Genomic DNA, 57,547 nt, shown 5'->3' with positions numbered 1-57,547 from the left:
AAATCCTTCATGGAAATTCCTTTGATAAATCTTTCTTGAGTTCATCAATTTTTTCCAGACAAGCTCTAGCTATCAGCATATCATCTACATATAGCAGTAGTATGATATAAGAACCGTCAAACTTTTTCACATAACAGCAGTGATCAGCTTGACACCTTAAAAACCATTTTCACTCATGAATCCATCAAACATCTTGTATCACTGTCTTGGAGCTTGTTTGAGACCATACAAGCTCTTCTGAAGTTTGCACACCATTTTCTTCTTTTCCCGTACATCAAAGCCATGTGGCTGCTTCATATAAATTTCTTCATCTAGGTCACCATGAAGAAACGCAGTCTTTACATCCAACTGCTCCAAATGTAAGTCTTCCTTCGCCACTAGTCCAAGTACAGTCCTGATAGTGGTTAATTTAACCACTGAGAGAAAATCTCGGTGTAATCAATTCCTTCCCGTTGTTGGAAGCCTTTTACAACAAGTCTTGTCTTGTACCGCTTGCTACCATCATGCTCTTCTTTTAACCGGTACACCCACTTGTTATGTAATGCCTTTTTGCCTTGCGAAAGTTCTGTCAACTGCCACGTCTGATTGGATGACAGTGAATCCATCTCATCTTCCATGGTCAACTCCCACCTGGTTGAATCATCATTTTGCATTGCCTCTTCATAGGTCTCTGGTTCACCTTTGTCTGTCAGCAACATATAGTGAAGTGTAGGGGAGTATCTCTCAGGTGGTCTAATGGTTCTCAAAGATCTATTAAGTTCAATCATCGGAGTTTTTGGGTCATCATCTTGTGCAGTTTCTTCTTCATCTTCATGGTTACTGGTTTTCGATTCATTCACAGGAATATATGTCGATGGCACTTCATCAGTCTTCTTAACTTCAGGACATTCATCTCCAGCTCCAATGTCTGACTTGTCCTTGTACAGAAGTTGCTCATTAAAGATTACATATCTGCTCCGAATGATCTTCCGAATTTGGTCATCCCAGAAACGATATCCAAACTCATTATCTCCATAACCAATAAAGAAGCACTTCTTTGATTTTTGGATCAAGTTTTGTTATGCTTGCTGAATCAATATGAACATAGGATAGACATCCAAACACTTTCAAGAAAAAAAAGTTTACTTCTTTGCCGCTCCAAACTTCTTCGGGTATTTTGTAGTCCAGTGGTACCGAAGGTCCTCTGTTGATCAGATATGCTGCAGTGTTAACAGCATCAGCCCAGAATGATTTTGGCAATCCAGAATGCAATCTCATGCTCCTTGCGCGTTCATTCAAAGTCATGTTCATCCTTTCAGCTACACCATTCTGTTGAGGTGTACCAAGAATGGTTTTCTCCATCTTGATCCCGTTCTGTGCACAATATTTCTTGAACTCATCATCTTCATATTCTCCACCATTGTCAGACCGTAAGCACTTCACCTTCAAGTTGGTCTCATTTTCCACCATGGATTTTTACCTTTTAAAGGTCTCGTAAACCTCATATTTATTTTTCAGAAAATAAACCCAAACTTTTCTACTCGAATCGTCAATGAATGTGACATAGTATCTCGAGCCTCCAAGGGATGTCACATGAGATGGTCCCCATACATCAGTATGAATCAACTCCAACTTTGTTGCTTTCGGTTCTCTACTGCCTTTTGAAAAACTCACATTCTTCTGCTTTCTAAATATACAGCTTTCACATAGTTGGTCTCTGACATCATTGAATTGTAGCTTTCTTTTTCCAACACAGTTGCTAACCGCTGCTCGCATTGGTTCCCAATTATTTGGTAAAGACGCCAAAAGGATAAGTGCACGAATCTCATCATCAAAATTTATTTCAACCAATGTTAGTTGAGAAACAATCGTGTTGAATTCATTGATGTGTTTAGCCACCGAAGCACCTTCTCCCATTTTCAATTTGAATAACTTTTTCATGAGATGCACTTTGTTGTTTGCTGATGGCTTCTCGTACATGTCCGATAAAATGGACATCACCTCTTCTGTGGTTTGTGCCTCCGCCACGTTATGTCGTATCACACCTAACACCTGTCGGTCAAGGAGCTCCCAATCATCATCCTCCATATTTTCTGGTTTCTTTCCTGATAGAGGTTGATGCAGCTTCTTACTGTACAGATAATCTTTTATCTGTAACCGCTAGAACGAAAAATCTGTTCCGTCGAACTTGTTGATTCCCGGTCCTGATCCATCATCTCCGGCCATCACTTCTCTAGCAGTAGCAAAAATCTAAAAAATCTTTTTTGATGTGAAAGATCAGACAAAGCTGCAACCACAGAGTATACTCAGAATTCTTAAGAATTTTCACAACAAGGCTCTGATACCAGTTGTTGGGAAATTGTCTCAAAGCGATGCCGATCACGATGATAATATAGTGCCTAAAAATTTGCGGAATAAAATAATCAACAAGTACACAAAAATTTACGTGGTTCACCCAAAAATAGGCTATGTCCACGGAGCTACTGCAGATCTTTTATAACAGGAGAAATATCACAACAAGTGTACACAATGATACACTAAATATCTCACACTCTCAACCCGAGTATAACCGAGAAAATATTTTCTCTAACTCACACAAGAGAACAAAAAAAAACTCTCTATTTTTTCTCTCTTTATTTTATAAACCTTAAAAGCTTGTGATTGGGATGATCTTAAAATACGAATTATGTACGTATTTATAGGTGAATTCTCCCGTGTGAACAAAGGAAATCGTTTTCCTTTTCTGCCGGCACAAACCAATCAAATTTGATACGTTTAACATATCAAATTTGACACGTTTAACATTTAATATAGTGGCCCCATTTTACCGAACAGTTATTGTATACTAATGGATGATTTATATAAGAGAACTTTCTTCATTCGAGCTGATTCTCGCCATATATGGCATCCCTTGGTTTCCCGATCTTTCATACTCAGTTTGAGTCCAAGGGTGACTTGGGCTCTTTCCGGAGCATCACGTATTTTAAAAATGTCATATATATAGTTTCAGTTAGGTCTTTAAATTCAAATTAAACATTCATTGTGTGAAATGAATTCATCGACCGTTTGATTCGTGCATTTTGTATCAAAAGTTGGTGTGTGTAGATTTGTGCAATACATTTAAAAAAAAAAAGTAATATAGCTCAAGAGTCGAAAAATTTTGTTAAAGTTCGAGTGCACTCTTTTATTGGACAATGTCCCCTTTCTTGTCTGATATACTACACCAAATCAACTAACCCAAAATTTTAAATTAATCAAATTAAAGGAATCAATTAAAATATTCATACCAGGATTAAGGAAATGAAAGTGACCGAATAAAAGAAAAAACCATTTTGTCATTTCCCGTAGGAAAAAAGTGCAACTGCCTTTTGGGTTTTGTCTATTAAGATTTTAGACGCTTTGGGGTGTTATTTTCCTTTTAATTAATCGCCAAAAACAAGTGTCAGTCACATAATTAGCTTTTAAAAAGAAATCCCACGACGTAATTGTGGATTTGATCGAAGGTTTTGGTTATGTAATTTGTTTCTTCATTTAACCATAAAAAGTGCATTTCCTGATCCTATCCGACAGGTTACGTGGTATCACCGGTATGTCATAAAGGTTGATCTACTAGTGGAGCAAGTACGAGAATTAGGACAGCAGTTTTACAATTTTCTGTGAAAAATTTAAATGTCATTTTTTTTTTTAGCCTTGTATTTTTTAATTTTTGGTAATTTAATTTTTTTCTTCACCAAAATTGTTTAAAATAAAAATAAAAAACAAAGATATCGGAGGAAGATTGAACTTAATTTGTAATACATATGATCAAAATGGTAATGATAAAAAAAAAATTGTAAAACTAACATTTTTAGATGTTTTATGATTGAATAACATATATATATATATATATATATCCTTAACAAAACTTATAAGTATTAAAATGGAGAAAATTAAAATTTTAAAATTTTTATATATATGTATCCATATGATTACTTTAATTTGAAAGTCGAAAGCGAGCCAATTTCACAAAAAAATCTGGAGATATTTAGTTTTAGATGGTGAATATGCTATAAATATAATATTACATAAAATTAATAGATCAAGAGGTATTAGGAAATATAAGAGATAAATTTACAAAGAAGGTCAAAATTAGTCACAACTAGTTTATTCTTGCATTATTAAAACACAAAAACTACTCTAAATATAATATATATATATATATATATATATATATATATATATATATTGTTGAATATCTTGAAATATAAATATTTGCATAATCTTCATGATTGTTCATGTGAGAACCCGAATTTCCAGCAGTAGCTAGCATTTTGCAGTAGCTAGTAATATTCAGCTGCAATGTAAAAATTTCAGCAGCAGTTAACAATTCCAGCAGCAACTAATATTTCAGAAGCTGGTATTTTTTCAGCAGATAGAATCCAGCAGCAGAAGAGTTCACTCATCACTGGCACGAGATTTCAGCACACAGCTACTGATTCTGCTTATGACTTGTAATTGAAGCATTTAACATGGAATAAATGCTGTTAATGACAACATAATGACATATTATGACCATTAATTGGGAGGCTAACAGTCAGAATTTTTGCCTATAAATAACACTCTCAAATCTCTGAATATCACTTGAAATTCGAGCTAAGAGAGTACCTTTTTCGAGCCGTAAAATCCAGTAGCGAGAGCAAGCAGATTCCAGACTTCAACCGAAATTTTCTAGCAAATTACGGTAAGGAGGCTTATGTATAAATATCTTGAAACCAGTTTGATAATTTCTGTTTTGAAGCAAAATATATGTATTTTTGATTTCTAATATCTTATTCTTGAAGCACTGAAACCTAGTGAACTAATGATAGAAATATATATTCTGAAACATTCCTGATTACTGAATTGTGATTAATGACTACTTGCCTCACCCCTTAGAGGAGAGAACATATAGGAGACTGATATCAGTTTAGTCATGAAATTCACAAACGTGCTCAGTGCTTGCTTGCTAAATTTTAAGTTCTGATTTTTTTTATGAAACTTGTTATTCCTGAATACCGATTCCTGTTCTGAAAGTAAGAGTTTCTGTATATTATTTGTATTACTGTTTTTGTTTCAAATGGTTTCGAAAACTGAGAGTTATTCCCACCCCCGCTTATTGAGTGACGACCATATCACTCACCCACCAAACTCATCTCAGATAAGAACAAGGAAGAAACGTTAGAAGAAGAAGAGCAGAATCAGTTCTGGGGTTGGTGAAGAAGACTGTTGTTTCTCAGTTCAAATTTATGTTTTCTTTCCGCTGCATCTGTTGAAACATTGTTATGTTTGGTTTTTATATTTCCGCTGTAAAACATTAGTTATTTGAGATGTATCAGACAATGAAATATTCAGTCTTATGAATAAAAAGACTGGTTTCTGAATTTTGTACTTTTGAGGCTTGTTATTTTCGAATGTAAATTTGAGAACAACGCCGGTGTCGACTAACCCCGTACTTGGGGCATGACAGCTCATGTGAATGAAAAATAAAAATAATAATTGACATTTTATTTTTTTTACATAAAATGATATTTGACATGATTTTTTACCACCTAAAAGAAATGAGTTTCTCTATATATTTAAATTTTCCGTGTATTGAAATACTAGCTAAGTTTCATGGGTTATTTACACTAGGATTAAAATAAAAGTTTGGATGAATATTTATGTGTATTTAACATAAATTTAACGAATTTAAACAAGAATTATCAAATTATCTGTTAAATCCTTTAATGTAATTCTCAAGATCGAATAAATAATGTAATATTATCTTGTCCATATTGATAACTTATCGTATGGAAATAATAAATAGTTAGAAAAAAATGAATGACCAATCGGTTCCACCAATAAGTCAATAAATATGGTTGGGAATAATAAATGGTCTAATTTTATGTATTTTTAACAAAAATTAATCCTCTAGCTTCTAAAATTTTCTGATGAATTATATATGTTTCTTTTTGGTATTAAATTAAATTAAAATTCTATATGGAAGCCAACTACTCCATTGCAAGTGGCCTCCAAACTCCAAACTCTTCTATTTCAATTTTCAAAATTCTAAAGTAAGGGACAATGCCTATTACATAGGTTGAGGTATTACTACATATACAAAATTAATGTTATTTTTAGGAAAAATTATAATATCTGTCATTTAATTTTGGTCGTATATATATTCAAAATTGAGCCTTAGTTTTGTATTAACAGATTTTTGATAATTTTAATTATTTTAAATTGAAAATGATGATGTGACACCAGTTAACCATATGAGTGTAACGTTGACGTATTGTCAAATAGAAGACTAAAATTAAAAATAATATCATAACTTATAAAAATGTTTTATTATCGAATAAAATATTTTTTGCTGCAGATAATTTAATATATTTGATACAATAAAGCTTGTATTTATATATATAGATATATAATAACCTACAAGTTAAATCGGAGGGTAAACAAAAAAGAGGGAAAAAAATTGAAGGGGAAAAAACTTTCATTTTCACTGTTGAATTAATTGTACTCAACCACTTGGCACACTGATATAAGTCATTGTTACTGATTTAAATGAACAATACAAAGTTTGATTAAAAGTCAAGTTTTAGTTAATTTGATAATCACACCTATAATATCTAATATTATATAATCTTACGTAACTTATGCAGCAATTTCACGAAATTCCTAACTAGGTTTAGGACTTTTTTTGGCATTTGAAATTGAAATATTTACAGCTAAAAGTGAAAAGAGGAGACCTAGAGGTGAAATTATACTATAAAATATTTAGACAAGTAGAATTTTCTTTAGTTAATCGAAATTTTCTCCAAAGGATTAACAAAAGGACAAAAACTTGTGTGAGACGGTCTCATGGGTCGTATTTTGTGAGACGGATCTCTTATTTATATCATCCATTAAAAAGTATTACTTTTTATACTAAGAGTATTACTTTTTATTGTGAATATCGGTATGGTTGACCCGTCTCATAGATGAAAATTCGTGAGACCGTCTCACAAGAGACATACTAAAACAAAAGTTGATGTTTTTTACATATATTAATATCTAGAGTAGATCTCTTGTGAGACAGTCTCACGGATGTTTATTTGTGAGACGAGTCAGCCCTACCGATATTCACAATAAAAAATAATACTCCCAAATAAGAAATTCGACCCACGAAATTGATCCGTGAGACCGTCTCACAAGAATTTTTGTTATCATTTAATTACACAACTTCATATTCTACATTTATCTTTCATTCTTATTTTCATCCTACCAATTTAATTTAAAAACTGATAACTTCCATTTTAAAATAAAAATTATTTGATTATCCATTTTTTAAAAGACCATAAAAATAGCCAGTACACATGTAATGTTTATCTACCATTTAATATAATTTATTAAAAAAAATTGATGTCCAAACCCCACAACAGGAGTGTTTTTGATCCTTGGCTAAGATAATTTGGTTTTGGATGATAAATTTCATTTGAAGCGACAAATGGTTTCCTCTGTCAATATTCAAAATAGCATATGTTTTATCTTTGGATCAAATGTTTGCAACATTAAATTTTTTTACAGGATTTGTATAAACCAAAAGAATTCCCTTAAATTAATCCATTTCAATCAATTTACAAAAAGAGATTAATTAAACAAGAAGGTGCAAAAACAGCCATATTTTGATATTTGTATATATTTGTGGGATTTCTCATATGAAGTAGTTTCAAATACAATTTTGGATCAATTAAGTTTTGGTGATTTAACAAACCAAACCAAACTAAACTGATAATAAGCTAAATTGAACTGAATATGAGCTAAACTGAAAGTATTATAAGACAAAATTTGTTTGAAGCTCAACTGATATCAAGGTCTACCGAACCGATAGCTGAAAACTAATTGAAGTAAAAAATAATTGAGTATATGAAGAATTATTATTTAAAGAATCAGTTAGACTACTCAGAGTTACAAAACTGAATTATTAGATAAAACCTTCCGTACCAATATTTTCTGAATTGTCACAAATTCGCGAGCACTATCTATAGTGTACGAATTGCCAAAAAGGTCAGTGACGTGAAAAAACGAGACTAACGACTATCTAATTTGCAACATATATAATATTTGATTTTACTGATCGTTGAATCAAATCTATAAATAGAGGAACTTGTAAATAAGTTAGGCTCTTTGGAATCATCTTATAAGTTCAAGTATTCAAGTTTTCAATAACCCAACTGTTTTCAAGATTTTATAGCATGCATCATTGAGGATCAATCGTTGCTCAATATTTTCATTTCGAAATATTTATAAACTGACAGTTTGTGTACTGTTCTGATCAGATATTATAAAAATTGTAATCTCCAAGACCTTCTAGTGAATATCTTTCTCAATCTTTCTCATAAAGAGAAAGATGTGACGTATGAGTCATTCAAATCTCTAAACATCCTGAAAAATCTTTGTTTTATTTACATTTCATCGTACTTATTCTTATAACCCAAAATTTTTTTTGCTTAGTATTTTTTAGTGTTAAATCAGTCAGTTTAGCCCCCGTCTACGCAGACCTCATCTGATTGAACAAATTATTTAATTCAAAGTTGTAAACTCAATCAAATTTTTGAACAAACTAACATGTTTATTCAACATCTTTCCCGATCCTGAACACAGATATGCTAGAACCAGCTCCAAGTAACCATGAAAATACGCACGCATATTCTTGGGAAAAACCATTTGATTTCCCGCGAAAAATTACAGCTTAAACTGTAAAATAAAACAACTCAACACTCTTTCTTCGATTCTGTTTTTACTGCAAAATTCTCGAGAAGTACTCTGATTTTTCTTATATTTATTTAACGGAGAATATTCTTTGAGTGTGGAAGTTTCTCTTAAACCATTGCTCGTCTCCGAAGGCTGAAACCCAACAACTGTGAAAGTGTCAAGTTATAAGAAAGTGAGAGAGAATGGAGGAAACGAGAGAGATACAAAGTCAATTGCTCAAAGCTATTTTGCCCCAGAAATAGTCAATTCTTCCTCCCATTTTTAAGTATATATGTAATATATAGAATAACATATAATATAAAATATTATGGTCCATCTTCCAATTCTGTGGTGAAATTTCCGATTTTTAGTCACTGAGACACTTTGTTTAGTGCAAAGATTGAAGCTTTTTGAGATTTGAAAGCGGAGCGTAACAACTGAAATTTGTGGGTTTTGCATGTCGTTTGGTTTTCTTTGAATCTCTTTCATGTAATCTCACAGTACTCTGGCTTTCTTTTGAGTCCCTTCTTTCTTTTAGCTACAGTTTAACTTGTACATCGGAAGCTCGGATCAAACTTTATTGCCCTTTCTCATATTATAATATATTTTTTGGCCTTTCTGACCACTGGGTTTTTGAGGTATTGGACTTGAAACATCCTTTTGGGGCTGTTTTGTATTTCCTGGAATTTTTTTCCTAAGATTTTGGTTGTTGGGGGAGAAGTTCTTGCTTTTGACTACTACTAAAATCATGGGAACTTAATAAAATCACCTTCCCGTGAAAGGCCTGCACTACAAAACTCTATTTCTAGTTCAGAAAAGCTGATATTTAGCAGTGGAAGTTCAAAATTTTGATGTTAGTACAGTATGACGAGAAAAGGTAGAAAAAAGAGGCTACATTTCCGCGATGTCTACTCGTTCAAACGTGAGAAGGGATCACATAAAGATGACCATTCAAAGATTGGTGGGCCAGGTTTTTCCAGAGTTGTGTACTGCAATGAATCAGATAGTTTAGAAGCCAATCTCAGAAACTACGCGACAAATTATGTTAGGACGACCAAGTATACAACTGCAACTTTCTTGCCTAAGTCTCTTTTTGAACAGTTCAGGAGAGTGGCTAATTTTTACTTTCTTGTAACTGGTTCTTTGTCCTTCACTTCTCTAGCACCTTATTCTGCAGTCAGTGCTATTATTCCTTTAATCATAGTTATTGGAGTAACCATGGTCAAGGAAGGAATTGAAGATTGGAGGAGAAAGCAACAGGTATTTTGAATCTTGTGTGTTTTTTTCCTTCACATTTTGTCCTTTTTTAAGCTAGCTTTATAAAGTTTGATGGTGTTATTGTTATTTAGTGTAATTATTATACTTTTTGGAAGTAAATGGAGATTATATGCTTATGTTTATTGAAATGATTTAAGGTAATTAGATTTTAAGGTATATTAATTGTATGCTCGGATTGAAAAAAATTGTTGATCTGACTAACTAGGATATTGAGGTGAACAATAGAAATGTGAAGGTACATCAAGGTGATGGAGTTTTTAAGCCCACCGAATGGAAAAAACTGAAAGTTGGAAATGTAGTTAAGGTGGAGAAAGATGAATTTTTTCCGGCAGATTTATTGTTGCTCTCATCAAGTTACGAAGATGCTGTCTGCTATGTTGAGACTATGAATCTTGATGGGGAGACAAATTTAAAACTCAAACAAGCATTAGAAGTTACCTCCTCTTTAAACGAGGATCATGAATTCAGCGATTTCGGGGCAGTCGTTAAATGTGAGGATCCGAATGCTAACTTGTACAGTTTTGTTGGAAGTATGGAATTCGAGAACCTACATTTTCCTCTTTCTCCTCAACAATTGCTTCTCAGAGGCTCAAAATTACGGAACACCGGTCATGTATATGGAGCTGTTATTTTCACCGGACACGAGACAAAGGTTATTCAGAACTCAACTGGCCCTCCTTCTAAGAGAAGCAGAATTGAGAAGAAAATGGACCATATTGTCTACTTTTTATTTAGTGTTTTGTTCTCGATGGCTTTTATAGGATCGGTCTGCTTTGGTGTGGTAACTAAAGAAGACTTGGAAAAGGGACACAAAAGGTGGTATCTTAGACCCGATAATGCTAATGTTTTCTTCGATCCGAAGAGAGCTCCAAAAGCTGCTATATATCACTTCTTGACTGCCTTGTTGCTGTACAGTTACTTGATTCCGATTTCTTTATATGTGTCAATAGAAATTGTTAAGGTCCTTCAAAGCATTTTTATCAATCAAGATCTTCATATGTATTACGATGAAGCTCACAAACCTGCTCATGCCCGCACCTCTAATTTAAACGAGGAATTAGGCCAAGTTCATACAGTACTTTCTGACAAAACCGGCACATTGACTTGTAATTTGATGGAGTTTGTTAAATGTTCTGTTGCTGGTACTGCTTATGGACGTGGTGTGACGGAAGTTGAAAAAGCATTGGCGAAAAGGAAAGTGTCTCCATTGACAATAAATGGAGAAGATTACACCGACGTTCCGATTGATCATAGTCCTAAAAGAACAGTAAATGGAGAAGATGACTCCGAGATTCTGGTTGATAGTCCTAAAAAATCGGTTATCAAAGGTTTTAATTTCGATGACGAGAGAATCATGAATGGGAATTGGGTAAACGAGCCAAACTTTGATATTATTCAGAAATTTTTCCGGGTGCTGGCAATCTGTCAAATGACCATACCTGATGTTGATGACAAGACAGGAAATGTCACATATGAAGCTGAATCACCAGACGAAGCAGCTTTTGTTGTTGCAGCTAGAGAATCGGGCTTTGAATTTTGCAAAAGAACACAAACAAATGTATCTGTAAATGAATTGAATTCAGTTTCTGGAATTATAGTTGAAAGGTCCGTTTATTTAGCATGCCTTGTAGTATTGTAATCTGTGATTCTGTCCTATTGAGCTACAATGGTGTATATTCGTAAAGAAAATTATGATGATGCAGATCGTACAAGCTGTTAAACGTTTTAGAATTTAACAGTTCCAGGAAGAGAATGTCTGTTATAGTAAGGGATGAGGAGGGGAAGATATCGTTACTCTCCAAAGGCGCTGACAGGTTGGTTAATCTTTAGACTTGGTGCTCTTTTTCGACGCTCAAGTTATTACATGCTATTACTTTTTAGTCATATTTAACCTTTTTCGTGTCTGCACTCTCTGTTCTGTTCGGAGCCATTGCAGCGTCATGTTCGAGAGACTCGGTGAAAATGGAAGGAAGTATGAAGAGGAAACCAGAACACATGTGAATGAGTATGCTGAAGCAGGTTTAAGGACGTTGATACTTGCTCATCGGGAGCTTAGTGAAGAAGAATATAAAACATTTGAGGAGAAGTTTTCGGAGGCCAAAAACTCGGTCAGTACAGAGCGTGAGGCAATGATCGATGAGGTGACTGCGAGGATAGAAAAAGATTTGATACTTCTTGGTGCGACAGCCGTTGAAGACAAACTTCAACATGGGGTCGGTTTCGAGACATTCATGCCTAATTCTCATAAGTTAAATCTTGTCAAGAGATTTTTCCCAGATTTTTTTGCCACTGCAGGTTCCTGAATGTATCGACAAGCTTGCACAAGGTGGAATAAAAATATGGGTTTTGACAGGGGATAAGATGGAAACTGCCATTAATATAGGGTATATTCTCATCACGGTTCTTGTAAATTATATCTAGGCAACATTACTTTTCGGTGCATGTCTCATTGTAAAAATCAACTTTGCAGCTATTCTTGTAGCTTGCTCAGACAAGGAATGAAACAAATCACTATCACCTTGGAGACTCCAGAGATCACTGCTCTGGAAAAAATCGGTGAGAAGGATGCAATTGCTGAGGTAAAATCAAGTTAAAATATTTTTAAGATCACCATCATTTTAACTGTGAAATGGAGAAACGACGTTGAAACAAAAAGTTAATATGATTAATGTGTTGGGTTATCGTATTTCTCGTGTCCAAATCGCAGCGGATGTTTTAAAATTTTATTTTGACAATCAAAATATTTGGACACTCGTATGGTTTAAATAGAATAAACATACATAGGATGTTTAGTAAAATACCTTTAGTGAGTTTTCACTTTGCTCCAACTACGCCGGTATAAGCGGACGCAGCCTTGTTGTAAATCTCTACGTACGTTCTTCAAGTCTCCTTTCTTCAATCTCCCAGTCCGGTCCACGACTAGAAGATTAATTTCTCTTTTAAATAACACTAGAATATTTAGAAGAAGTTTTTGTTGAGATCAAAAACTCGAGAGATGGCTCAAATCGTAAACTTTCTTTAGAGGTGGCCGAAATGGAGAAGAGGGGTGAGGGAATTTCGAAACTCTTGGAATGAAATGGAGGCTAGGGCTTCAAGTCTCCTACTTAAACCACGACTTCATGACCTAATTTCCATAATATAAGATTTAGGTTCCATAATTAATTTTAATGGGCTTTATTAATTAATTGGACTAGTCCAACTAGTTTAATTAATTAATCAAAGTCCATTAAGAACTTTAGTTATTTAATATGTTGGACTTGTACTTCTACAAGCCCATCAAACATACCTCCCACTATTTATTTAATTTAATATTTAATAAATTCGACTTTTGAGTTTAAAAAATTAAATTCTCGTATTTTATAAATTCAACTTCTTGAATTTACTATCTCATAAATTCAACTTTTTGAATTTATTCTTTCAAAATTTAATAATTATAAAATCAACTCATTGAATTTACTATATCATAATTTTATATAAATTCATCTCCTTGAATTTATTCTCTCAACGAGAACAAAATGATTCAGTGCATGTGTGACCCTCAATGGTTCAGGGATACAGCTAGTCGTTGGTTTTCAACTCTTTGTGATTCAGAACATTTTCCTTTATTCGTGCTTACCCTAATTTGCCTCATTTCATGCACCAACATTTGGTCATGAGAATGTCAGAAATCATTTTTCTGACTAAACCCATCGAATCATGATAAGAGCGTCTAGTAGCATCGCTCCATGATTCCATAGATATCACTGATAGTGCCTGCAAGAACTAGTCGGTTATGATTAACCTACAATATAGTCTCTTCATCTCATATATCCTGATCGAATCTGCAACCATTGGTTCATCGAGGGTTGCATATTAGATTCGATAGCTACGTGATACGATCATGAAATATTGATAGTGTCATCACATGCACAACTAGAGAACTCATTCCCTAATGTACATCTCACACTCTGGCCAGAGATTTCATGCACTATTATTTCGTTAGATCACATAGGATATCCACACCCGTAGGTGAGCGCTGAATTCCCGACTACAATGCACTGACTTCTACATATGTCGCAATTGCACCCAATCTCGCCACCTTGTGACCCTCGCGGAGTCGGTAAACGAGTCAAAACACAATCTAGTATGCAGAGCCTCGGTGTTATCTCGGGTCGTAAGGATTAATTATGACAATCACAACCACAGACTTTTCCTCTCGATGAATGATAACCACTTGGAAAGTCCGATGGAGGGATATTCGGTACAATCATCGTATGATTACCCATCTGCATGATTGGACATCTCTATGCCCTTACCACGAAACACGGTACACAACATCACAAATGCTAGTCTCAACCTCAAGCGGGCTTTATCTTTATTTTTAGGCGGCTGAATCGACTATGAACAAATTTAGAATACACAGTGTTTACAAATGAGTTTCAGGATCGAATTACGATTCATTCGTATTAAAATATAATCAAGAACTTTATCTTTGCTGATTACATGTGTATACAGATAAAGCAAAATGAAACCATAAAAAAGTTAAATTATATTAAAATAAAGATTGTTTATTACAATTGAGTCAATAAATTCTTTAGCCAACCGTTGACCTGCAGAACGTATGTCTAACATAATGGACTACATTTCATCTTTTTATTAGGCTTTGAAGCAAAACGTGCGCCGGCAGATTACTGAAGGGATGGCTCAGATTGATGCATCAAGCTCTGGGGTGTTTGCGTTAATCATTGATGGGAAATCTCTGACATATGCATTAGAAGATGATATCAAAAAACCGTTTCTTGAACTTGCCATTAGTTGTGCTTCTGTTATATGCTGCAGATCATCTCCGAAACAGAAAGCACTGGTGAGTTGTTTCCTGAACAAATTTCACCCTGCTTGATAAAATATTTGGAACTTTGAAGTAGTCTTTCTTTATTTGAGCTTTAAAGGTAACGAGGTTAGTCAAAGAAGGAACAAAGAAGACAACTTTGGCCATCGGTGATGGAGCGAACGATGTGGGAATGCTTCAAGAAGCAGATATCGGAATTGGAATCAGTGGCGTTGAAGGAATGCAGGTGGAGAACGTTACTATTTTGTGTTCACTATCCTGGTTGCTCGATAAATTGATTAGTTTTACCTTTCTCTCTTGTATATTTCATCCATACATCAATAGGCGGTCATGGCAAGTGATATTGCAATTGCTCAGTTCAGATTTCTCGAACGCTTACTTTTGGTGCATGGACATTGGTGTTACCGAAGGATTTCTTCGATGGTAAAGTTTCTCAAACTTCAGCATCAGTGTAAAGATATCATCATTCTTGCGCCTTCCATTTTCTTCTGTGGGTGCAGATATGCTGCTTTTTCTATAAGAATGTTACGTTTGGTTTCACTGTCTTCTTATACGAGGCTTATGCATCATTCTCTGCACAACCGGCATACAACGACTGGTTTATGTCCCTTTACAACGTATTCTTCACGTCGTTGCCCGTTATTGCACTAGGAGTCTTTGATCAGGATGTATCTGCTAGATTTTGTCTGAAGGTAAGATATTTTAGAGTTTATGTGGAATATTTTTTGTCTGATTAAAAATATCAACAATCACCCTCAAGCCAGAGAACCACAAATAACTGGGTTGCTATATGATTTGAAATAGTACTACACGCTATAGAACTTATAACACACGTTCAACATTTCATTACAGTATCAGACAGTTTTTTAGGAACAGGAAACTAAGAAAATAATCTAGATTCTGAATCAATGTGAAACGGTTTTCTTTCATTGCTTGAATCACGTGGCAGTTTCCTTCGCTATACCAAGAAGGCGTGCAGAACGTCCTCTTCAGCTGGTGCCGTATAATTGGGTGGATGTTCAATGGAGTTTGCAGTGCCGTTATCATCTTCTTCTTCTGCAAAGAGGCCCTAAGTCTCCAGTCGTTCAAAAAGAACGGTAAAATAGCCGAATACCAAATTCTTGGAGCGACCATGTACAATTGTGTCGTCTGGGTCGTAAATTGCCAAATGGCGATCTCCATAAATTACTTCACACTAATACAGCATATCTTAATATGGGGCGAAATCGCCATATGGTACATCTTTTTACTGGCATATGGAGCTATGCCTCCCAGTTTTTCAACAACAGCCTACAAGGTTTTTGTTGAGTCTCTTGCTTCAACTCCTTCTTTTTATATTTTAACGCTCTTTGTGGTCATCTCGGCCCTCTTACCATACTATGTGTATAGAGCAATACAAATGAGATTCTTCCCCATGTACCATCATACGATACAGTGGATCAGTTACAAGAGTCGTTTAGGTGACGCTGAGTATAGTGATACGGTGAGACAAATATCAACAAGACCTACATCTATCGGTTTGACTGCTCGTTCAGTGGCAAGAACGAGCCCTTTGCGAGATACGACGCCGTAGATAGCAATTACTTGTGAAAATGTGATCATGTATAGAATTGTATGGTTTCAATGTATCATATGTTGTATCAATCAGCTACATACTGGCTCCATTACTTACTAGAATCCATTCAACTTTTCCAAGTAAAAAATGGATGGTTTGTTCATACATTTAGTTAGAGAAAATAAGCTACTTTTGTACTGTATATTTAGGTATTACTAAATGCACACTTTTTGGAACACGATTGGTAGTAGCTTTAACATAATTTGCAGTTTGTCCTTAATCATGAGCACCAAAAGCCTAACTATACAGAAGAAAAACCCATTTATAAACAACATTCAATTAGACCAAGTCACCATGTCATATCCATCATCACCAGCTATTTCATTTCTCCAGATGAGCCTCATGAAAGCCAAAAACCAAAGAAACAAAAGAAGTTATCATACATACCAAATAATAACAAATTCGGTAAGTTAGGAGACCGTGAGTCCGAGGTACTCAACCCCGGATCGTCCCAAAATGATAGCAAACTCATTGAAGCTTATGACACCATCACCGTTTGTATCGGCCTCTTGCATCATGTCGCTTAGCTCGCGATAAGTCAAGGGCTGTCCCATTTTGGCCATCTGCCCCGCCAGCTCTGCTGCTGTTATGTAACCATTTCCGTCACGATCAAACGACCTAAACACCTCCAAGAGTTGATCCTGATTGATCAAGACTTGTTCGTTTAAGTCAGGTAAAATGGCACCCACCAATTCGTCGAATTCGATGGAGCCATTGCCATTGGCATCCATGTTGGCTAACATGGCATGGAGTTGGTCGCCGGTTGGTTTGAGGCCAAGGGACCGGAGGAGCGCCGCTAGCTCGAGCTGCGTGAGGCTACCATCCCGGTCCATGTCGAACCGGTCAAAGATGTCTTTGAGTTGTTTGAGTTGCTCGGATTGGATTTTGGCCATCATTTTGGCGTTGGTGTTGTGGGATGAGGGGGATGTTTTTGTTTTGTTGGCTTCGGTTGGTTTTCGGAGATCAATGTTTGTGGGGTTGTGCTTTATTTTTACATCGGGTGGACGAATGGTTCAAAAAGAACTTTTAATACTAAATTCTTATATAGTTTTTTTTCTTCCCAAAATCATATTTCTCTCCTACAAACTATATTATTTTGAATAATTTATTCGGACTGCATGTCACAATCTTCTTAAATCACTTGCATCGATCATGTTATAATTTTTAGTCGTAAGATTTATTCTAATCTCCGATGACACACACTGCAAATCCTTCATTGTTTATTTAGCTCCTTCAGCCGCCGCTAGGATAAATGTAGCTTGGTCGTTTATGGCAGGCTAATCCTAATATTCTCGATCCATATCGTTATTATATGTTTACGGTTTTTTTTTTGAGTAGGTTTCTTGTGAGACGGTCTCACGAATCTTTATCTGTGAGACGGGTCAATCCTACCGATATTCACAATAAAAAGTAATACTCTTAGCATAAAAAGTAATACTATTTCATGAATAACCCAAATAAGATATCTGTCTCACAAAATACGACCTGTAAGACCGTCTCACACAAATTTTTGTTTTTGTTTTAATCTATGTTTTAATCTATTTGATTTCTTTATATTTTAAGTACCATTCAATTTATCTATTTTATCTTTTTTATAATATTTTTATTATATATATATTCTTAATCTCGTGAGATATTAATTATTATATAATAGAAGTTATATACTCCACGATGATATGATATTGTCCAATTTACGTAAACTCTCATGGATTTGTTTTTGGACATTACCCAATAGACATCGTATCAAAGCAGATACCACGTCCAACCCATCTATTTATATGGTGGGAGTAGCTTAGTCCATTTTAACCGTTCTAATAAATCATCATATCCAGTGGGGATTGCATGTACAAATTTTTAAAGAAGGTTCAACCATACCTCCTGAGGATACCTAATTTGGCCTTGTTAAAATTCAAAGTTCAAACATAAATAAAATGCAGAAGAATCCATGGAAATATTTGATATCAACTCAGATTTCAAATTATGATTCGATATCTTATTTATATATATTTCTAGTGAATTTAAAATATGTCACTAATTTCATATGAACAACGAAATCCAAACGATATGTTTGATAGGAACTGCAGGTTTTCATGACAGAGAATCAATATAATTATTACAAAGTATTGATGCCAAGGGAAGTTGAAAAGCCGAAAACTTCAATCAAATGAGACCTAAAATCACCGTGATCAATCTCCTCTTGTTGCAGACACCAACTTAATCTCCTCGAGCCCTGATCATCTCCATCCCAAAACAAAATTCGCCCTTGTTCGAAAAATCAACCAAAACCCGATCGACCTCGTCCATACAACAACCACCTAACCGTAATGTTCCATCTGGAAAGAGTTCTTCCACTTCAATCCTGAAGGAACAGTTCCCCTTGGCGTATTGTTTAGCTTTCCTCGGAAGTTTTTGAGGGAGTTTGAGCAGTAAGAAGATGAGGATGTGTGCTAGGTTGTGAAGCATTGTTTTGCAAGGAAAGGAGCAGCTGCTCCCAGCATGATAACTTGCAGTCAAGTTTTCATGTAGATACTTAGAATATATTCAGACATGACTTGAATCCCCTTCCAATGTTACAAGAAGCTCGCAAGTTCGTTCAAGAATTATTTTGGCAAGTGAGAAACTAGAAGAACTTTACAGAACTTGAAAAAAAATCATAGAAGGCAAGCAAATTATATGCTTTAATAATGCATAACATGTTAACACTTGACATATTAGTACACAATGCAAAATTATACAAATCAATGAAACTGGAGAGCAAAACTGGATCGACTTTATTAGAAATAAATGGTATGGATACTGCTCAAGACAAAAATGTGCTCTTATTTACAGGGAAAATAATGAACAAATGATATATATGACTAAACCTACCTACTTGAAAAACTTAATTCATATATGTACGTATATCAGATAATCCGAGAATACCACCAGTTACATTTGAGGCAAGAAATATTCAGCTTTCTTGGTTGGAAAAACTTTGGAACGTCGATTCGTACGAGCTATTTACTTGGTTCCCTTCGCTACTCCAGCTATTTTGACTGAAGAAATCTGTGCTATAATCTCGACTGCCAAATGCCATTCTCTGGAACAATCTGATTTCTTCTGACTGTCGTGCTGAGTTAAAAACTTCCCTATCTCCAACCTTCATGCCATTAGACATTTCCACGCTGTCGAAAGCTCTCACGATCTGAAAGCCATCAACGTTTCGAGAAAGTTTGTTAAGAGTCTACATTTGGGTCAAATTGATATGTTTGATGTAAATTCGATTGTTTCATACCTGTCCCATCTTGGGTCTTTTGGCAGCTGAATGGCGCACACAAGCCGCTGCAGCTTCAATCATACGGAACATTTCGCTGTCAACGTAGTTTTCTTCGAGCCTGGGATCCACCAGCCCATCAAATTCTTGCGTCTCCAGTGCGTGACTAAGCAGAGGTCGTGCCTAAAACAGGGATAAATGGTTATTACAAAGGAATGCACATTTGATCCGACATTATATTTAGTTCCTAATACCATAACCATTTCCATATACGATTTTTAACTTTTGTGCACTTACCCACTCGACTAGGCTCTCCTCTCCTAGAGGCTGAGACGTATCTACGGGCTTGCGCCCAGAAATCAACTCCAAAAGCACGACACCAAAGGAATACACATCGGATTTTTCAGTCAACTTCCCACTCGATGCGTACTCAGGGGCCATATATCTGAAGACAAAGCAACGACCGAGTGTTGGGACAAGAACAAGGTAACATATGCAATCTATTGCAACCATTTAGCTTCCATTGAGAATGAAGACTTCTGGATTACCACTTACCCAAATGTCCCCATTACGCGTGTGGTAATGTGTGTATTAGCGTCCATAGCTAATTTAGCAAGTCCAAAATCGGAAACCTGGAATATAGATTTTATACAGATGTTCTGAAAGAAGAAGATCAGAGTTGTATGGAAATTGTGCATACCCGAGCATCGAAATTGTCATCCAGAAGGATATTTGATGATTTGATATCTCTATGGATTATACGAGGGTGACCTGATCATTAGTAAGAAACGTAGAAAACTATATACTTTTTCCTTTATGACTGATAAAAAGCGAGACAATATGCATGAACAGCTTACAATCTTCATGAAGGTAAGCAATTCCGCGAGCTGCACCAACTGCGATCTTCACACGAGTAGCCCAATTCATAACAGGCCTACCTCGACCTGGAAATTAATATGTGGCAGAAAATCAATAACCATTTCATCCATAATCCAGCCCCAATACGAAGAACTAAATTTTACCGCGGAGTTGGAAATGTAGAGTATTATTGGGGACGTATTCGTACACAAGAAGCCTCCTGTCTTCAGAAATGCAATAACCAACTAGCGAAACCAAATGGCGATGGTGTATACGACTTATAATCTCTACCTCTGATTTGAATTCTCGCTCTCCCTGTCGTCCACCAATCTTTAACTGCTTGACAGCTACCTCTCGGCCATCTGCTAGTCGTCCTTTGTAAACAGAACCAAATCCACCTTCCCCCAAAAGATTTTTGGCTGAAAATCCATTCGTGGCCTCGACTAGTTCCTCATAGGTGAACCAGGATCTTGAATATCCAAACCCACCAGACTCATTGGGTGAATGGACAATGCCGATACCCGAGCCAGTTCCGTTACTGGATGCTGATGTCTGCACCTTCAACACGCTGGAACCTGGTCATAAATCAGAATATTTCTTTAATCATTCTCAAGTTTCGACAATTAAAAGGTCAACTTTTCCGAGTGATTCATGTACATAAATGCAAAACAAACTAACCCGATTCTGGAGAAGTATCAATGGTGGTAGGCAAAATATGACCACCATTTTGCCCGATCCCCTTTTTCTTGCGCTTACACACACAGCATGCTGCAGTTCCAAAAACACCAAGAAATAGAATACTGAGAACCAGAGCAATTGCCACAGTGCCTCCGGTACCGATTCCTCCACTACTCGGGGATTGTAAGTTGTTCGGCGTGTTACCGGTTGAATTGTTGGTGTTTGGGTTAGCTGGTGGCTCAAGGGGAAGTGGAGGAGGAGAAAAGGACGGTGGGGGAACGGTGGATGGAGGTGGTGGTGATGCTGACAATACAGGTGGCGGAGATAAAACTTGAGGAGAATTTGGAGATGGTGTAGATGCTGGCGGAGTGGGAGGTGGCTCAGAGGTAGGTGGTGGCGGAGGGGGTGAACTTTCAGGAGGTCGGCGTGCAGGTGGTGGAGGTGAACTATCAGGAGGTCTACGTGCTGGCGGTGGAGGTGAATTTCCAGGAGGTCTAGGTGCTGGCGGTGGAGGTGAATTTTGGGGTGGTGTGGTTGATGGTGGGGGAGGTGAACTTTTTGGTGGGGTTGAAGTTGGCGGGGGTGGAGCATTTTTAGGTGGCTCAGGCAGTGGACTTTCATGGACTGGAGGTGGGTTTGTAACCGGAGGAGGTGGTGAAATGGGAGGATCAGATGGTGTAGGAGGTGGCGGCGAGCTGGGCGGTGGAGATGCTGTTGGAGGAGGTAGAGTAGGTGGAGGACTCAAAGTTGGAGGCGGCGGAGATGCTGCGGGTGGTGGAGAAGCCGTTGGAGGCGATACCAATGTCGGCGGAGGGGGACTCGGTGGTGAAATGGTGGCAGGTGGCGGAGATGAGTTTAACTGAGGCGGCGGTGCACTAGAAGGATTTGGCGGAGGTGGACTCACCGAAGTAGGGGATCCCGGCGGCGGCGGATCAGTAACTGCAGGTGGTGCAGGTGAATCAATCTGCGGTGGCGGTGCATCTGGCGGAGCACCGGGAATCGGAGAATTTGGTGTCGGAGATGAAGATGACATCGCCCCAATCAACCAATTCTCACCATTTCAATCGCATTATCTCAAATTCACATTCCAGGCGATCAAATTATTGAGAAACACGATCACTTCTTACCCTATCAAAATCACTTCAAACTACAAATTCGAATACAAAAGAATCAATCTTTCACGTCACAAGCCAAATCTTGATCAAAATTTCAAATCCAAAGCACAACATCCTCAATCAGGAACTCGAATTCCAGCTTTTAAACACACAAACACGCAAAACCCAGATCATCAAATCTCTACAATCCAAACGAAACTATAATAATTTCACGTGCAGAAGATTCTTCTTTCTCATGTAAAACCACAACTCTGACATGCAAAAATTTCAGAACCCCACAAGATTATAAATTTTCCCCACTGTCAAACTTTTAACACAGCTCTCATCAGCAAAATTAGAGATTTCTGATGTCTGATGCAGCCACTTTTGATTATTTCACATAAATTAGGAAGCTTCCTCTAATTCTTTGAACGTTAAACCGCGTGTCGAAACAGAAAATAAATGATACAAAATCAGCAGCATTCAATACAAAACAAGTAGAAGGAATTTAATTTTCCAGCTGTTTGAGTGTGAATTTGTCGTTATCATCGTAATTCATATTATTAATAAAAATATGATTGTATGCCTCGTGGAGATTATCATGCTTGCTTGCTTACGTTAAACGTCGAAATCAAGAAGTTATCATGTCCAAGTGGGAACCAAAGTTACGCGACGCTGCAGGTGTTGTATAGAGGGTCAGCGCCATACTATTTAACCATTATTTTGACTTTTTTAGGTTTATATTATATTATATATGCTCTTTTTTTGGATCCATTTACCATTTCTTCTGGTGTTTTTGGCAATATTTTTAGGAAAAGTTCAAGGGGTGAAGTAAATAAACTCTTAGCTGTATAATAAGTAATAACCTCCATTAACATCGAGATTAATATTTAGATTAGGTCTCTTATGATACGGTTTCACGAATATTTATCTGCGAGACTATCGATATTCACAATAAAAAGTAATATCCTTACCATAAAAAGTAATACTTTTTCATGAATCACCTAAATAAGATATATGTCTCACAAAATACGATCCGTAAAACCATCTCACACAAGTTTTTGCCTTTTGCTTAACTCAACCTAAAAATTATCTTAAAAAGATTGTTGTACAATTTCATATATATTGAACATAACTCAATTTCAAAAACTAAAAATTCTCCAACTCCATTCATACAAATCTTAAAAATTTAATTCAGCTGACGTGAGATATTTAAAATTATTCAAGAGTGATGATAAATATTAAAATTGGATCTTTCTTCATATTCATTTTTTTAGGAAAAAAGAATTAATTAAGCTAGAGTTTACATTATGAAATATATTAAAAATGTTCCTTTTTTCTTTTATTGAATCTTTGGTTTACCTACTTTTTAATTTGTCTCGTTGTTGCTATCTACTTGGCATGTCCTGATTTTTCATTATTTGACTTTTCAATCCAACTATTTGAATTTGATCAATTTGTATTCTATAAATTGTTCTGAAAACTTAAAGCAGATTTAATTGAAACGTGTCGGGAAAATTTTTTTAATTAATTTTGAAATTAACTTTATATTCGATACAATTAACTTAATTTTTTAATTTTCTCCACAATGAATTCCAAATTGATCCAAAATAAAAATTATTTTGAATTACGAACTGGCCATCAAATATGTAAAATTATAAAAATTTTCTACCCATGTATTTGAGTCAGCACAGACGTGTTTAATTAATTAAATCTAATTGAATAACCCGCTGTCTCGTTAGAAAATTAAATGAAAACGAGCTGTCCGAAAATTACGTTTCCCAATTTTACCAATGGATGATAATGAAATTTTTTGGCATGAAAGGAATATTCCTTTTTTAAGTTGTTTACAAGTTTATAAAAACATAAAAATATTTACTAAAAAAACATAATTTGCGCTCTTTAAAACAAATAATATTAAGTACTTTTACTATAAATACAACTCTTCGTACCAAATTCGTCTTTCCGTCCAAAAATAAAAAATAGATCTCTTGTGAGATGGTCTCACAAATCTTTATCTGTGAGCCGGGTCAATTCTACCGATATTTACAATAAAAAAGTAATATTTTTTCATGGATGACCCAAATAAGATATATGTCTTACAAAATGCGACCCGTGAAACCGTTTCAGATAAGTTTTTACCAAAAATAAAATATCTTTGCATCTACGCAATATTCCCAATCAAGTTTTTTAGATTTCTTCCATAAATCGAATTATATCACCGCAGTGTTTCTCCGCTATGATTTGACGAAATGTTGACTATTGGATAATTATTTCTCAGTTTTCACTAAAATATGATAGATTCGTGTGATCTAATGGTATCGAGACATGTAAAAGAATTAATTATGTCCATGTATGCAAATTTTTACATAGAAAGTGAGCTGAAGTCCAAAATATGATTGAAATTTTTTTTTCTGATGAACAAGTGTGAATTTAATACACAATTTAGGAAGTTTTGATTTCTTATTTAACATTAATAATCACATTCCGATGGAAAGTCTGTTCTACTGCTACGTAACGTGACAGAGACATTTTAATCATTGGTGGAGCTGTTTCATTTTTAAAATTTTATATGATCTCGAATATTAATATTTTTATATATATAAATACAAATTTGTTATTCTACATTTAAAAAGTAATATCAATTACAACCGTAAATTCTCTCTGAAGATTTTAAATAGTGAAGAAATTAAAAGGACGTCGCTTTCTTATATTTATATATGTTCAATAAATTATTTTTAAAGAAATATTATAAGCAAAAACTTGTGTGAGACGATCTCACGGATCGTATTTTGTGAGACAGATATCTTATTTGGGTTGTGAATATCGATAGGGCTGACCCGTCTCAAAGATAAAAATTCGTGAGATCGTCTCACAAGAGATCAACTCATTATTATAATTATCATGGCTGTTATTTTATTACATTTTGAAAATAACAATTTATTGACTAAAAAGCCAGTAAATCTCGAAAATCCACGACTCAATCCGCAAATCACCATCGCTCGGAGTCGTGGTTTACTAATAAATAAGCATAAAGTCTTCAATAAAATATAGGTTTTGAATTTAATATTTTTATGTATGACTTTTTTTTTAATTTTGTTATATAGTTATGTTAGACTAGTTTTTCTATTCAATATTCTTGATTTCATTTATATTTTATTATTTTTATGTTTTTATAATTCGAGTGTATAGATTTCTAAATTAATTAATTATTTTTAAATATTTATGTTATTGATAATGATTAACAAATTATTTAGTTATTTTTCAAATTTATTAAAATATGTTCTTATAATAATTTTTATTTAACGAAAGAAAGAATAGTTTTGTTTATTCATTAAAATGATCAAAATAGTTAATCGAGGTTGATGCATTATTATATAATAAATATAAATAATAATAATTATTATTATTATGGTATAAATTTTGTAAACAATACAATTAAAAAAAAGAAGATAAATAACGTTCATGCAAATGCGATTTCAATGTTTGACATGCTGGGATTCAGCTGGGGATGAGCAAGATTACGGTTAAACCAAATTAACCGACTGAATTGAGCCAATTCGAAAATTCGGTTCGGTTATTTCGGAAATTCGGTTTTCAAATTAAAAAAAATTCGGTTATATCGGTTAATTCGGTTCGGTATGATTTTCAAAATTTGAAATCTGTTAACCGAATTAACCGATATAATAAATTTTTATTATTTAATAAATTTTTATTATTTATCGATTTTTATATATATTTAAATTTTTAATTTTAAAATCAACCATATTTCTAATATAATTCTTAACGCTTTGGCTTTCTCGTTCTCACTTCTTTATTTTCCACTCTTAACTTCATATGCCGCCCACCCATCTCTCGTCACCGGTCGAGAAATGCCCATTCATCTTATGTTATTTTATAAAAAAAACATGTATTAATTGTATTCAAACATTGTGATGTGTGATTTTATATTTTTATGTATTTGTGTAGATTGTAATGTTCAAGAAAAATTAAAATATAATTAAAGTTAAATCACAATTTTATTTTAAAGCTAATCGGTTAATTCGGTTACCGATCGAATTAGCTGATTTTAATTCGGTTCGGTTTTCATCGGTTATGAAAATTAATTCGGTTGGTTCGATTATGGATAAATATTTCGGTTCGGTTATGGCTAATTCGATTCGGTCGGTAACCGAACCGACCGAATGCTCGCCTAGATTCAGCTAAACAATTAAAATTTATATATTTTAGAATTAAAAATATCACCGAATTTCAAGTAAAATAAATTTATCTAATTATTCCTATATAAATTATTTTTTAAAAAACATACGAGGACCAGTTCTGGTCTAACTTAGCCAAACTAGTTCCATAAGGCTGGGCTAAATTTTGGTCATCAATCCGGCCCCGGCCCACGCGGTCCGTTCATACCCAAATCCAAATGGGCACTGAAATGTGAAGTTCAATTTCATGAATGAATTTTACATAAATTTCGATTATAAATTTACTAATAGATACATATTAGTTATATTAATATATTTTAAATGTCTTCATTGTTACGTGAACTCGAAATTCATTATTATTAACATGAAATACTATATGAACAGGTAAAAAAGTGAACTTTACGATATTGTTTATCTCAAACTACAAAATATATTTGAAATAGATGAATTAGAAGTTAATAAATTTGAATTTTATGATATCGTTTCTCTAAAATTATAAAAATACAATTTAAAATCCATCAATTTAAATGTAACATCCACTCTATTGGTTAATTGATTTTGATTATTTTATATTCTTTAAAAAACTATTAAATGATTCACTTACCAGATAAATATTAATTTAATCAATTACAGCTTTAATAACCATTTTTTATATTTTTCTTCATACTGAAATCAATTTTAGATTCACGTCAAGTATAAAATCTTTAGCTATAATCAAACTTCACAAATTCAGCTCAAAGATTCAATATTTTTCAAAATACATATATATAATGATACTTCATGAATGGGTCCGTTACTGGTGATATTTGCTGGAATCGGACTCTAAATTTCTCGTGAGTATCATATAAATAAAAAATGTAGCCATTTGTTGGAGGCCACAAACAAAATGAAAAGGTAGATTCGAAAGGCACGGAGAATCGCAGGATTTCGCCAACCTTCAATGCAAGTGATTCATCATTGATTCGACGCTCTTGCTCTGCAAATTGGCTTCTTTTTTTCTTTCTTTCTTTGATATACAAAAGATTCAGAAGGCTTGTAAATAAATAAATGCAAGAACAGAAAGAAATTTGAAGATGAAAAGAATTTAACTAAAGAGATTCAGATGAGAAAATGAAAAGGAGCAGACCATGCGATGTGATATCAGGAATGGCGCTTGGTGTGGTGGCTTTAATAGGGAGATTTGGAAACCAACGACAACGCAGAGTGCACATATACCTCATATTGTAGAAATCACACCTCAGCAGTCAATCGAAGAGGTACACACTCCTATGAGATCTAAAAAAAGATCTTAAGCCCGCTTATGAAGATGTGTCTGTTTCTTGAAGAGGTCGGGATGAACTCAATGCTAGATGTGATCCAAAGAACTTTAAATAAGTGATATGTGATGTCGATTCATCCAGATGGTTTGAAGTCATGCAATCTGAAATGAACTTCATGTATGCGAGCTAAGTTTGATCCTTACTAGATCCACATGAGGGAATTGTCCTTATGTGATGCAAATAGATTTACAAAAAAAGCTTAAGTTGGATAGCAAGATAGTAACCTTCAATGTTAGACTAGTAGCAAAAAGACTTGACTATGACACCTTTTCTTCGGTCACAATGTCCTAGTTCATTAGGATTCTGCTAGTCATAGCAGCATGATATGACTATAAAATATGACAAATGAATTTGAAGAAAACATTTCTTAATGGTGATATTAAAGAAGTTATTTACATGTCTCAACATGAAGGATTCTCATTAGTGGGAATTGAGCATAATGTATGCAAACTTCATAGATCATTTATGATTTAAAACAGGCATCGAAGAGTTGAAACCTTAGATTCGATAACACCATCAAAGAGTTTGATTTTGTTAAGAATTCTGAAGAACCATGTACGTACAAGAAATTTAGTGGTAGTGTTGTGGTATTCTTAGTACTTTATGTTGATAATATAGTACTCATTTAGAATGATGTACTATTATTACAATCAACTAAAGTATGAATAGTTATTAAATTCTCTATGGACATTGGTAAAACATCCTATATATTAGAAATATATATCTATAAGAATATGTCAAAAAATATGTTAGGGATCGCTCAAGTAAGTTATCGATAACATACTTATCAGATTTTTTATGGAATAGTCCAAGAGAAGATATATACCAATGTGTCATAGTGTGACTTTATCCAAATCTATGTATCATAAGATTGATGAAGAAATAAAACCATGACACACGTACCCTACGCATCAGCCATTGATAGTATTATGTATAACATTATATCTACTCGATCTGATATAGCCTTTGCACCGAGTGTTGCAAGCAGATATTTGTCAAACCCCTCCGGTCCATTGTATTAGAAAGACGTGAAGGATAATTTTAATTACATGATAAGGACTAAGAATTTGTTCGTGGTCTATGGGGTGGAGAATTAAAATTGGAAGGCAATGCTACACTAATTCTAACTTCCAATCAGATGTGAATGATTCGAAATCAACATTTGGATTTATATTCATGCTCAATCGTGGTGTTGTCTCTCGGAAGATTTCTAAACAAGACACCACAACATATTTAACCACCGAACCCGAATATATAGCCGCATCAGCTGAAACAAAGGAGATTGTTTGGATGATGATTTTTTTCCAAAAGTTGGGCATTATTCCTAATGGATTCGGTCCATCCCTGTGTACTACGAAACACTGGTATCGTTGCGCAAAGGAGAGAATGTCTCATCAGCGATCAAAACATATACTGAGAAATTTTTGTATCATCTGAGAGATTGTGGGGAGGTAAGACATATTGGTAGATAGAGTCGATTCTGGAGATAATATGATTGATCTGACTATGAAGCCACTGCCAGGGCCATATTTTGAAAAGCATCGTGAAGCATGATTCAAGATCTATGAGTATTTGGCTATAAAGCAAGTGATAAATTATTAAATTAAGTGCCCAACAAGCCAACTTGTGACTTGAGCTTGACTCTTATGTAATAAATTTTTATTTTAATAATATTTTATGTTTTAACAAATTATGTCATTAAATTTATTTGTACATCCATGCAAGGTGCATATATAAAGTCATTGAATATATTATGGTACAATGAGGTCGTACATATCACGTCAATCATGAAACACATTAAAAAAATTTATTGTATAGTCTAAACTCGTTCTAGCAGATTAAACCGCCTAAAATAAGGATCGATGTCACACGAGCTCGAGAATAGCATCAGTGATGTTTAATGTCATGTTTCATCATTGGTAAGGACATGAAGATGTTTAATCATGCATGTGAGTGATCAAATGATGAGTCAATGAACAACCATCCTTTGAACTTTTCAAGTAGTTATCACTTATCAAGTGGATTAGTTCGCAATCATAGTTGTACATCATTAGCCCTTTGACTCGGGACGACAAAGAGACTCTACATACCAGTGCTGCATTTTGACTCGTTTACCAACCCGTGAGGCTCATCAGGTGGAGAGATTGAGTTTACATTCGACATGCAAGGAATCTCTTATAATAGTATTAGTCGTGCTTTAGGAAAAAAATGTTTCCCTAGTTGGACACACGATGTTACTATAATTACTCAAAGATATATCACATAATGATTGAATTCATATACAACTCACGATATGGCAATGATTGCATATTTGATAGTGATATATTAGTTGAAGGGAATAACCAATTAGTTCTTGCAAACATTATTAATGATAGTTAAGAAATCATGAAACGTTGTTATTAAAGTGCTTACCATGATTAGATAAATATAATTAGAACTAAATTCTGATGTTCTTGTGATTAGTTAAACGATATGATTGTTGACCATGCTTCAAATATCTATTCATTATACGCTTAACTGTTTCAACTTCAAGCAAGAATGGATTACGTACTCATTTTGTTCTTGTAATCTCAACTGAGGTAGCAAAACAGTTAAAATAGAAAAGAAGTTAATTACATTTAAAAGTGACCCGTGTGATTCATGTTATTTAATTTTATGATAAAAGAAGATATATACAATAAAATAAAATAAAAAGAATCAATCTTTAGTAAATTTATTTGTTTATACAGAAACACCAAACAATAATAAATTTATTTTTATACAAACAAGTGAACAACAACCAATATTTCTCATCAAACATACCGCGAACTTCAAACTGAAGGCGAACCCAAGAAGCTCCATTTGTCTAGGAAAGCTAGCCATGCCTCCCTTACTTGAGATCCAAGTCCCCTTTTATTCTTTATCATTTAGTTCAATAGAATCCAAATGATCTTTGGATTGATAAGAAGATCTATTGAACTGGATTCTAATAGTGACAACATGATAATAGGAACAACAAAACTAGTTCGAAATCACAAAAGATACACCAAACAACACCAGTGGAAAAAAGCATGAACCTATTCCCACAAAGTCTTAATCTGATGAAAGTGCTTGAAATCATATTCCATAGCCAAACTCCCATCCATTCTCTTCAATCTGAACCTCTCAACCAAAACATAGCACCCAAACTCCTTCCATTCCCCTCCTTCCTTAAATTCCTCTGTTTTCTTGATCTTTGCCTCCTTTTCATCCTCACCTATCCATCCGCCCCTCTCTTGTTCCCATTTCATTCTTTGCAAGATCTCAACTCTCAGCCCGAAACTCATTTCGCCTCCTAAATTTCCAGAACTTGTAAACCAGACAACCCCATCAACTGCATGTCCCTCATTCATAACACCTTTATTCCCATCAACAAAAACCTCTGCTTTCTCAAGTGAAACGTCGATTACCACCGAGTTTCCACCGTCGTTTTGATGGCTGAAGATCCGCTCCCAACGTTGCTCCAGTGTCATTTCATAGTACATTGATCTTTCCACCTGATTCCTTAGGCTCCCTTCCTTGACAAATATAAAGGGGCAATACCATTTCCCAACAACAACAGGTTCAGATCTAGATAAGCTAAGTTGTGGGAGGCGAGCACGAAGCGTGCCGTCAAGGCCTTGCGCTTCGCCTAATTCGAAATGTTTAGGAGTGGTAGCTCTCATTGTCCATCCCTTCCGTCGGAAGAATGAAGGAGGGAAACCATCTGATGCAGTGGAATTGGCCCTGAATTGGCCCTTTGTGCTGCAAAGTGATTCATACGGAACTATCTCAATTTGTTGATAAATGTTTGGTGGGTCAAATGGTCTTGGTTTCACATCCTTGACGCAGCGACAAAAACAGCAGTTGACCTTGTCTTCCTCTGTTGAACAAGTGAATACTTCCCTAGATGTTCAATTAAAACAAGTCACATGAAGAAATGCAAAATTAAAACTATGCAAAATGAGACACACCCTTTACGCTTCCCGTGCGGAACGATGGCGTGATACCGGTTAAGATACAAAGGCTGGTTCAGAATCGGAATCAAGAAAACTGGATCCAAAGAAGTACTCTGGTTTTCGCCCGCGCCAGTTGTATATCGAACAGTCAACTCCTTGTTCTGAGGAAATGGAAGTTCTTTCAGCGTATGAGTCTTGCACAATCCGAAACAACAATAGGTTTCGGCTTCTTCATCTTGTACTACTAGGTACCCCGAATTCGGACCCTCCGGATGTTCCGACACCAATTCTGGATATCTTCGCAATTGAGAAAGAGGCCGCGTGACATACATTTTTACCGTCTTCGATGCAGAACGTTAATGGGTATTTATTTATGATTGGCACGAACAAATTTGGAATTTAATCATTGAGAATGTTTGAGTTCGATTGGAGTTTTGGCAATCATGACCGAGTCCGAAAGAGAATTTACAGATGGTCAAGAATGGGGCGTTCAAGTTGAGTAGGTGGCACGTAAAGTTGTTGAAATTTAAGAGTTGATATCACACGTACAAGTGCCAGCTCGAAATGATTATGAACTTTCGTTGATAAAGTTTGTCTAAAAACTTCAGATTTATATATACAAAAACAAAGTTTTCTGCTAGATTTAGTAAAATTGAATCTCTTCTAGAATTACAAACCAAATTAAATTATATTTCAAATTTCAAATCCAGAAATTAAATTTATAAACCAAATTCAAATTGTTATTCAAAATTCAAATATGAATTCTGAAAATTTGAAACATGTTTCAAAATACGTGCTCTGTTGAAATCATTTTATTAATTTAAAATTAATGACACATATATATATATAGATGTAAGGTTATTATAATTAGAATTTTCATCTATGTTTTAGATGAAGTAATTTTTAATTTGATTTTATTTTTGAGATCTAACATATTTTTTTCAATAATAGTATAAAATCATTTTTCTCTTCAATATATCAACTTTAATATTATACCAACAATTCCTGAATTACTATAGATGATTAAAAAATAATTATATGTCAATTTAATATAAACTATCATTTTTTATTATTATTTTATTCATGCAAAATAAAAAAACAAGGAAAAATTGTTAATTAACATATTTAGAATTAAAATATATGTATGGAATTTGACTTACTCAACATGCCAATTTTGTTAGTTAAATTACTTCAAGGTCAAAATTGATTATGAAATTGTATAGTAAGCTATTGTTAATCATCCATGTTAAATAAATTTATATTAAATACCAATTACTTTTTTTTACTTGAATACATTTATCTTGTGAGTTATCGTTACAAATGTCTCTTTTAGAATTAGTTTCATTTATTTAATTATTTTTTCTTGTAAATATTTAAACATAAAATATGGATTTGAGAGCTAGAGTCTCTCAACAATTTAGTTTTCATGTTTCATTCAAGAAGCTGATTTGTTAGGGATCGTTGTAGAGTTTAGAGGGGGGTGAATAAACTCAACTCCTTTTTCTTTAACCCTTTTTTACGTAAAGGAGATACTAGAATCATGCTAGAGATAATAGCTTGTCTTGTTGTGTATACTTCCAGCAGATTACAATAATGAGTGCGGAAACAATCCGATGGAGTAAGTGAAAACAGTAAATAACAGGAGGCAGTAGACAGTAGTTTATGGAAGTTCGAAGATAAAATCTTCTACGTCTCCCCTTCTTCTGTTTCCAGAAGGTATCACTAAAAGACTTTGGATATTACAGTACAACACTTGTACACACCCACTTCAGCAGGGCTTACCTTTTGCCTACTGAAACTCTTAGCTTCTCAACACAATTGAAATACGATACAGTGATGTTCTGGAAAAGACTCTTTTCCAGATTACAAACTCTTCTCAACAAGATATAAATATTTGAGTGATTTTTGAGAGTGTAAGAAACAGTAGCACAAGATAATCTCAATCAGATTGGATATATAGTATGAATCGTGTGCTGCTTTTCTAATAGTTGAGCTAGAAGATATTTAACGATTCGCGATTTGCTCGAAAACGTTGGATAGATAGGATTGAAAATGATTTAGCTCTCTTTCTTCTATATGGGTTTGTTCCATATATATAGGTAACTTGAGTCCAATGTCTATAATCAGAGATTGTCTCCTGTCTTCTGATACAATCAGCTTTATTACCGAAATGGGTTCCTGCAAAAAAGCTACAGAACAATCAGTCCTGTTTTATACCAAAATCGGTAAAGCGTATTAAATGACTTCATACAATAATTCATCGCCACAATTAATTTAGGTCTATCAATTTCTCCCTTTGTGGTGATGCCAAAACCTAGACAATATCAGAAAAAGCAATATAAAGCAGATAACGATTAGATTAAGATAATTAAGGAGCACAAATTTAAAAGTAGCAGGAATTTTAATCATCAGTTCCAATATCCCTGTATGTGATTTCTTCATTCTGGATATCCTGGTCTCCTCGTCTGGCTGATGATTCTGCGTTGTCTCTGGTTCTTCTTTCTTCTTGTTCTCTTCCTTCTTGTTCTGCTTCCCCCTTTTTGGCATCATTGGCAATGACCCGAGCAATTAAATCATCCATGCGTCCAGACAAGTTTTGAATTCCATTCGTCAACATTTTTAGATATGGAGCCTGAGTAGAAACTCGTTCATTAAGAGCAGCGAGAGATTGAGATTGGGACTCAATCTTGGCATCCATAGATTCCATGGTGGTGGAGAAGGAACGAATAAGTGCATCATGATCAGTGAGTCGTTGAAGAATATCAGTGTTACCGAGCACGATGGTATCGTAACCTTTGGAAATGGTTTGTCTGAAAACAATAGTCTCAGCGTGCATCTTGCTCACGGATTCTACCGTGTTGAATATTTCCTTTGTTATACGTTCTCGAAAGAACTTAGAACCACTGACTTCTGCGGCATGTTCACGAGATATTTCCCTGACTATATCAGAGAGATTGTTGAGATTCTTCTGTAGAATATCTATCCCACTTTCGATATTGAATGGTTCTAGTTTTCTGGTGACGGAGTCCTTTCAAGCATACGGTGCCTTATCTCAGCAAGACGATCATCACGAGCAGTTTGTTCATGAGTAGATAATACCAATGCAGTAGAGGTTGGAACTGCGGGCTGAGCAAAAGAAGGGATAACATCTGTTGGATCAGCAGAGGGGCCAGGTTCAGCAATGCTTACTTCTGGAGCAGTAGGAACGTGTTGTTCTGCAGTGGTGTTCTCAGTACCAGAAAGAACAGTCTCTTTAGCAGTATTAGGATCAGGGACTGTGTTCCCTTCAGGTTGAACATCTTCAGAGGTTTCCAGTGGCTGTTCAGAAACAGGTTCAGATTGCTGGTTCAAAAGAGCTTCCATTTCTGCTTTGTATTCAGCAGAAAAGTTCTCCAGATTTGGCAATAATTGAGATGGAGCAGCATCTGATTCTGTCATTGTTTGATCTGCTGGAGGAGAAGGCGGCTGAACCAAATCAACATCTTGATCTGCTGCTGGTGCAGCAGAAGATGTAGGAACAATTGATTGAATGACTTCTTCCACTGAAGCCAGTTCATGAACCGATAGAAGAGATAAGGATGAAGTAGGCTGCTTCGTCGTTGCAGGAGTACTAGGAACTTGAGCTTCTGGTGAAGCTGGGGTCCGATCCTCAACTGTTTGATTTTGAGAGAAATCGGGAACAAAACCTTCATGATATTGAGTTGGCTCTCCAAAAGCTTGTTCTTGAGCAAGAATTTGCTCACTCATCTGTCTCAATCGCTCAGTCAAAGTGTAGATAACCTGTCTGTCTTGAGCAGCAGTGGGGATCATTGGATCAAAATTTGATTCGAGATTTTTCAAAACCAATTCCAGCTTTTGACATTTCAGTTGCTCAAAGATGTAGCTTCGTCGACGCATGGCGTCAATCACATTTTTTGTCTTTGCAAACTCAAACACTCTCTTCTCAGCTTTCATCATTTTTCCATAAGAACCTAACGACTTAAAGTAGGAGAACGGATGAAAAACTCGAACTTTATGCCATTCATCAAAGAATTTTATGGCTCTCTTAGCAAAATCTTCGATCTCTGACATGTGAAGATCAATACCAGTCAAAACGGATGACTTGGCTCCATGAAATTTTGGTTCTTAAATCAGCTTCCCTTTGCCCTTATCAGAGGATGAAATAGGCAATATCAGTCGGAAAGCAGAAGATCCTGAAGCAGATTCTCGAATAACAACCCCAGAAGTGGGTCTAAATGTTGGTGCAGTGATGGATTTTGTAGCGGTAGAAGTTGTTGCTGGTCGATCAACAACTTCTGGTACAGATGAAGTGACTTCTCGAAACACTTGTCGCAATGGGACAGTGTCCACGTCAGCAATATCAGCTGTTTTCTTGATGCGGAGAACAGTGCGAGGCTTCTTCTTCTTGCCAGGAGTAGCAAGTAGAGATTCTAAAACAGGAGCAGCAGACTCCTCAGAATCAGTTTTATCAGAATCAGTTATAATAACCACTCTCTTCCTCTTAAGCTTCGTAAGAGGTCCTTTAACCTCAGCATCCCCAATTTTCTTTTTCAATGCAACAAATTCAGCCACAGTTGGCTTTGGTCTTAACGCGAGTATGTTGTCAGCATCAATCATTGTTACATAAACATCATCTTGTTCAGTTGTAAACGCAAAACCAGCATCTCTAAGAATTGTGCTAATCTGAACCGCAAATCCAGAACTCTTCCTTGTGATCATCTCCTTCATCATTCGAAACAGAAATCGACTCCAATCCATATATATTGGGATGTACTTCTAAATAGTTAGGTTATGTAAGGTTAGTGCGGTAAGATAAAGATATTAATTCCTGAAGTGATAGCAACCATCAGTTGAACTTTCTCCTTGGTTAGCTTATCAAACGTACCGGCCTTGACCAACAGTGCCTTTGCGACAATATCAGCAAGTACTTGATATTCCATTTTTAGAAGTTTCTTGAAGCAAGATGGAGAAAGTTCCTCTCTGGAAGCTGAGAAAATGCTGAGAGCAGTTGACATCTCCTGCTTAGAAACATCAAAAATTTCAGAGATACCTGAGCATGGAAGGAAAAAAGTTGATCCCAATAGTGCGGCATCAATGGAGATACATGCATTTCCCTGAGAATGAATGATTTTTCCTTCGTGAACAGTTGCCTTGGCGTAGAAGTCTAGAAGTGCAGTCTTGTAAATTACAGCAGGTGCTTCCAGAAATTTCCCGAGTCCTGATTTGTCAATGGTTTGGAACATTTTGACAAGATTCTCATATTTGATATTGAGAACTGAAGCAAAGTTAACTTGATAGGCGTTGAGGGTATATGCTCCGGCCATTTCTGTAAGTCGAGACGAATTAGGTAGATGCTGCAGTAGAGAGAAGTACGAGAGAAAGCAGTAACGAGATTGCAAGTAGTCTGGAATAGTAAAGGTAAAGATAAAATAAGAAGAGGTAAGTTTTCAACAATGTATAGCCGTCAAGGTAAACACAAGGACACGTGTCAATATGTTTACGGTTGAGTATTTGAAAAGTTATGCAGAGCGTGTCAGAGAGACACTAATTATTTCAAAATTTGAAAAAGTAAAAGAGCGGGCTGTCCAGATGGTTACTGAAAAAGACCAGAAGAAGGTTTGTCGTTTTATGATAATATCTACTGAAAGTCATAAGATGCTGAAATATTTTCAGCAGATTGATACAAAAACCAGTAGACACTTGTTTTATGAAAAAGACAAACATCCTTTCTGCTTCTGAAACATAATCAGAAAATTAATCATAGTCACAATAAAGTTCCCCCTAAATTCATGCAATAAATAAATGCGATGATACGATTTCTGAGAAAATAGATCAATCTTGGTAATCGTGTAGTCAAAACGCCGTCTCTTCAGCTTCTTCATCATTAAATGCAACATGCTTATAAATAATATGACAACAAGTGTTAAGAAAGCAGTAATTCGATATGTCGGACTCAAGTAATTTAGATGCATGTAGCAGCACTCATGTCTTGATAACACAAGAGTCATTTCCACATCTAGAAGCTTTGAAGAGAACCATAGAAGAATATGTCTGGATAAAAGTTATGTCCGTATGGTTCAAAGTGCAGGAGCTACAGAGTGTGTATCAGAATGGTTTGACTTCTACTACTGCTCAAAGGGCAAGAGCAAGAAAGTACAAACGGGAGTTTGAAGTTGATCACGTCTCTGAGCTTGCTACTGACAGAGTTCGGTTCCAGATGATGCTTTGGAAGGAGTGGCATCTGCTTGAGAAAATTTCCAGCACAGAGTCCTTTAAAAGGATAAGGAGTCATGAGTTGAATAAATGGATTTCTGAGTGGCAGAATTCTGTAGATGATAAACTGTCTAATTTAACATGGTTTCGATTAATGAAATATCAGTAGTTAATGCAAATTGTCTTTTTATTCTTCTGCAAAAAGAACAGAGTTAACACAAAGTCGATAAAAAAATTAACCAGATAATAACATTAATAAAATCAAGTTAAATCAATTAATCCCAATATATTTCGAAAGTAAGAAAACTTATTCTCAGGCAGAGGTTTAGTAAAGATATCTGCTGCTTGCTGATCAGTAGGGACATATTCCAGACATATGTTCTTCTTCTGCACATGGTCTCTGATAAAATGATGTCTGATATCTATGTGCTTCGTTTTGGAATGTAGTACTGGATTATGCGTGATAGCTATAGCAATGGTATTATCACAGAATATGGGTAATTCAGAAGCTTGAACTCCATAGTCCTTTAGTTGTTGCTGTATCCAAAGCAATTGAGAACAGCAGCTTCCAGAAGCTAGGTATTCTGCTTCTGCAGTAGACGTAGCTATGGAAGTCTGCTTTTTACTAAACTAGGAGATCAACCTATCACCAAGAAATTGACAAAGACCATTGGTGCTTTTTCTGTCCAGTTTACAACCTGCATAGTCAACATCTGAATATCCAATAAAATTGAAAGATGAGTCCTTAGGATACCATAAGCCGACATTTTGAGTACCCTTTAAATATTTCAAAATACGTTTTGCAGCAATATAGTGTGATTGCTTAGGGTTAGACTGAAATCTTGCACAAACACAGACAGCAAACATAATATCTGGTCTGCTGGCAGTAAGATATAGCAATGAGCCAATAAGACCACGATACTGAGTTACCTCTGCTAAAATTCCACTTTCATCTTTATCAAGTTTAGTAGATGAGCTCATTGGAGTAGAAGCAGCAGAGCATGTTTTCATGCCATACTTCTTCAGTAGTTCTTTAGTGTACTTAGCCTGATTTATAAAGATTCCCGCTTCCAGTTGCTTGATCTGCAATCCTAGGAAGAATGTTAATTCTCTCATCATGCTCATTTCGAACTGATCCTGCATTATCTTAGCAAACTTTTCACACAGTTTGGGGTTAGTTGACCCAAAGATGATGTCATCAACATAAATATGAACTAAGAGAATATGCTTATTTTTGGTGAATGTGAATAAAGTTTTATCAACCGTGCCGATGGTAAAGTCATGATTAACTGTAAATTGCGAAAGAGTGTCATACCATGCTCTAGGTGCCTGTTTCAAACCATATAGTGCTTTATGTAATTTAAAGACATGGTGAGGTGAGAAGTGATCGATAAAACTGGTGGTTGTTCGACGTAAACCTCTTCTTGCAGTAGTCCGTTTAGAAAAGCACTCTTCACATCCATCTGATAGACTTTAATATTTTTGAAGGCAGCAAAAGCTAAAAATATTCTGATAGCTTCAAGCCTTGCTACTGGTGCAAAGGTCTTCAATTTCTTAAGAAATTGAATTGAATAATAAAGACCAATTCATAATAATTACAATTTTTAATTATAATTATTATAAAATATGATATAAAAATAATAATAACAGGTGCAAATAGTAAATCGAGGTACCCGATTTTATGAAAACTTTAATTTTTCCCTCTATTTTTGTGCCTTTAATAGGCCTCGTATTTCCGGCAATTGCAATGGCTTCTTTATTTCTTTATGTTCAAAAAAACAAGATTGTTTAGATCTGAGGGGACCCAATCTCATCCATTTTTTTTAACTTCTACTTGTTAGCATAACACAGATATTTATTTCTTTCGGGAAATGGAAATATGGTATGACATGTGATTTCTAAAGGAAAAAGCTATTATGCCTGCAGAAAATGATCTATGGGAAAATAAATTCCAGCTAGTTTCAAATAAAGCAGGATCATTGGATACCTAAAGTTGGTGGATCCATCTGTAATATGTATATTTGGGATTAAGGAAGTGTATGTTATTAGTTTAGATCTAACCAATTTGATAAATTACTCCGAAGGAACTCTCATCAAACTAGCACTAGTTTGATGAGAGTTCTTCATCATAATCTATTCCTTCTTCTTGTCTGAAACCTTGAGCCACCAGTCTTGCTTTATTTCTGACTACATTGCCTTCTTCATTTAGTTTGTTTCTGAATACCCATCGAGTACCAATGACTGCTTGATGAGTTGGCCTAGGTACCAGAAACCATACTTCATTTCTTTTAAATTGATTTAGCTCTTCTTGCATTGCTTCAATCCAGCTGGGATCTAGAAGAGTTTCTTCAATTTTCTTTGGTTCATCCTGAGAAATGAAAACACCATGCATATATTCATTAAACATTTGTCTTCTAGTTCTCAATGGAGCTGCTGGATTTCCAATAACCAAGGATGGAGGGTGAGATTTTCTCCAACTAAAAGGGTTAAAAGAAATTTCTTCCTGATTTAAAGAGTTTGGATCATGTTCAGTCAAAGCAGTAGTAGGTTCTGAAATATCAACCACTGGTTATGGCACATCCTATGCCTGTTCTACTGGTTCCACCACAGAGATGTCTGGTTCTGGATTTTGAGTATCCTTAACTCTTGGTTCTGTGTCATCTTCACTGTCCAATTCCAGATGAATCCTGTCTAACCTGTTGCTCAGATTTGATGTGTTAGAAATTTCAGGAGCACTACTATCTTCATCGAATATAACATGAATAGATTCTTCAACATTGAGAGTTCTGTTATTGAAAATCCTAAATGTTTTGCTTACTGCTGAATATCCAAGAAATAGTCCAGCATCTGATTTTGAATCAAATGCAGACAAGTAATTTTTACCATTATTGTACACAAAGCATCTGCAACCAAATACATGAAAATAAGATACATTAGGCTTACTCCCTTTCCATATTTCATATGGAGTCTGATTTTGTCTTTTGTTGATCATAGTCCTATTTTGAGTATAGCAAGCTGTATTGATTGCTTCTGCCTAGAAGCGCTGAGAGATGTCTGCATCTGCTAGCATTGTTCTAGCTGCTTCTTTAAGAGTTCTGTTTCTCCTCTCAGCAACTCCATTTTGTTGAGGCGTTCTAGCAGCTGAATATTCATGATGTATTCCCTGTTCATCCAAGTATGACTCAAGAACTTTGTTAGTAAACTCAGTACCCCGATCACTTCTAATTTTGATGATGGAAACTGATTTTTCATTTTGAATCTTTTTCAGAAGCTTGATCAGAAGGCTACTGGTTTGATCTTTTCCAGCAAGAAATATTACCCAAGAAAATATAGAAAAGTCATCAACAACAACAAGAGTATACTTCATTCTCCCTAAGCTCATGATAGGGATTGGACCGAATAAATCCATATGCAATAATTTCAAACATCTTGAAGTTGATTTACTACCTTTATTCTTGAAGCTAGATCTTACTTGTTTACCAAGTTGACATGCAGTGCAAACATGATTCTTAACAAAGCTAATGTCAGGTAAACCATTAACTAAATTCTGTTTCTTGAGATTACTAATCGACTTGAAATTTTTTTTAGATGATTTAATCTTTTGTGCCATAACCATTGTTTATCACTGAGAGATGCAACTAAACATGTGGGAACATTAACATGATTTATATTCCATGATACTCTGTTGGTGTTGCCTTCCCTCTTCCCAGTTACTAAATAACCATTGTCACACAGTTGACTGATACTGATCAGGTTATAACAAAGATTTTCAACTAAGAGCACATCATTTATGATAATGTTACCATGGATAATCTTACCCTTACCCATGGTTTTACCTTTTGAGTTGTCCCCAAATGTTATTTTTGGTCCAATACAACTCATTACTTCTGATAGTAGATTCTTCTGTCCAGTCATATGTCTGGCACATCCACTGTCCAGATACCATATGGAGCTGCTGATCTTGGTTTTCTTCTTATCTTCCTGCAAACACAAATTTTAGTAATTGGTACCCAGTCTATTTGGGTCCAAGCCTTATCAATCCTTTAGGAATCCACACTTGTACAATCTTTGGAGATTTTGTACTTCGAGTATCCTCAGGGGTGTGTACAATAGGAGGTCTGTTATTTCTAACAGTATGCATTTTAGAATGTTGTTCTTCCCTTTTGTTTTTGTTGTCTGGTCTGTATCTCTTCTAAACATGTCTACAATTATAGTACTGGTAGTTTCTAACCTTCATAGAGGGTTGTTCTCCTGAGTTGAATCCTCTACTGGATCCAGCATTCTGATGATATCTGCACTTAGGTTTGACATAGCCCAGACCATAATGGTTCCTTCTGTTCGTCTGATTTACAGGCTTTTCAACTCTAACAGTTGGTACTTCTGGTTCATATACCACACTGGACTTAACAAAGTGAATGAATTTTCCTTTGCCTTTGTCCAGTTCTGGCTTAGTACTCATTTCAGAAGTGCATTCATTGTTACTGAAACCGAGACCACTCTTGTCTCCAGATAGTATTTGTAACTCATGCATCTTCTCCAAGGAAATAGAAGACTTGTTCCATGCATTTACCAGTAGTGAAAGCTTTTGATTCTCAGATCTCATAGTCTGGTATTCTGCATTTACTCTATCATTCTCGGTTTTCAACTTATTTATCTCAAATTTTAGATCATTACAGCTGTTTTCTTGCAAGCAAGTAAACTTGCTGATCTGATCTTTTAAGTTTTGATTTTCAGTCTTAACTTCCTTGAATGATTGAGAAAGTCTCGAGTACTCTTCCACCATATCATGCAGTGCATTAACTAAATCAGTTCGTGTGAATTCATTAGAGTCAAAGTCAAATACCTCTCCAGATGTCGAGGTTGATTCAGTATCTGCCATGAAACATTTAGTCTCTTCTGCATCCCTGTCACTGGATTGACTTTCTGTTTCAGAAGATTCAGAGCTAGATTCCGCCCACTTGGACTTGCTTTCCTCAGTGACCATAGCTTTACGATCTCTTCTGGACTTCTTATCATTTCGCTTGTGGTCCTTCTTTTGATCATCTTTCTTGGGCTTCGGGCAATCAGCAATGAAGTGCCCAATCTTTCCGCAGTTAAAGCACGCCATATCACCAGATGATGATTCCTTTCTAAAATTCCGATTAGGATTCTGGTAGGCTCTGTGATTCTTCTTCATGAATCTTGAGAATTTCTTCACAAATAAAGACATTGCATCGTTTCTAAGTTGTTCAGCAGTTCTGTCAGAGGTACTTTCAACAGCAATAGTAGGTGATGCACTTGGAATAACTGCAGTAGGAGTAGCAGCAGTAACTGTAGCAGCAAGAGCCTTGGTAGGTTGATTTAATGAGGACTCTTCTCCGCTTCTCACTTCTAGTTCAAACTCATAGGCCTTTAAATCAGCAAACAAGTCGTGTAACTCCAACTTGTTCAAGTCTTTAGAGACTCTCATGGCCATAGTCTTCACATCCCATTCTCTGGGTAAAGCTCTCATCACCTTGAGTGCTATTTCTCGTTGCTATGCTCTTTACCCATAGCAGCCAGCTCATTGACCAAGCTGCTGAAACGTTCATCAAACTCATTTAGAGTTTCACCAGCTTTCATTTTTAAATTCTCAAACTTCTGCATTACTACAGACAGTTTATTTTCTTTTGTCTGCTCATTTCCTTCACATATCTGAATGAGCTTCTCCCAGATTTTTTTTGCAGTAGAACACATTTTGATCTTGCTAAAGATGTTCTTATCAAGAGTTTTATAGAGTATGTCCTTTGCAACATTATCAAGATTGGTCTTCTTCTTATCATCGCTAGTCCATTCACTTCTTGGTTTTTCAACCATCTATGGTGCACCATCGGTAACAGCAATAGCTGTGTTAGGCTTTAATATCTTCAGTGGACCATCTGTGATGACATACCACATGTCATCATCCTGCGCTGCAAGGTGAGCTTGCATTCTAATCTTCCAATCGTCAAAGTCTTCTTTAGAGAACATAGGGACCTTGCTGAAGTGTGTCATTTGTTGTAGATTTTCTCGAACAAGACTAACATGCTCTGATACCAATTGTTGGGGATCGATGTAGAGTTTAGAGGGGGGGTGAATAAACTCAACTCCTTTTTCTCGAACCCTTTTTTACGTAATGGAGATGCTAGAATCCTGCTAGAGATAATAACTTGTCTTGTTGTGTATACTTCCAGCAGATTACAATAATGAGTGCGGAAACAATCCGATGGAGTAAGTGAAAACAGTAAATAACAGGAGGCAGTAGACAGTAGTTGTTTATGGAAATTCGAAGATAAAATCTTCTACGTCTCCCCTTCTTCTCTTTCCAGAAGGTATCACTAAAAGACTTTGGATATTACAATACAACACTTGTACACACCCACTTCAGCGGGGCTAACCTTTTGCCTACTGAAACTCTTAGCTTCTCAACACAATTGAAATACGATACAGTGATGTTCTGGAAAAGACTCTTTTCCAGATTACAAACTCTTCTCAACAAGATATAAATATTTGAGTGATTTTAGAGAGTGTAAGAAACAGTAGCACAAGATAATCTCAATCAAATTGGATATATACTATGAAGCGTGTGCTGCTTTTCTAATAGTTGAGCTAGAAGATATTTAACGATTCGCGATTTGCTCGAAAACGTTGGATAGATAGGATTGAAAATGATTCAGCTCTCTTTCTTCTATATGGATTTGTTCCATATATATAGGTAACTTGAGTCCAACATCTATAATCAGATATTGTCTCCTGTCTTCTGATACAATCAGCTTTATTACCGAAATGGGTTCCTGCAGAAAAGCTACAGAACAATCAGTCCTGTTTTATACTAAAATCGATAAACCGTATTAAATGACTTCGTACAGTAATTAATGCTACAATTAATACTTGTACTAGGTAAAGTAACGGTAATATTTAAGGATGATTTCGTTAAGACGTTAAGTCCCGTTAAGTCATATCTTCTACTTCTGATTCTATATCCGTTTGATAAACTTAGTACTTCTTCTGATTTTCTATTCAGTTAAAACTGAGTACTGCTTCTGGTTTATCAAAATGCTAAGTTCTGCTTTTCATTTGTCTGCTGTTTTTAATCGAAAGATCTGCTGGTTTGATTTTCGTCGCCACAATTAATTTAGGTCTATCATGATTCCAACATCAATATCTTCGTTAAGTGATATTACCAATGGTATGATTTTTTTAATTAAATAAAGTACTTTATCTCTAACATAGATCATTCTCTTGGATCATGCAATTACACTAGATTGATCGGGACAAGGCTCGGAAACCATGTTTTGGAAGGAAAAATTCTTACTGGAAGTAATGCAGGTCATAAAGTGCTTATTTCAAGAATGTCATTGACGCATTCTGATGCAAGGCTTCCTTTTAAATTTCAACAAAGACAGTATATTTTGATTGTATCACATGCAATAACAATCAACAAAAGTCAGGGACAATCATTGTCTCGTGTAGGACTTTTTTTTTTGAAGAACTATGTTTTTAGTCATGGTCAGTTATATGTTGTTGTATCCAGAGTTAAGAATCCTAAGGATCTAAAAATTTTGATATGTGATAGTGATAGCAACCCGATAAATTCAACGACAAATGTTGTATTTAAGGAAGTTTTTCAAAATTTGTAATTTGTTTTTGTTTTCTAATTATATGATCTATAATCCATTTAGTTTATTTGTATTTTAATTTAAATTATTTATTGAAATTAAAACTACATTAAAAGTTTGTATATTGTTTATCATTTTATTTTGTTATTGCTATTGTTTGCTACATAGTAAATAAATTTATATGTGAGTACAATATAATTGATAAACACATTATGTCATTCATTGTCTAATACAAGTGTGATATTAATTTTCAGCCGAAATATAAAAATGGCTCTTTTATTCAGTGTTTCATTGTTAAGATATATATTTTGAAAGTCACGTTATAGAGAAAGTAAACAAATTATCACATATACTAATTTTAATAATCAATTAGATAAAATAATTATCCGTGTATCGTACGGGTGAAAAACTAGCTGGGGAAAAAAAGTTTTAAAATAAATTATATGTTATATTAAATTTATATGTACTTTTAAATTGTAGGAGAAGTATTATTTGTGCACAAACTAGGAATCAGGCATGATACTAATTAGTTTTTAGAATTTCCTTTTTTTACCGTTTGGAGCTTGAAGAAGTGATTATTTTGGCTCAAATTTGGTTCCAATTTCAAATGAATCATTAATGCAAGTGTGTCTAATTAAAAATATAACGATATATATATATATATATATATATATATTGTAGATTCAATCTGGCTCGACAACCCAATATTAATTGAGGAATCCAAGCGGTCTGGACCAAAAAAATCAGGATGCATGAGTTTAAAGTTTATTTATTTTTTAACAATAAATTTGTGAAAAATTCTTCAATCAATTTTTGAATTAAGATTCGATATCTAATCACAGTTTTTTTTAAATCAATACCTGATAATGTTATAATTTAGTTTTAACTCTCTACAAACCGGAATTTACATTTTTGTCTTTTTATTATTTAATTAAATAAATATATAATTTTCTCCACCAAAATAAGTGTGTCTTCTCCATCTACCAAATAGCATCTATTATGAGGTTTTAGATGTTTGATTTCGCTTTTTGAATACTCCAAATGTATAAAAAAAATATTATATTTTCGAGCACTCACTAGAAATTCAGTTATTGTTGGTTTTTTCATGAAAAAATGCATTATGATGACTTATTCATGACATTTTATTTTTAAAAAAACATATTTCCTCACTCATCATGAAATAAGATTAAGTACTTAATTTGAACTATAATGTATCTATTTTGGAGTTTCAGATGCTTGATTTGACTTTTTAAATACTCCAAATATGCAAAAAAATTACTGGATTTTTGAGTTATAACTATAAATTCAGTCATTGTTGGTCTTTTCATTGAAAATGTCTTAAAATGAATTATTCATGTCATCTATTTTTTGAAAAAACATAGTTTCTCACTTATTATAGAACAAGAAAAAATACTTATTTTGACCGATAAACATACTTATTTTAGGGTTTCAGATATTTGATTTGACTATTTGAATGCTTCAAATTTAAAGAAAATACTTGAGTTTCAAATAATATTGAGTAACTTTTGATAGTGTCATTTATAAATTTAAAATGTCATACCTAAATTGGTACAAAAACTATCTAATTTGAATCTACAAATATTTGATTTGCTCTCTAAATACTCATATCTCATTGTTTGGAGATGTCTAATTTGTCTTATAGTACGAGACAAAAATTTAAAAATACACGGACAAATTACCATAAATACCCAGGGATCGATTTTGTTTATTGAAGTTTTTTTCTAGATTAAAAATTAGGAATAAAAAAGTTTATTATTTGGTACCATTTTAACGTCCCACAAATTTACTCATTTACCTCAGGTACTATATGCCTGAAAAATTGTATGAGAATGACGATTACGTCATAAAATTTGAAATGCCAAGAAAAAACACACTGTAATTATCAGTCAACTTATAAACCAAATTACAATACATCAATGCAGTACATTGCTTAATAAATAAGACATCTCCCATGTATCAAATTTGGAGGAATGGACCGTACAAACTTTAAAATAAGAATATATAAACCTAATCATAGCCAAAAATTGGAGCTGGTGAGCTAGAAACCGTGAGAAGATGAATTTGCTATATCTGTAAAAAAGAAAGGCCACATAAAAATCAAGTTTACGAGTATCGCGAGAAAGCAGCATGAAGGTGTTTGCCAGAAACAACACAAATAATTCAGGGTTAGACCCAAGAATTTCAACGAGGGAACCAAATCTTGATTACCTGGAGGTACGGAAGTGCATGCTGGGGAGAGGTAGTTGATGTCAAAGCTCAAGCTTCTTTCCTTGTTATCCTGGAATGTTTGAATATACAAGGGCATTCAGTTCTTTTGGCAAATATGACGTGATGATGCAAAATAATACGTTGAAATCTTCAACATTAGAGGAACTTATGAGAATTAATCTCGAGAAGTAAAATATCTACTACAGATCTCATCCAAGTCGAGCGTAAGGAGTTCACAAACAGAACGAGAAATTAAGTATTGGTAGCTTGTTAGTTACAAGAAACATGTAGTTATCAGCTATGTTCAGACATCGAGAGAATTCACAAAACTCTCACACGTCCAGGTTGAAGAACTCCTGGACAAAAATGGTATACTTTACCTGAAACAATAAATTCCCAAGGCTGTTGTTATTTCATTAATGACTGAAGTGGCAAAGTGCAGATAAAGAGCCCCTGCACAAAGGAAAGAAAATTTAAGGGCTTGTGCATGATGGGTGTGGACCCCATATGAAAGGTAAAGGAAATGGTGTCAACAATTGATTCAGTATATTAGATTGAAAATTCTATTGGAAGATTGTGAACAGCATGAAAACTCATATAAAATATTAAACCTGTGTATGTGCAATAGCCAAGAAGAACCCACAATTCGTCAACCAAAGGAACTCTGCTATGATATAAAGATTTCATCAGTATAAATGTTATTAAAGCATATATTCCATTTCAGAAAAAGAGACACGACAGCAGAAAAATAAAATAAAAAAACATGTAGTTGGCTGAACAAAACCACCACGCACCCATCATTTAGCCTTGCAGTGAGAGCATTTGCAATGGCCAATGGCAGATAAAACAAAGACTGCAGAAATAAACAATTAAGTGAGGCTCACATAGAAATATGGCTCTGACAAAACAGACTGGCGACCATTTACTTAAAAAAAGATGAATTATTGTAATGTTGAATGAATGGTTGTTATCAATAAAAAAACGTTCGTGACAGAAATAACAACATATGAAGAACTGGTGCAGGTAAGAAAATTGCAATAATATGTAACTTATGCAAACATCGCCATAAAATTCATCAGCCTTATTAACCAGCAATCGAAACGGGCGCTCGAGCTGCTGTGTGGTTTAAAATATTTGATTACAGCTTTACCACCAGCTACAACTTTTGGTAAAGGTCAATGAATAAAGACCAATGATTGATGTAATATTCCATTTCTCGTAAAATGTGGAAAAGGAGGGAGCCGTTTCCTAAAACTGCAATGTACTACTCAAGAAAGAATAAGAAATAGATCATAACCCATTTCCCATAAAAATGTGGGAAAAGTGCGAGCAGTTTTTTTAAAAATGCAACATACTACTCTAGCAATATGGGTTAACATGAATAAGAAATAGATGCTAGCGGGAAACATTGTGCAGAATGCCACTAGGCTGAACAGAATGGTATCAGATGTGCAGATTGCAGTTGTAATACCCAATCATATGTTGGTGCGATGGGGTGTGAATAGTTTTATTAGACTATTACAATTAATTCTTCTAGCAACTTATAATAAATTTCATAAAACAAGGATGGAGGTAAAGTATTTTGTTACCAGGTCAATAAAGTCCCTCTTGTGCGGGCTCAAGGTTCACAAGAGTGAGATTGAGTTTCATAATAATTAGCTAATGCTTCATCTCATGATTAAAACTCGGTGCAAAACATCAAAGTAACTAAAATGAGTTTGTACCATGCACATGTGTGTTTTCAAGCCCTTGGGTTCGTCGCATAGGTGAGCAAGTATCATCCTTCCCTGCAAAACAATGTTCAGTAATCAGCAGCAGAAGCTTCTTAAAGCACAAGGCTGTTTCACGAGCCAGTATAATGACTTAGACAGGAAATCGATAACATGCGATCTGATCAAGCACACTATAACAATGGAGTCATCACTTCGACTGCATTTGGGTGGAAAGATTCGGTGGATTTGGATTTCAAACCCTCAATACATATTCATTTAATTGTTTAGGTAACTCTCAAATCCATGGACTTCAAAATTTTTCGAGCCAAACAAGATATTTCAAATACCCAATTATTGGAATAAATTTTAAACCCACTACTCGATCCCAAAGCAAACTTAGAAACACTAATTCCAACAAGTTTTATGACATATTTTCCAAAGCCAAAACACAAGTCATAAAATCATGTGGTTTCCAAAAATGCATCAACAACGATAACATCTTACCACAAGAAACCCGAACGCAAGCCCAGTACCCACGACAACTAGATGTGGATAGTTTCTCATTAAATCAATAGGAGATATATAGTCCCTGCGGGGTCATAGTCAATAATAGAACATAACAACAAACTAAAAACACAGTGAATGATAAAGATCAACACATACCACACAAGAACTCCACCTAACAGCAGACCAAAAGGATAAAGCTGGGAAAATACGAGAAAACAGATTCAAAAAAAGAATAAAATTAAAAGTCAAATATTATACGTGTCAAACATACACACCATTGCCAAAGCTAGCAACATATTTCCTTTTCTTCCCTGGACAACCTGATGAACATTGTACACACTGCACAGAACAACTTTAAAATTAAAAGCATATTGAAGCTCAACGAGTTTAAGTATCAACAAGGGTGCAGCTGCTAGAGAATCAACAAACTTCAAATTAAATTTGATGTGAATACGATATGAAATCAGTAACGAGTAAACTACCAAAATTCATTTTAAAGGTGGACCTTACTCTGGACACAAACATATGACTTCTAAGAAACATATAGTAAATTTAATCAATTCTAATTTCACTTCTCGAGTTCCTCATAGCTTGCATGATGATAAATTGTACAGCAAACTAAGGTTTAGACCGACTAACAATTCCATGTGGTGAAGCAGAAAACCTAAAAATTGTTTATGGTGAACTTGTGATAATACCAAGAATTGGTAAATAACTTCTTCCAAAGGAAAATCCAAATTAATTGTACTCACTTGAATGCAATTGTTGGTATAACAGCAAACATTATCATGAAGAACAGAACAACTTTGTACATTGTGATTTCTGAAAGAGAAAAAAGAAAATAAATCATAAAAATACAATCAAGAACATAATAAAGAAATAATAAATAGAAGGGGCACAAAGCCTGAAAAGGACTAGTATCGCAGTAGGATAAAACAAAAATATAGAACCTGATGCAATGCTACAATAACATGGAAATCACTTAATCTCAGTAGTTGTGTTAACAAAATCAACATTGTTCCGTCGTCCTCTATTTTACAAGACTCACCATTAATAAATGGAACCCAACTCAAAAAGGGCATAGATTTTCCTAGCTGTTGAGCCCACCACTCAGCACCTGAAAAGATAACAAGTGAAATTCAAACCTCATTGTCTCACTGCAGATTTATGTAAGCAAACATATACAAAAAAACAAAAATAAAGGTTCATGATAGAGAAGTAAAGTGCTAGAAGCAATACCTACTATAGCTGTGAAGAAATGGACCATATATATCAACATAAGACCTTCAGTAGGTCCATTTACAACCGGAAGAATGAGTGTATTTGTGAAAAAACTGCACAAAAAAAGTAAAACTAATAAGTTAGTGAAAGAGCAAGTAATTGCAATATGGGAATTGTAAACAGTAAGATAAATACAAATGTATTCCACCAAATATCTACAAAGCTAAAATTAACTCCTAAAAAACAGAGTTCAGGAAAAAAGATATTTTCCCATTTGGACTGCAACAACCTTTTCTAGAGGAAATGAGGGAGAGGGAGAGGGAGAGGGAGAGGGAGAGGGAGAGGGAGAGGGAGAGGGAGGGAGATTATTAAAATCAAATTTCCGCAGTAAATATGCAAAACTTAGGTCCATAGAAGGGCATAACTCAAACACATACACAACAGACAGTAATAATAATGCTTTCAACTCCTGTAAAGAACCAGAAACATGAATAAGCCAATTCACTTACTGTTCCCATGTAGCAAAGTAAAAAGGGACAGCTGATATAAACCAGAACCAGAAAGCATTCCGTCCACACATAGCAGTGCTTGCAAATGCCAAGGATTCAAACTGCAAAAAGTTTATATTTAAATTTCAAGAATCACTACAGCAACATCTAGAGAAAAGAGCAACTCAAAATTCAAAGACATACCGCACACGCAAGAGCATCACATCCTGGGATATAATTTAAGTATAGAAATTAGTTAAAAATATTATAGCACCCAATAAGTGAATAAACTTAGAAATGCCATGGAGACAACAAGAGTTCAACAATGAACAGAATGAAAGAGTCACCATGATCAAAAAGTTCCCCCAATGGACTAGAAGAATTTGTTCTTCTTGCTTGCTTCCCATCAACAGCATCAAAAGTCTAGCATATTTTTTCAAAAATTAAAGAATAATATGAAAAGAAATTTGGAATGAAGAGATACCTGAAAAGAACTACAAAATTTGGGAGATGAAAAGAAGACTTGACAAAACTGAAATTGTAGTAATAGGTATCAGTATCACAAACTTGAAAATTTTAACAAATCACCACCTTATCATTTCAAGTGTTATGACATGTTAAAGTTAACCCCTTTCATTATTTGGACCAACACATAAATCCAAATAAGTGAATAGTGTATGTAATGCAAACCAGATTCGCCCAGACACCCACACCCAAAAAAAACAAAAATACAAAACAAAGAAGAAAAACAACATCATACAAGTTAATAACTGCACGCAAAATGAAACAAACCCCCATGTTGTGTACATTATTAAGTTCAGATAGGTTCAGACTCCAAGATATTTCAAAAATAGAAGACACCATGACTCCAAACATATTCTGAACACTGCTAGTTGAAACACAAGCATACTTGATATAAGAAGAGCAGCAAACCGTGGGCAAAATGAACCCATCTTGGCGGAGGTGAATCCAGTTGAGGTGAATATAACTGCAACAGAGACTTTTAGAATGAGGACATAGGATGAGGTAACACTCCAAGAAAATTATTAACAAATGAAAAAACAAAGTTATGTATTAATGGTGGACAAACGCCTGAAGGAACAAAATATTAGGAACTACTTGATTGAAGAATTACAGGAAATCTCCAAATGAGGCACTGATGAGAATGACGGGAAAACCTGTACCCTTTCAAAGCTCTATAATCTAACTAAACACAAAGTTTATAGCCACTGCTATGCACTAACATAGTCTTAATACTGCAAATACAAATCCATACAACCAGCCATCCTCATCAAACCAACTTCTAAAAAGCATCACATTCTTTTTCTTTTCCATTGCAACTACACCTACGCATAGAGTATGTACAGATAGAAAAAACTGTCAAACATTATCACAGAAACTATTTATAAGAAATTTAACTCTGTTCAAGATGTTCTGCACGTGCAATAAATTTCATATTCATTTAGATAAAAGAAAACAAAAAAATTATAAAAATAAAAGTTAAGTTTTTTCTATGGAAAATCACTTACTGATTGAAAGGGGGAGAGAGGGAGAGAGAGATGGAAAGAGAAATCTCACTCACATATCCAAGCAATGCAGATGTCATCAAAAATATGAATCCAGTAAGTGTGATCTGATGAAAAAATATTTAATTTTAAACCAATCACAAATGAGAAAAGAGGTCATAACCACAATTAATTCTATGCAAAGACAAGATTGAGTTTACAGAACATTTACCATATTAGGTCTGAAAGTGTCCAGCCCAGGCACAAAAGAAAAAATTATTAGTCACCGTATAAGGCATTAAAAAAATCATTATTATCAGAATAAATATGAATTCATAAGACTAATGGATACACTACTCCACAAGCGCTGCTCTAAGAAACAGTATGTGTCGTTAAATATTGGGTAATGGTCAATAATAGCCTCCTAAATATCCTATATCCAACTCTGAGGAACTGTATATAGCTAAATAACTAAAACAGTATATAGCTTAGCACTCAAAAGAATCAACTGAGGTAGCAAGATAAAAAAAGATCTGCAGAAAATATTGTGATGCAACAGTGAAGGAAATATTAAAGAAATTGATACTCAGATGCAACACTAGCAAACTTTTGGTGCGTTTGGCTAACAAATACATAATTCCCTGCACAGAAGATTCCTTTTCAAATTGCATTATTTCACAGACTGAGACCACCAAATAAAGCCCTCAAACAAGAAAGACTGAACTCTCCATCGAGTTTCTGAAAATTCCCAAACAATTAATGTCCTAATAATCTAATATAAACGTCACATCATGCTTAGAAATTAAACCTCTTTCTTTTGTCGGCCTTTTCAACGAATGTGCAAATGATGAAGTTAGCCTTGGCAGTACCCCAAGGGCCAAGGGTTGGTTACACTAAGACACCACTTTGAATACTTAATGACTTCTTTTCCAATTCACAACAAAATACATAAAAAAAAATTATTCTAAAGAAATTAACAAGTTTATTTTTCAAATAGTGCGCATATTCCAAAAATTACTTCGTAGGTGCTACCACTCACTTGAGTGGAACAAAGAGTTCATATGCCTCCCATGAATAAGGCAAATCAGCATAAAATCAACTAAAGCTAGACATCACTCAAATGTTTATTTTTTAGAGAGTAAAAAGCGGGCAGCCTTGACTAAGGGATAACCTTAACCTCTATGACTGATCCTTGATGAGTTTTCTTGCTCGTTAGGTTTGCAACCATATTTTTCTAGCTATGGTAGTCAAAAACCGCCGCGGAGTACTTATCAAAAGTTTTAAACCTCGACTTCAAACATCCTCCGTAATATATATAATCGTAGATGGAATTATGATCTTTCCATTCACGTCATCATCACCATGAACTTTAGGAGGAACAAATTTGTCTGTTACTACTGCCACTCGAAGGGCGGATCCAATTATCAGTAGTCCTCTACTTCAAGATAGCATTGATTGTAAGATACCAACTATGTAAACTCAATATTCTTTGAGGATATCATCAAGCTTTTGTGCTTGTACAACTGTCTTACAAAATCCATCAAGAATAGAAACAGTCTAAAACAAAGGTTTCTAATGTGTCATACATGATTCCGACAACCATATAATCATAAACAAGTTCTCCCTTTTTGTGGCGTCTTTGGCCTCAATCCTGAGGTGACTCTTGGCAGAACCCGCAACTCTCAGCATATCACCAATAGCCAGATGGGATGAGCAACATTGATATTTAATTATCAGACGCTCACCATAAAGACAGTAACAGGGTTCATAAGGTATATCCATAGGAGTACCTTCAGCCATCCCAGGCAAACTGATGTGGATGAGAGTTTGTCCGGATATAATACGCACTTCATACAGCAGAATAGCTTCAACACGAGATCATCCGACACAACGTCCACCAGATTCAAAGAAGATATCTATCTTGATAGAGAGAAAACAGGGGATCTACTAGACACTTGATTATACAGAATTTTTCCACACACTGAAATCTATCGATTGCGAACATCGTCAATTTTATAACAGTTAGCAATCTTAGAGAGATACCTCACCAGACAAAAGATAAAAGAAATCAGATTTGATCTTACGATTTTACATGCCCTTCCCTCCATAATTTGAGAACTTTCCAAGCAAAATCAAGTAACTTTTCACCCTTTAAGCATCATAACAAGTTCGTAATTTTTTCTCTCTCGAAAGTATAACTTAGCAGCACAACCAACTCACGACATATTGCATAAACACGAGTCAAACAAAACATGCGCGCAAAAACATCAATAGGACTTCAGGAACACAAAAAACAACGGCAAATTTGAAAAAACAAACCCAAGTTAAAAAAAAAAGAACAAAGAAACATACGGCATCCAAAGAGGAAAGAAAGTAACACATCGAGTCCAGAAGGGCTGCAAAACATATTTGGCCAAGTACGAGTGATCCACCCCACTGTATTTGTATCTATGCAGAGCTGCAACTCCGTGTGCTCCTATGTATCCCATCCTAATCACTCCAAAACCACGCCTTCAACAAATAATAATCACACAAATCTCCAACCAATGTTACCTGCACCAAAAAAATATAACTTCGAAACACGCAAATCGAAAAATGAATTTGAAGCAGACGAGTAGGAAATTCGAAGACAGTCACAGATCGAACGAAGAATCTCGGAAAATACACACAGATTCGTAAAAAGAAATTTCACATCCGTGTACATAGAGATCGATCCAAAAGTGGGAGGAGAACGGAATCTCACCAGTGATGTATCGCGCAGAGAGATCGACAAGAGCTTTGGAAATGGAAAAGGAAATGCTTTTAAAGCAAATATAATAATATTATCATAAATTTTCCATTTAAACACAAAGGACTTTCTTAATTGCGCCACGTTTAGTTTCTTATATTATATTTTTGAAGAAAATATGTTAATCTCAACCCATTAAAAAAAATATAAAAATTAAATATCGAAAAATTGACACGGTTTCATAAATATTTTTGTGTTAAAATAAACTTCTAATTATTTTCATATTTATTTATTAAACAAATGATTGGAGTATTTTTTACATGACAAATATAGTTTCACGAAAACTCTTATGGATCAATTTTATTAGATATATAATCTATTTGATTTACTCGTAAAAAATAATATTTTTGATATTAAAATATTACTTTTTATTATAAATATGAGCATGATTAACTCGTTTTATGAATAAAAATATGTGAAATTGTCTCATAAGACACATATTCATATAATTTTTTTGCATATAAAATTGTTTACATAAATATTTCATGTATCGAGTGAAAATTTTCTTGCTCGTCACCCTTTTTTTGCTTGAAAATTCAGTCTTTAACAATTAGAAATGGAGATAACGTGAAAAAAGTATATTTAAAAAAATGATATATTTTAGAATAGTTATGAATTGCCAAAACATATAATTGAAATTGGAATCGATTTTTATCATAATTTGTGTCAGTTAGTTATGTTCAATTATGTAAATTTCATAAAAAAAAACCCATATTCTATGCTAAAATAAATAGTAAATAAACTTCATTTTACAATAAGTTTTGTGCTTGAGTTTTCTATATTTAATAAAAATAAAACATGTATCATTTTAAATTTATTGAATTTTTTTTCTATATTAACAATTACAAGTTTCAAGGGTTGAAAAAAAAACTAAAAACTTGTATGAGACGGTCTCACGGGTCGTATTTTGTGAGACATGTCTCTTATTTGGGTTATCTATGACAAAATATTACATTTTATGCTAAGAGTATTACTTTTTATTGTGAATATCGGTAGGATTGACTCGTCTCACAGATAAAAATTCGTGAGACCGTTTCACAATAGACATACTCAAAAAAAATTAGACACGTTGTATACAATTAAAAGATTAAAGAAAAATAATTATCACTTGGTCAGATAAAAATAAAGTTTGGCGTAAAGATTATATTTCATAAAATAACATTATATATTGTATGTCGCCAATAATAAAGTTGCAAGCTTTTTTGTTTGTGGGACAGTTTTAAAAAATTTGTAAAATATACATATCATTTATGAAAATGGTCAACTAACCAGATATTATTTAATACTTTTGACTTGTGGTCGATAGTTTGGATTTATGCTTCACGCACAACTTTTTGATGGGTTGAATTTTTAATTTTCACAATCAATTGATAATTAAATTATTTGGCAATACACACGGTTAAGATCCAACTTTGACCTAATTTAATTCCAAAAGTTAGCTCAAGAAAGATGATTGTTCAATTATATATATGCAA

General features: G+C 34.7%; 5 protein-coding genes, 2 long non-coding RNA genes and 1 other non-coding gene across 10 annotated transcripts; 3 read left to right on the top strand and 5 right to left on the bottom strand.

Annotated features, from left to right (window-relative positions):
- Positions 1-8,652: 8,652 nt before the first annotated feature.
- LOC142543546 (putative phospholipid-transporting ATPase 9) lies at positions 8,653-16,554 on the top strand. The gene is made up of 11 exons (XM_075650870.1): positions 8,653-9,975; positions 10,199-11,598; positions 11,697-11,807; positions 11,930-12,206; positions 12,289-12,377; positions 12,464-12,572; positions 14,633-14,836; positions 14,922-15,047; positions 15,146-15,244; positions 15,322-15,513; positions 15,771-16,554. Exons 1-11 carry the CDS (start codon positions 9,580-9,582, stop codon positions 16,392-16,394), a joined length of 3,627 nt encoding a protein of 1,208 aa, XP_075506985.1. The 5' UTR covers positions 8,653-9,579; the 3' UTR covers positions 16,395-16,554.
- A 184-nt stretch (positions 16,555-16,738) lies between these two features.
- Positions 16,739-17,441, bottom strand: LOC142543547 (putative calcium-binding protein CML15). Its single transcript, XM_075650871.1, has one exon. It carries the CDS (start codon positions 17,330-17,332, stop codon positions 16,847-16,849), a length of 486 nt encoding a protein of 161 aa, XP_075506986.1. The 5' UTR covers positions 17,333-17,441; the 3' UTR covers positions 16,739-16,846.
- Positions 17,442-19,180: 1,739 nt separating this feature from the next.
- On the bottom strand, positions 19,181-22,615 carry LOC142543544 (proline-rich receptor-like protein kinase PERK8). Its single transcript, XM_075650869.1, has 8 exons — positions 21,226-22,615; positions 20,712-21,122; positions 20,547-20,633; positions 20,390-20,460; positions 20,245-20,321; positions 19,987-20,134; positions 19,711-19,872; positions 19,181-19,620 (listed from the first exon to the last, which is right to left on the bottom strand). The coding sequence occupies exons 1-8, from the start codon at positions 22,256-22,258 to the stop codon at positions 19,387-19,389; spliced, it is 2,223 nt and encodes a 740-aa protein (XP_075506984.1). The 5' UTR covers positions 22,259-22,615; the 3' UTR covers positions 19,181-19,386.
- On the top strand, positions 22,466-22,822 carry LOC142543545 (uncharacterized). Its single transcript, XR_012819771.1, has 2 exons — positions 22,466-22,577; positions 22,612-22,822. It is a non-coding gene; the product is annotated as an uncharacterized LOC142543545 (long non-coding RNA).
- Positions 22,823-27,372: 4,550 nt separating this feature from the next.
- On the bottom strand, positions 27,373-27,495 carry LOC142544046 (small nucleolar RNA snoR86). Its single transcript, XR_012820014.1, has one exon. It is a non-coding gene; the product is annotated as a small nucleolar RNA snoR86 (small nucleolar RNA).
- Positions 27,496-30,517: 3,022 nt separating this feature from the next.
- Positions 30,518-32,276, bottom strand: LOC142543543 (uncharacterized). Its single transcript, XM_075650868.1, has 2 exons — positions 31,809-32,276; positions 30,518-31,740 (listed from the first exon to the last, which is right to left on the bottom strand). The coding sequence occupies exons 1-2, from the start codon at positions 32,123-32,125 to the stop codon at positions 30,894-30,896; spliced, it is 1,164 nt and encodes a 387-aa protein (XP_075506983.1). The 5' UTR covers positions 32,126-32,276; the 3' UTR covers positions 30,518-30,893.
- A 15,248-nt stretch (positions 32,277-47,524) lies between these two features.
- LOC142543549 (choline/ethanolaminephosphotransferase 1) lies at positions 47,525-55,773 on the bottom strand. Of its 3 annotated transcripts, none has more exons than XM_075650874.1 (19): positions 55,637-55,773; positions 53,517-53,526; positions 53,362-53,412; positions 52,690-52,767; positions 52,127-52,202; positions 51,984-52,006; positions 51,801-51,901; positions 51,310-51,404; positions 51,119-51,187; positions 50,823-50,892; positions 50,346-50,409; positions 50,227-50,267; positions 50,068-50,152; positions 49,576-49,638; positions 48,646-48,704; positions 48,463-48,515; positions 48,232-48,304; positions 47,852-47,921; positions 47,525-47,713 (listed from the first exon to the last, which is right to left on the bottom strand). In XM_075650874.1, the coding sequence occupies exons 1-18, from the start codon at positions 55,771-55,773 to the stop codon at positions 47,900-47,902; spliced, it is 1,170 nt and encodes a 389-aa protein (XP_075506989.1). In that variant the 3' UTR covers positions 47,525-47,713; positions 47,852-47,899. The 3 variants fall into 3 exon arrangements, with proteins under 3 accessions (XP_075506989.1, XP_075506987.1, XP_075506988.1); XM_075650872.1 differs by lacking the exon at positions 55,637-55,773 and adding an exon at positions 55,377-55,609 and having other exon boundaries at positions 53,517-54,518; XM_075650873.1 differs by lacking the exon at positions 55,637-55,773 and having other exon boundaries at positions 47,862-47,921; positions 53,517-55,610.
- Positions 53,290-55,946, top strand: LOC142543553 (uncharacterized). The gene is made up of 2 exons (XR_012819772.1): positions 53,290-53,407; positions 55,622-55,946. It is a non-coding gene; the product is annotated as an uncharacterized LOC142543553 (long non-coding RNA).
- Positions 55,947-57,547: the final 1,601 nt, after the last annotated feature.

The sequence above is a fragment of the Primulina tabacum genome, chromosome 4, assembly GCF_025594145.1.
Source record: "Primulina tabacum isolate GXHZ01 chromosome 4, ASM2559414v2, whole genome shotgun sequence".
NCBI classification, from domain to species: Eukaryota; Viridiplantae; Streptophyta; class Magnoliopsida; order Lamiales; family Gesneriaceae; genus Primulina; species Primulina tabacum.
This window is presented reverse-complemented; position numbering and strand designations above follow the sequence as displayed.

Coding starts and splice junctions, on each gene's coding strand:
- LOC142543546 (XM_075650870.1), top strand. CDS start 9,580: ATGACGAGAAAAGGTAGAAAAAAGAGGCTACATTTCCGCGATGTCTAC. Junction 11,599..11,696: donor TCTGGAATTATAGTTGAAAG/GTCCGTTTATTT, acceptor ATGATGATGCAG/ATCGTACAAGCTGTTAAACG. Junction 15,514..15,770: donor CTGCTAGATTTTGTCTGAAG/GTAAGATATTTT, acceptor ATCACGTGGCAG/TTTCCTTCGCTATACCAAGA.
- LOC142543547 (XM_075650871.1), bottom strand. CDS start 17,332: ATGATGGCCAAAATCCAATCCGAGCAACTCAAACAACTCAAAGACATC.
- LOC142543544 (XM_075650869.1), bottom strand. CDS start 22,258: ATGTCATCTTCATCTCCGACACCAAATTCTCCGATTCCCGGTGCTCCG. Junction 20,461..20,546: donor TGCTTACCTTCATGAAGATT/GTAAGCTGTTCA, acceptor ACTAATGATCAG/GTCACCCTCGTATAATCCAT. Junction 19,873..19,986: donor AGGAGAGCCTAGTCGAGTGG/GTAAGTGCACAA, acceptor TCCCTGTTTTAG/GCACGACCTCTGCTTAGTCA.
- LOC142543543 (XM_075650868.1), bottom strand. CDS start 32,125: ATGTATGTCACGCGGCCTCTTTCTCAATTGCGAAGATATCCAGAATTG. Junction 31,741..31,808: donor CCGCACGGGAAGCGTAAAGG/GTGTGTCTCATT, acceptor TTGAACATCTAG/GGAAGTATTCACTTGTTCAA.
- LOC142543549 (XM_075650874.1), bottom strand. CDS start 55,773: ATGGGATACATAGGAGCACACGGAGTTGCAGCTCTGCATAGATACAAA. Junction 52,768..53,361: donor CATCTGCATTGCTTGGATAT/GTGAGTGAGATT, acceptor TCTCTGTTGCAG/TTATATTCACCTCAACTGGA. Junction 48,305..48,462: donor TGGCTATTGCACATACACAG/GTTTAATATTTT, acceptor TCCTTTGTGCAG/GGGCTCTTTATCTGCACTTT.